General features: G+C 34.2%; 4 protein-coding genes, 1 long non-coding RNA gene and 1 pseudogene across 5 annotated transcripts; 1 reads left to right on the top strand and 5 right to left on the bottom strand.

Annotated features, from left to right (window-relative positions):
* The first annotated feature begins 339 nt into the window (after positions 1 to 339).
* LOC128234177 (procathepsin L-like) lies at positions 340 to 7,892 on the top strand. The gene is made up of 9 exons (XM_052948219.1): positions 340 to 497; positions 1,008 to 1,172; positions 2,024 to 2,129; positions 2,299 to 2,451; positions 2,723 to 2,852; positions 3,697 to 3,797; positions 4,634 to 4,726; positions 5,032 to 5,213; positions 5,594 to 7,892. Exons 1-9 carry the CDS (start codon positions 439 to 441, stop codon positions 5,691 to 5,693), a joined length of 1,089 nt encoding a protein of 362 aa, XP_052804179.1. The 5' UTR covers positions 340 to 438; the 3' UTR covers positions 5,694 to 7,892.
* Positions 7,893 to 9,642: 1,750 nt separating this feature from the next.
* On the bottom strand, positions 9,643 to 23,618 carry LOC128235490 (fibulin-1-like). Its single transcript, XM_052950304.1, has 10 exons — positions 23,563 to 23,618; positions 17,558 to 17,634; positions 17,271 to 17,393; positions 15,632 to 15,754; positions 15,355 to 15,477; positions 14,807 to 14,887; positions 14,532 to 14,654; positions 12,411 to 12,513; positions 12,177 to 12,232; positions 9,643 to 10,701 (listed from the first exon to the last, which is right to left on the bottom strand). Exons 1-10 carry the CDS (start codon positions 23,616 to 23,618, stop codon positions 10,580 to 10,582), a joined length of 987 nt encoding a protein of 328 aa, XP_052806264.1. The 3' UTR covers positions 9,643 to 10,579.
* Positions 23,619 to 26,611: 2,993 nt separating this feature from the next.
* Positions 26,612 to 48,269, bottom strand: LOC128235271 (sushi, nidogen and EGF-like domain-containing protein 1). The gene is made up of 18 exons (XM_052950075.1): positions 48,261 to 48,269; positions 47,118 to 47,234; positions 45,146 to 45,225; positions 44,603 to 44,701; positions 44,240 to 44,338; positions 43,892 to 43,990; positions 32,608 to 32,706; positions 32,244 to 32,342; positions 31,876 to 31,974; positions 31,509 to 31,607; positions 31,144 to 31,242; positions 30,777 to 30,875; positions 30,407 to 30,505; positions 29,932 to 30,054; positions 29,553 to 29,672; positions 28,651 to 28,753; positions 28,460 to 28,512; positions 26,612 to 27,951 (listed from the first exon to the last, which is right to left on the bottom strand). Exons 3-18 carry the CDS (start codon positions 45,186 to 45,188, stop codon positions 27,728 to 27,730), a joined length of 1,656 nt encoding a protein of 551 aa, XP_052806035.1. The 5' UTR covers positions 45,189 to 45,225; positions 47,118 to 47,234; positions 48,261 to 48,269; the 3' UTR covers positions 26,612 to 27,727.
* A 5,220-nt stretch (positions 48,270 to 53,489) lies between these two features.
* On the bottom strand, positions 53,490 to 54,772 carry LOC128233960 (uncharacterized). The gene is made up of 3 exons (XR_008260822.1): positions 54,669 to 54,772; positions 54,443 to 54,495; positions 53,490 to 53,855 (listed from the first exon to the last, which is right to left on the bottom strand). It is a non-coding gene; the product is annotated as an uncharacterized LOC128233960 (long non-coding RNA).
* A 4,335-nt stretch (positions 54,773 to 59,107) lies between these two features.
* Positions 59,108 to 60,841, bottom strand: LOC128235488 (putative nuclease HARBI1; annotated as a pseudogene).
* Positions 60,842 to 61,250: 409 nt separating this feature from the next.
* On the bottom strand, positions 61,251 to 67,272 carry LOC128235487 (notch homolog 2 N-terminal-like protein B). The gene is made up of 5 exons (XM_052950302.1): positions 67,223 to 67,272; positions 65,451 to 65,561; positions 63,813 to 63,892; positions 63,366 to 63,464; positions 61,251 to 61,569 (listed from the first exon to the last, which is right to left on the bottom strand). The coding sequence occupies exons 1-5, from the start codon at positions 67,270 to 67,272 to the stop codon at positions 61,418 to 61,420; spliced, it is 492 nt and encodes a 163-aa protein (XP_052806262.1). The 3' UTR covers positions 61,251 to 61,417.
* Between the last annotated feature and the right edge of the window lie 3,935 nt (positions 67,273 to 71,207).

Genomic DNA, 71,207 nt, shown 5'->3' with positions numbered 1-71,207 from the left:
AGAATGTCCAATTGACACCTGTCTGTAACCACAGTAAAGTTATCATTAAACTGAACGCTATGGCATTTTTGACCACTTAGCAGGTAGAATGATGACCTAAACAGAAATGGATTAATATTGGGAGAGGTAATCGTGTGACATGTTAAGATATACATATTTTAACTAACATGTATCTAGATTATTGCATTTGTATCATATTATTTATCAAGTATAAGATCATAGTTGTAATCCTGTTCAGTTCACATTCTGTAAGTATATAACACGTGTCTTTAAAGTCCTTTTCAAAATGAGAGGTTCAATTAACAATTTCCTTTCATCATATTTAACTTCCTAATTTAAACGACGTTAGATCTAATCTCAGCGTTTCATATGGTATTCGCACAATAGTACTTAAAGTTTTCCGGTTAAAGGGTTGAAGGGTTACAATAATTTCCAAATATGTATTTTGAAAACTTTATCAGTTGTCAAAAGGCATATTCAACCATGGACTTAAAAAGGTATGTACTTTTATTTTAATAGTCTTTTAGTTAAGTAGAACACTTTGTCTGAAATACAATTTTTTATCTTCAATTATATAAAAACGAAGACATATTAATATATATGTATATATTTAATATTTTAAATTATAAGAAAAAGATGCTTTCTCAAATAATTTAAGTCTAAATTGTGTAAGTTACATGGAAGACAGTAAGCTTGGGTTCTATGGCATAAAACTTGGGCTCACTTTTACTAACGCCCTCAAGCTTCATGACGCAAGGGCTTTACAATGGTACTTCTAAAGCAAGGCAGATTATAGTAACTGTGAATATAAGAGGCAGCAAGTTTTACTATTAACATTTATAAATTAAGTCAAGAGTCTGAATTGAAATTGTTTGTAAATATGGGCCAGATAGGACTTTGAACACGAACAAGTTATGACTGATGTGTTAATATGTTTTAACTCATGTAGTTCATATGATCTTTAACTTCATATTTTGATTTTTAAATTATGTATCGTTTACAATCAGATTGTGGTGCCATCACTCACGAGTTACCACCTTAATGGTGTTTGCTGTGCTGTGTCCGTGCCTTGCTGCAGACGAAGGGTACGGGCTTGCAGATGTGCAAGGATGGAAATCGTTTAAGCTCCAGTACAATAAAACCTATAACAATATTACTGAGGAGAGAAAAAGGTCAGTAGGTGTTAGGGCTGTTCCATTTAAAGCACAGGCAGGCCAAATAAAGAAATTATATCGAGGAAGAGGCTCCTGTTTTTTTTGTTATTTTTGCTTAAATAAATTAAAAAAGTAATTAAAAGGAAGAGGCTTCAATTGAAAGTGCCATTATTGGACGGGTTTATTAGCGGACGAAATAGGTCTAAAAACAGGTCAGTATAAATGGACATAATTATTCTCTTTAATTAATGTTAGTTAGATACAAAGGGTACATCAAGCAGTGTTTAATAGTTATTTCAACACGGAATGTGTCACTGGTTTGACGTTTATTTGGCCTTCGTCAAAGCCTCGTTAACCCTTAGGCTGCTGATGGCGATTTTAAAGGGTTTGCAAACAGCTTGGAACCAGACCAGACGCCGAGTAACTCGGCGTCTGGTCAGGTTCCAAGCTGTTTGCCACTTAGTCAATATATCCCCAAAGTTTCAAGTAAATTGAAAGAAATTTAGAATAAACCAGACGACATTTTTGAGCAGACGACAATTTACCCAGCATGCAAAGGGTTAAAGTTTAGGCCACTTGGCTTGTGTTGGCAGTGTCCAATGTTTTATGTAACTATTATACACAATTTAAAACATTTTTTTTTACTTTCAACAATAACATACGTCAGCACGATAACATGTTGAAATGCAAGGTACATTCCAGAGTGAATAGACAAAAATATGCACAATTGTCGTCTGACAATTCGTCAATATTTGCGTACAATACTTGTCAATTTATTTGAATATAATACAATAGAATTGAATTGAATACAATATAATTAATTTGTAGTTTTTCGTACAATGCTTGGTAATTCTGTACAATTCCTGCAGGTTTTCGATTTGGAAGGATAATTTACAATTGATATTTATGCACAATGAGAAAGCTGACCAAGGGGCACATTCGTTCTGGTTGAAGCCAAACCACTTCGCAGATATGGTACCTACTTTTGACTTATAAGTTTATTCAAAATTGGATTTTCTTTTGCGTGTGTGTTTTCATGCATATATCGTGTTTTCGATTATTGTGTAACTGATCAAGATTATAGGTCGTTATTCACTATTAAGCCTGCCACTTAATCTTTAAATCAGATATTGACCTTTTTCAGACAGACGATGAGTTTACCAATTCCATGCTTGGGTTGTCAACAGAGATCAAGTTTAATTTGACGTCATTAGCTTCGTCACAAGGGCAACTTGGCAGTCTACCAGATGAGATAGACTGGAGATCGAAAAATTATGTCACTCCTGTAAAAAATCAGGTTGGTGCATAATTGTTGTTGTTGATTTTTTTACTTCGGTAATGCTAGCGGCTACACGTGATTATTAAAAATGAGATTGTGATTTTGGAAAACAAGTACGGCTTAAATCAATTTGAATATGTGTATTATTTGTTATATCTTCTTATAGAAGGGTAGTATTCATTAACGCAGCCCAACTGTTTAAACACCTTGTTGCCAAAGTTGTTACGTATAAGCAAATCAAACATCTATAAATAATGAGCGTTCTATTTACGTTTTTGGACTTTTACAGCGACATTGTGGCAGCTGCTATTCTTTCTCGGCGACAGGTGCGCTGGAAGGCCAGCACTTTCGGAAGACTGGGAAACTGGTGTCCCTATCTGAGCAAAACATCATCGACTGTACCTACCACAACAAGTACAGTAAGTGACCTCGCTGATTAACGATCACTCACAGCCGTTTTGTGTTTTAATTATAATTTCCATCGGCTTACAATTACTTCGTATCGATCATTCCCAATTCACATTATGACAACTTTAACTACTGATGAGCCTTAATCCTATGTTCGTGTTTAGAAGCGTCCTTAAGTATGAGTCGAGACTCAATCTCAAAGGCTTTTCTTAGAAAGCATATTAGTTTGATTTTGGAGTGGCAAATATTTAGCATGTTTTATCATCATTGATATGCTAGACGGATAAACTATTAAAATAAATAATAACGGTGTGAATATTGTGCCTGTAAACAGACTTGCGACTGTTTGTTAACATGAGGCAAGAAAACAGTTGACACGATTTTTCTTTTTAAAGAATGCCCAGCAAACTATCGCAAAATGATAAATCAAAATTTATGCGGAACTGACATCGGTATGATTTAACACATTTTGTCGATAGATATATCATTAAACATATTTCAACACTAATAAGTTGACATTGCAAAGAACGTGGTTATGGAAAATAGCAGTAGTTTTGCTTCGCAACCTTTTCAGACGATTATGAAAGTCCATCGATCAAAGTATGGAAGTACACAAACTCATGAAAACATTGACCGACAAGACTTTAGAAAGTCGCTTTTTTACAAATCATGTTACATATTCTTTGCATGTTAACATTATGCTAGTAGACAATCAACGTCAATCACATAGCCTTATTTGTTTAGCGATAAATATTTTGTCAAGGAGTCCAGAGGTTCCGGGATCTTACTTTAGAGTTAATGCTTTGATTTAAAAGAATAATGATTGTTTGAGTATTGTTGTCTCCAATATATCAGAGAACAATGGTTGTCACGGTGGGCTTATGGACCGCGCCTTCCAGTACGTGATTGACAATGGAGGGATCGATACAGACGCATCCTACCCATACCAAGCAGAGGTAGAGACTTAATTGTTTACATGGTATTACTATTCTTAGGCAATATAACATTTTAACCTAACTAAGAAGATGTAGAAGCGTGCTCGTCTTATCCTTTCAATACTAGTATTTACCAATTGTAATTGAAGAAAGTACATACATGGAAACGGAGCGAAATATACATCAGAGTCGTCAAACCCAGAGCAAGCAGAAATTCGTTATAAATAATATACGAAGGTATACAAAGATTTTACGTTCATTTAAGGTATATCATTACTCAACGGATCCATATAAAGAGAGGCGTTCTCTTCTACCAAGCACAGACGGTTTTAATAATTCATTATTAGGCACTACCGGATACCGAATTGATTCTATGTTAAACGTCAAGTCTTAGCACGGAAACCTATCTAGCTATCCTGTCAAAACACAAACAAACCCTCTAAAAACGAATGCTTTATGAGTGACATTCTATGTAGAATATAGACACAAGAGGCTCCTTTTCTAATATCAAATGCCAAAAATACTAGAACACATTTGTAAGCATGTTTTTGACAAGTGTGTTCTTTTTTTCGTAATTATAATAAAAGGAAAATAAAAGTATTCGGCAATAATTGTTAATCATATACAATGTGCCATATTTTTTTGATCGGAAGCCCAAAACCTATCCGTCCAGGAACAACGATTTGGTATTGCTGTACATTTACAGAATCATTGTTTCACATGACGTTGTGGCATTTACCAAACACGATGTTTTGACTCATGAAAACTCGCTTTGTAATAGTATTGGCAGTATACATAAAGTTTTACGAGATTAACATATCCATCAACTTTAAACTCATATTCAATATTTTGACTAGGTTCACAATTGTCGGTTCAACAAGAGCACTATAGGAGCCAGAGCTTATGGTTACCATGACATCCGCCCACGTGGTAGTGAGGAGGCACTTCAGGTTGGTGCAAGTGTTTGTGTTTTATGAAAGTAAAATACAAGTCAATATTTAACAACACTATTTATACATAAACAGTTTTTTGATGTCTTGTAAGACTTGAGTATTGTGTAGGAGGGTTGATGTTTTTTGTCTGATTTACTTTTGAATTGTAAGCAGCTTAACATTATCCTAGTACATCATTGAACGCTAGGCTGGTTCTTAATACGAGCATTTATGAATTCACTGCGTTCTAAATGTTTACAAGAGATACAAGTACTTAAACGATCTGTTGTTGTTATTATAAAGCGTCACTTCTACATCTACAGCAAGCAGTAGCTCGAGTAGGACCAGTGTCAGTGGGTATAGACGCACACAACATGTTCTTCAAGTACTACTCGCACGGGGTGTTTGAATTCCAGTTCTGCAGCTCCCGGCATCTTAACCATGGGGTTCTCGTGGTCGGGTACGGTACAGATAGCGGGCAAGACTATTGGTTGGTCAAGAATAGGTGGGTTGGTAGCGTTTAGTTAGATATATATCTTGACGTTGGGTTAAAAGTAAGACAGAACTCGTTCCTCAATACATAGGACGAGAATATTACATCATTTATGTTATTGGCTATGATGTTTATCAGCATTAATTATGAAAGCAACATTTACTTAATATATTAAACAAAATCGAGATAGTGAGGGTGATGACACCTTCTAATCAAGCTATATGTCAAATTTAATCATCTAATTTTATTTCTAAATAGTCGTGTTACTTTATATGTTATAACAGGTTAAAGAACAGCTGCATTCAAACTGCAAAACACAATTCAAATGTCATACGTACGTGATTTCCGAGCATCACATTGTATTTCTTATGAATGTTTCAAATATGTTTCAGTTGGAGCATGGCTTGGGGCATGAAAGGTTATGCCAAGATGGCGAGGAACAGAAATAATATGTGTGGAATTGCCTCCCTTGCTAGCTACCCTCTTGTGTAGCTAGCATATTAAAAAAATCCAAAAAAAAAAAGAAATTAATAATACTGGTTAAAATGAAACGAAATCCGGACTCGTATGCAATAGCCTTATAAGGTATATAGTGAGAAATATCTTAATGTCGGATATGTAACTAATTTAACTTAAGAAGGGCCCTAATATTGCAAAAAATATCTCTGTCAATTCCCAGTTTTGTTCACAACAATTTTTATCAGACATTATCAAAAGTTATACAAAATCATATATGCTTTAAGTCTTTTGAAAAGCTTTTTCTCTGATAGAGATTTTTGGTATATTTTAAAAACTTTGTTTTTTATTTTAAAATGAAATGAAATTAATTACAACTTTTAAAGCTGTACTCTCACAGATTGAACGTTTTGACAACTTTATTTTTGTTGTCTTCGAACGAGCCAATTTTTTGCGAAAATCCATGGAAACAAGTTATATAAGACTGCTGACAAAAATTAGATCGCAGATTTTTATATTTAAGTTCAAAAATTGATGTGTTATGTTTTTTTCTTAAACCGTAAGTAACAGTTTAAGTCATAATACATTAATTATCGAACGGAAATATGAAAATCTAAGATCTGATTTTTGTCAGCAATCTTAAATCATTGGTTTGCAGATATTTATGCAAAAAAATTGCTCTTTCCAAGACAAAAAATAAAAAAAAAGTTGTAAAAATGGTATATATGTAAGAGTTCAGCCTTAAAAACAATTCATCATCAAATACATGTTTTCCTTCAAAATAGTATCTGAAATATTGGACAAAGGTTATATCAATACATTGTATGAGATTGCAAAAAAGTAAATATACAGGATTTTAAATCATACTATGAGCTGAGATTGAGATCAAAATTTCACGCTTTTTTTGGTATTGGGACCAGCTGTTACTCAAATTGAGTTAAAGCATCCTTTCCTATATTGACAGTAGGGGTTTTGTATATTTTACCATTGTATACTTTATATATAATGTTTTTAACCAAATATTTACCGTATATATGCTTTTTTACCAAATACTTACCGTATATATGCTGTTTTTTACCAAATATTTACCTTATATATGCTGTTTTTACCAAATATTTACCGTATATATGCTGTTTTTACTACATATTCACCGTATGTATGCTGTTTTTACGAAATATTTACCGTATTCTTGCCTTATTTATGTCGTTGAGCAATGTGAAACCGCTTAAGTTGTCGTTTTCAACACCTGCTGGTGACCATTAAGTGATGATCTGTTGTGTTGTTTTCGGTAATGGCTGACCAAAATGTTGTCATGTGTTAATGTTAAATTCACTAAATACAATTTTGAGATAAACAGATAAAAATGTAAAAAATTAAAATGTATATTAACTGGATTGTTGTCAATCGCCGATTTGTTTTCAGCAGAGAATGACCGGTGCATGTGCTAAAAGGGTACGGTTTCAGTAAATTTCGCAAAGAGGGTACCGATATGGATACGCACCATGAAAAAGGTGCATTTATGTTAGAAATTAAAATTTAAAAAAAACGAAGGCAATCCGGACAATAGACGGTAAGGTCAAGATATTCAGATTTAAAGATCATATCCGCTCTGGGCCATATCTGGGCTCAATCGTCCGTCATTAGGTCGTTGGTCCTGATGAACTTTTGATATAAGCCGTATTGTATGGGTGGTATATTAGATTGTTAATGTTAAGCACTCGTTTGCGATTGATATTTTTCGTATAAATATCATTTCCTTATGGGAACTTCTAACAAGTATTTGATCATCGACACACAACCTGAATATCGATAAAAGGAATAAGTTGATGTATACACCTGGTAGATAGAAAATGTAATAAATGTTAATGTTATAGAAAATTATCGCTTTCTGTTGGTGTTTTCAAATATATACCTAGGTAGTGCATTGACCCAATATGACATAATTTAGCAAATTGTGGTGTTGTGATAATGATAAAACATTGTATAATATCGTTACGCATTTATCGTAAGGGACATGTATACGTAATGCTTAATGTTTTAAATTAGTATGAAAACCCCAATGCCAATTATCAGTTTAATTAATACTTTAATTATCATACGTTACCATTGCACTAAGTGCTATACTGTCAACTTTAATAAACATGTACATTTATTTTACATAATCATGACATAGTATCTATGTATTTTCTTTGCGCATTGTTACAGTGGTTATTGAATAGACTTAACAAACTTTGACTTGACTTGGCTTGTCCTTGTACGGTTTCCATTCTATTGATGGTAAACTTATAAAGGTTTCAAACAGATGTTGGTGAACTTTTGATGACCTCGACGTTTTTGACGTTAGACGGCAAGCCCGTTTGTCTGCGGAATAGGAAAAAAACTCTCACACTCTTATTTACATAATTGGAACTATGATACCAAATAGCTTTTTTTAAATGCAACCTTCACGTTGACCCCTTTAGAAAGGAAAGGTGGGACATGTGAATCCTGGTAAAAGTCATTGCTTTCTGTATGTATTTATTTGAACAAATAATCGTTTTAATTAATAAATTTAATCCCAATAGCGATTATCAGAATTCTTCTAAAAACTCCAATGTTGTAAACAATGTTTTGACTCACTTTTTCATTGGATCTGTAGAACATAGTGTGCAGCATGTAGAATGACTTTATATAAAAGCTGATAATCGCTACTGGAGATTAATTGCTGCATACAGGGTAAGTTTATTATTGTTTTCGAAGAAACCGCATTAAAACTCTTCTACCTGTTAATTTATTTTAGGCCGTTTGCCCCCAATCCGCTAGATGGACTTTTTCGTAAAAAGACGACATTTTCAAAACCGCTTGAAAAGAAAGAAAAGCTCTTCCATTGTCCGTAATGACCGTAAAATAATAGTTTTAATATTTGTTTCCGACATAAACCCATCAACAAAGTTGCAACATGGATAATGACTTCATAAAAATCCTGATAATCGCTACAGATTTTGAAATAAAAAACAATTTGAGGCGACTAGACCACAAGGTCGCCAGGATGTCGGGTCGCTTGGATGTTGATCGGCTTTATGAGAAATGTTAATAATAGCCGTTAGGCTGCCAGGCCATTAGGCCATTTACGCTGCTTTGCCGCAAATTCCACGTCGAAAGTCCACCAGGACATTAGCCCGATAACTTCATACCGCTAAGCCGCTTTTTACGTTCTGAATCATAGGAAAAGCGAAACCAGCAAATCAAAGCACTTGTACTTAAATAATAGCATGTTATTACTTTACACTTTACTGCACGACCCTAAATATTTAATAAAACATTTATCAGAATGCAATCGCAGCATCTCATAATGGACATTTAGCAAAAGTTCCGCAGGGAAAGAGAGGGCATCTTTTATACTTACATTTTTATATAACTATTTGTATTGGAGAATAATAGGCTTGTAAGGCATCTCCCGCCCGAATATAACACCGCATTGTTTTTTCCTAAATTGATTTACTAAAATTCTCGGAATAAATCCTAACTTTACGGCTGACAGTTGCTAAAAACTTGACGCCGTCGGCCGCGAAGAAGCCCAGGGTGTCGACATTGAGATCAATAGTAAGTGTGCCGTGCGCTCATGTCGACCGGACCAAACTATGCCCGTAGTATTGACATAAAATCGATTTTTACCATACCTAACGGTTAAGTTTGTCCAGCCAAATGATAGCTGCCAAGCAAAGCGTGTATCTCAAATATCCCTTATTAAATAACATTGAAGTCTATAAAGGTCAAATGTAGAATGATTATTTATGGTTTGTCGATAAAATATGTGAGTTAGCTCGACAAAGACTCGCTTACTAAGACATTGCATTAACTCGATGAGTACAATTGTGTATTATTGTTCCGTCATGATATCTTTAATGTAGGAACATTTTCACTGAAACTTCACAGAAAATTATAATAACCCTTTGCGCATTTATTGAATAGATGACATATTTGTACACGAATAATGAGTCAAAGTATGGAAGTAATGGAAAATTAGATGTCAATTCGAATCTTTCAAATACATGTAAACGTGTTGATTAGAAAGTGTATAAAATAAGTTAACCAATTAAAGTGACACTCTTATTCAAAATCAATACATACACATGTGAAACAAACATAAGTTTTGAGTGATACACCCTCAACTACTTACTAAATACTGCATTTATGGAACATTTTAATTACTATTAACAATATTATAACTGTGTATTTAATAGCTAAAAACGCAAATATTTATAATGATTGGTGAATGCTAAGAGATTAACTGTGATTTACTATGGTCTCATAATGTAGAAACACCCTATTTTCTGCACATTTCTTTTAAATTAAACTAAGCATCCCTAATAAGAACCATTGTTTTCGACATTTGTTCATCGTTTCGGATATATTAAAACAATTGTATTAAATGTGTAAAATCTTATTTAGGAGTAAGAGTGCATCTTTAAGTCAGCCGCTTTAAAGGGACAAATGAAACATTTATTATGTCATATGGAAACAGTTTATTTATATATTAATCGAGTCTTTATTAAAACAAGTAAATAACAAAGAAGTAGTATAACTTTCTGATTGTAGAAATGTTAATGGAATGAAAGTTCCGCGCTTGAAGAATGCAAATCGCATTAAAATTGTCTTTTGGTATAGGTTTTTGCCTCACACAAGATGGACGGGCTCAAACTCTTGCGGGATACTCCCTCGCAGCCTCTTCAAAATACATCGGTACTCATTTCTTTCCAGGAAATGGACTGAAGAGTGATTCATATCAGTTTACCGCTGTCTTCACAATCGAGCTAAAAGAATTGATTAAACTAATGCAGAGGGCTTACACCGCCTCTAATGTGTCGCTGATGGGTATCTCACATGCGATTAGTGTTGATCTACATATGATTGTCCATGGTGTGCACTGTTATACTGCACTGTTATACTTTCCGATCGTCTTGGCATGTCCCCGAAGCATAACAGTACTCTGCTTCGCCCATTACAGAATAGTAGTGTTCAGTGTTTTCGCAGGTCTCCCCGAGACGTTCGAGGTTAACAGTTTCTAAGATAAAGTAGATATGGAACTATAGCACTTTAATACATATGTTACTATATATAGTAACACATTTGTACAGGGATTACGCGATTATTTGCATGACTCAGCGATTATCAGTTTTGCGGCCCGGGCCGATTATCGATTATCATTTTGCGGCCCGTAGAACGTTCGCACGTGAATTCAATTTTCGCCTTTAAATGCATTTTGGCGACTGTGAAATAATGTCTTGACTAAATAATCAAAATTTATTTGCTTGAACATATTTATTGCTAAATTCCTAAAGGGAGGCAGACGCGAACGCAGTTTAGGAAGATATGCTAGTGTTTGATAACCAGTGTGGACCGTTAGGTTGGCGTTTTTCATTCTGCGTTGACAGTCAAAAAACAAAACAAAGGGAGCGGCAAAATTTACTTGAAAAACAGAAACTGTTCAAACATGTTGACATCATAAATACGAGGTATTGGTTTATCTAAGTACAAACAGTCGTTCTACTTGCTAGGTGTTCATGTTTATTGAATTGAATTCAGTTACTCAGACCATAAACAGAAAAATTCGGATAGACGTGGACTGTTCAAAGTGATCAATTGAAATTGGAATAGGAACATAAAAGTTACAACAAAATGCTTTTTGCCTGATTGGCTCACTCTCAAAAACGAAATAAAAGTAAATTTAATTTGAGAGTGAGTTAACTCATCGTTGTCAAGTCAGAGCAAAATAATCACAATTGCATAGCAGGTAAACTTTCAAAAGCAAACTGTAGACTTACAAATAGGAAAAACATACATATGTATTAAAGAGGTTAATACACGGCGTAGCCGGGGCGTTGAGTGATAATTGGCCCGAGTGACTCATAATGGCCCGAGGCGTACTCTAAATAATATAAACGACAAAAACAAAAAGGCCCAGTAATCGAAAGTTGACTTTTAGATAAAGAAACAAACGCGAATTATCATACTAGTTTCATGAAAAAGTTTCAGCAAGACGGTCTATATGAAATTGAGAATTGTGAGCAAGCCCGGAAAGTAATTTACCAGTACAGGGTTTAAGGGCTTTGCGCTAATTTTGACAACTGCAGACCTAATGGCATGACGTTAGTAGGAACGGATAGGTATCATTGGAATTATCGTATCGCGGTCAATAAATTCATGTATCGTTTGAACATAAACACAGATGATATATTGACAGATGATATATGGTAATACATTAAGTATTCATATTAATATTTTCACTATATCATTTTAACCCTGCACAAATTACCATACTTAACTATTGTGTAATCGTTTATGTATGTATTCGTCATATTTGACTCAGCATCTTTGTAGTGTGACATAGTAGTGTTGAGGTTAAAAAAATAAGATGAGAGTAATTATTAAAAACGTATTATCCTATTTTTTCATTCATACAAAATTGAAGCATACATGCAATGACGTTATCCGTTGTGTACCAATACGCGTTATCATAGCAATAAGAAATGTGAATACCTGTGTTAGCATGAGAAACACCATCGTCGCTCCTTGTCTCAGCATTTAAGCGGTATCTGTTAAAAAGGATATCAATTTCTGTACGATACAAATGTGTCCGTAATAAAATACACATTCAATAAGCAAAGAATTTTGTTTAGCAAGATATTTCTTTTGGTTTTTCATTTTCGACATTGGCAAAGAGTTACAATATAATGCCACAAACGCAGTTATACAATTGTTATTTCCCATTACCTCCTCATTGCAAGAACCAAAACGACAGCCACGCTAACAGCAAATATTGTCCCAGCTGTAGCAAGAGAAACTATCAAAGTCATATTGGCTGGAATTGTCGTCTCTGAAAATAAATAAACAATTTTGTTTTCCATAATTTTAGATTGTTATCGGCGTTAGAATGTCACGTATGGTTAAAATATGCGTCCCTGTGAATGATATTCTGTTTATCATTGGATAGACATTACATACGCATGCATCTATATGTGTTAATCGTATGTTTATACAGCGTAAATTGTTATGTTTTTTTTTGGTTTAGTTTAAAAGTATGTTGATGAAAAAACTTATGTTGTTGATTTTAACCTGTCAACAACAACAAAAACAACCTGTAATGCATTGGTGATTGTCATCGCAAACGCATACAGCACACAACAGAGTAAACATGTGAGGGTATCATACATAATAATCACTATGTTATGTTATGTCAATGATAGGCCAAATTTGTACGGAAACATGGTATCCCGTAACCCTATCAATATTAATTACAAGCATCACCAGTCACACTTTTCTATGACTACATCACAATCATACGAGCCAGGTGAGGAACCGGCACTGTCGATGTAAATCCCGGCGCCTGGTTCATATGAGGGTCTTCGTTTGCAGTTTAACTTTGATCGGAGTAGGACGGACAACAGGGCCAACTTGAGCGGCTCGAAATTTATATGAGATTAAAAAAGCGTTTCACATCAATACTAAATAGCCTTTTAGTGATCGCCATTAACGATTAATAACGCGTTATTCAAGTTTGGTATTTTAATCAATCAATTCAATTTTGCCTGTGAGAGATTTCAACATTTCTCTGTCTTCTTTTTAATTTTTCTTCGTGATTATTTGAAACAGTATAAATATTATCATATTTATCAATGTTCAATGTTATATATCTTGAAGTTCGCTGTTTTTATTTTTATATTTGTTTGAATATGATTTCATCTGTTATCAATTACTGAATACTAGTATCACATTTTCCAATATTACTTAAAATCAAATTTGGACATTAATTCATGATGCTTTGCATGGCGTGATGATTTTGCCAAGGTTGTATGGATTGGAAACGCATTTAATATAATTTCAAAGGCGTAAAACTTTTATAAACAAACAACTTGGGTTTGAGAGCCAACTTACATACAGATTACTTTGTGGATATTGTGAGTTTAGCATTCGTAAATGATGTACTTACCGTCTTGGCACGGAGATTAAAAACTTAGTAACTACTCAGTAGGGACTTTAAACGGGTTACGTGAAAACAACGAAATACACAAATAATACATACATACAGATCAGTTTTACTTTTATATCTTTATGTCAGACATTGTTTTGAAAATGTTGTCTTAATCACGTTCGTATATTGTATTGTAAACGTATCCTGTACATAGTGTTTTTGACTTTGTTTGTGGTTGTTATTGTACACTTGTTTAGATAGTTAAACATGCAATATGATAGTTATGTTTAAAGTTGTATGTAAGCTAACTCCTGGGACAGCAAAGCCGTCATGTCGTTTGAATATCTCTGATTGTCCGTATTCAGAATATATTCCGATCCACACGAGCATGTGTATGTCCCTTTCAGGGTGGTACAAATGTGATTACATTTCTTTGATGAAGCACTGCATTCATCGACATCTAAAATTACATCAGTCCAGCAAACCAAATATCAATTTAAAGCGAAAGTACAATTATTAAGTTAAGTTTGCAGTGTATGCTGTAGGTAAATATGTTTGTATCGTAATAATGAATGAAAAATAGTTTTAATACACGAATAATAGATTTTTCAAAAGAAAATGAAAATGTCATAACTACATTGCATGTGGCAATGTCTGTCGTGTTTTGTATGTGGTATGAAAGCTGTGCGTCCCTCGTTTATTTGTGTTGGGCCTTCGTAGTGTGCATTTAAATTTGGTCATCGTACACTGTCTGGCTAACGAACTTGTCCCTGTAGTTTCATATTAAACATATTATCGTTAATGTTTTTTTTCAAAACTTAGATTTCAAACTAACCTGCACAAGTGCGAACCTGGTATTGAATGAACAGATATCTTTACCATAGAGCGTTTTCCTATGTCTTAAGTGTGTTTCAAAATCTTACCTGAACAAGTGCGATTATTAGTGTCCAACAAGTATCCTGTTCTACATGAGCAGCTATACGCCCCTTCTTCGTTTGTACAATTGTGGTCACACAAGTGGGTTTGGTCATTGCATTCATCATCATCTGGTATAACAATTAGTGTTTCTCACCAATGGTCATACTATTAATATATAATTCAACAATGATTCCAACATTTGTGTTATCAAATGGATTTATATATTTGTTTATGCCTAACTTAAAAGCTAAACTGTTAAACATCAAACAGAGATACAAACCACACGAGCATGTGTATGTCCCTTTCAGGGTGGTACAAATGTGATTACATTTCTTTGATGAAGCACTGCATTCATCGACATCTAAAATTACATCAGTCCAGCAAACCAAATATCAATTTAAAGCGAAAGTACAATTATTAACAAGTTAAGTTTGCAGTGTATGCTGTAGGTGAATATGTTTGTATCGTAATAATGAATGAAAAATAGTTTTAATACACGAATAATAGATTTTTCAAAAGAAAATGAAAATGTCATAACTACATTGCATGTGGCAATGTCTGTCGTGTTTTGTATGTGGTATGAAAGCTGTGCGTCCCTCGTTTATTTGTGTTGGGCCTTCGTAGTGTGCATTTAAATTTGGTCATCGTACACTGTCTGGCTAACGAACTTGTCCCTGTAGTTTCATATTAAACATATTATCGTTAATGTTTTTTTTTCAAAACTTAGATTTCAAACTAACCTGCACAAGTGCGAACCTGGTATTGAATGAACAGATATCTTTAACATAGAGCGTTTTTTTATGTCTTAAGTGTGTTTCAAAATCTTACCTGAACAAGTGCGATTATTAGTGTCCAACACGTATCCTGTTCTACATGAGCAGCTAAACGCCCCTTCCTCGTTCGTACAATTGTGGTCACACAAGTGGGTTTGGTCATTGCATTCATCATCATCTGGTATAACAATTAGTGTTTCTCACCAATGGTCATACTATTAATATATAATTCAACAATGATTCCAACATTTGTGTTTTATCAAATGGATTTATATATGTGTTTATGCTTAACTTAAAACCTAAACTGTTAAACATCAAACAGAGATACAAACCAGAACATGTTCTGCCGTCGCTCGCTAGGGTAAAACCGCTCTTACACAAGCACCTGAATGAACCTTGTGTGTTGGTACATGTGTGGTTACATTTTGGCGTGGCGGCACTACACTCGTCAAGGTCTGGAATGTAGTAATATTGTTAGATCAAGCGGGTTAACGATTTGTGTCAGATCATAACTATTTTATAATTCCGGTGCAAGATACACGTTCTGCCATCGCTCGATTAGGTAATACCGCTTCTACATAAACGCTGAATGAAACTTGTTTTTTGGTACATGTGTGATAACGTCTAGCTGTGCCGGAACTACACTTGTTAATATCTACAATCGCTTATGGCTAGATCTACTGGACAAAAGGAGTGTAATGAAAAATATTATTTTCCAGGTAACCTAACAGTCATGATTTAAGTCTTGTTCCGTTGAACACTATTGTCCGCCTTTTTCGATTAACCGTGTGGAAAAGGATTGAAATAAGAAATTCAGAGATACACTAGCTTGTTAAACACTGTTTATCGACAGGTCGAGTTTATATTGTTCCATTTCGTAGTTACCTTTCTATACGGTATATAGATGAGGAATTGATTCTGTTTTGCCAAATAACGCCGGATATTGTGCTCACCCTGCAGTTATTGAAACAAGCGAATTTATAGTGCGATCATTTGAATTATTCCTGCTTACTTTAGCAAATAATGCGCAGAAACTTTATTCCTGATATATAATCTTTTTCCAGATAACTTCTCATATGTGAGTATCTTTCATCATTGTATGTATCTTAAGAAGAAAGCAAACCTCTGACATAGTAAACCTTTTCTTATAGTATTTTAATTAGGTGGGACAATACAATAACACGTTCTGCGGTTACTCCCCAAAGTATAGCCGCTTCTACAGGAACACGTGTATAAAACTAGAGTGTTGGTACAAATGTGATTACACCTCCCAGCGCCGGAATTGCACTCGTCAAATTCTGGAATGGATGCATGGATAAGGCCGATGATACAGTGCCAACCTAAGGAACAAGGTCACAACTTACACCAAATCGTTCATCCTTTAAATAGGGGAATGGATCAAGCCAAAATAGACATGAAACGCTAGACACACAATATCAAAATAAAAAGAACAGTTTTACAAGCATTTATGATCACTTAATTGTATCATCAAAACATTTTGGAATGGCCAATCAAAAAAAAAACGAAGGCAAGGTGAAATGCCCCTACATTTAATATTAAGTCAACATAGATTATATGTGGATACGCGCTTTAATGTAATATATGCGTACTTTTCGACGTTTTATTACAAATGTATATCAATTAATTGCATTGATATTCTAATAAACGAAATATCACGAATGCCTTAGATTTGTAATTGGTTAAATTACGTTTGTGGTACTATGTTACATCCATTAAATTGTGAAATCCTTGTCGCTGCAGTTGTTCAGCGACACTATAGTACGATCAATTGGATTATTTCAGATTACGTCAACAAACAATGAACAGAAACTTTGTTCCTGATACATAACCCCGCTTTTCGAAGATAACGTCTCATATGTGATTATTTGTTATCATGTTATGTGTCTTAAGAAGCAAAAAAACAAACGGTATAGAACCCTTTTATCGCATTTCAATTTAGTGGGAACAAACCATAACATGTTCTGCGGTCGCTCCCTAAGCTATAGCCGCTTCTGCAGGAGCATGTGAATGAGCCTTGTGTGTTGGTACATGTGTGGCTACATCTCGCTGTGCCGGAACTACATTCGTCAATATCTACAATGAATGAATACATTTGGATAAAAATGTTTAACGTTTGAAGTTTGTTCATTTTATTTAAACTATATCGGGTTTTGCACCAGAACAATACCATGTTCTACATCCTTTAAAAAGAATTGTCCGCCTTTATTATGAACCAATCCTAGCATGACAAGTCATACCTGAACACTTTGTTCCGGAAAATCCCGGACGACAACTGCACTGATCTGGGGCTCTACTTGTTCCGCCGTTTGGGCACCTGGTCGATCCGAAGCAAATTGCTTAAAAGGGAGACTAATCGTCCGTTAGTGTTCAATATACCAATTTGTATATATTCAGACCATAGTTAGACCGCTTTATTAGGGTCACGTATGCAAATTTCATTTCTAAAATATGTGCAGTGAACGTAAGTTAAATCTATTTGGTTTTGCATACAAGCATCATCAATGTAATTAGTTTGTGATACAATTCATTAATTTTGTTTTTGATATTCGGTTGCCCGATTAGCGCTTTCTCACCATGACACCCCGGGTTATAATTCCAGGTTGAACACCTGTGAGTTGGGTATGTGAACGTCTAACCGAACAAGTAAGTTTTCTCCGGTTACCCAATTTTAGATTATGTGCAATTTTCGAAACAAAACGAATTTTGAACGTTTATATTCGTAATTATAATTTCGGAATTCGAACCACCCTAAACTCATCAGTGTATTTCGAAATGTACCTTGGGTGCAAGCGAACCCCTAGTATCCATTACAGCACACTTGTCGACTGCGCTGTTCGTAGCAGTCATATCGTGAATACCTATCATAAACATATTTATAAAGCACACTGTAAACTACGAGAACAATCAATATTCCGGCGACTTGATGAGCACTAGGAACAATGTGACCAAAGAGAAGTAGATGTACACCAAGAGGCAAGACATCGATAGGGAAACAAGAAATCAAAGAAAAATGGTGCATAAACATAAGTCTTTGTCATTAACATTTGAACAAATATATTTAAATGTCTTAGATTAAAACCTTTTTCCGCAGAATTATGACACCATGCCTAATACAACAACTATTAATCGGATTATTTATTGAACACTAAATGGCGATTCAAACGACTTGACTAGGATATAATCTAATGGTTTGTTAATGGCATACAGTTCATAAGATTAGAAGATAGTATAAGTTTCTACAATCCAAATTGGGGCATTTGCCTCGTCCTATATTCACTGGACTCACACTTGTTCCAACATATAATTGCAAAAATAGCAATATAAAACTGCATGTATTCGACCGAGAAAAGAAAAGTGAACAAGAAAAACACTTTTAAAGCTGCACTCTCATAGATTGACCATTTTAACAACTTTTTTTTTATTTTTTGTCTTGGAAAGAGCAATTTTTTGCATAAAATATCAAATTTTGAACGTATATATAACAATCTGCTATCTGATTTTTGTCAGCAGTCTAATATAACTGGTTTTCAATGGATGTTTGCAAAAACTGGCTCGTTCCAAGACAAAACAATACAAAAGTTGTCAAAACGTTCAATCTGTGAGAGCGCAGCTTTAAGTGTATCCTATTCTTTTATTTTAAAACAAGAGTGCTCTTATAAAATAAGTGTTTCCGTCGGCTGCCCTGCAATGAATCATGTATGAAAATACTAAGGAAAGATTCCTTATTTAGCAAGCAACAGTTTCCACATCCGCCAAAAACTTAATTACATAAAGCACTTAAAGATTTATCTTTTTTTAGGCACTCTCTCATAGGGAATTTCATTATTACGAGATATTTAGTCCTAATTCCGAGGTTCAGTTAATTACGATTTTCTACTGGACGATCGTGCCTGTGAGGATATAAATAAGACCGTTCTGAGTATAATGCACGTAAAAATTTAACAATACCGTATATGAAATTGTTATAAATAATCTGAAAATATATTTATTTTTTCAAATACATATATATCCCAGAGCTGTTAAAACATGTTTTTTTTCAAAATGTACAAAATTCTAAAAATGTAAAAAATACAGCATAAAACATAGCCAACGAAATAGTGTCAGATTCAGCGCAAACATCGGGTACGTCAAATTAACGATCTTACAGCTGTTTGCAACAAGATACCTTTTAATGACTATTTTTGTTTTCTTTATGCATTTGGTTTACTTACGATACAGTCCAAAGACACATTGCAATACATGTCCAACAATTTCTAACGCGTTATGTAAGCTTTGTTAAAGTAAAATAACAACGCAATACAGATGTATCTACCTGTATCTTGTACATTTAGCAAGGCCCAAGAAGCCACATGTTGTATAGTAGGTAGATGTACGGTAACAAGTTTCTGGATTTAAATAGGATTCCGTGCAATAACCGCTTTCACATCCACTGAAAGATAATAAAACAAAACTAATGTAACTGTAATGGAAATCGGTCGTCATACTTACGGCCAGATTGCATTATGTTTTAGGTTATAATTTATGTGGAGGTAGTTATGGAAATATATCGTTCAAGTCTGACCGGACTTAAAACTAATGTTCATATTGATCGGTTTGGGCCATATTAAAATGGATTAACCTATTTGTGTTTCCTACAAAGACCAACCTTATTGACTTATAATAGATATGTCGTTCGCTTCCATTACTGATCATGTGTATGCTTACGTAACGGCAAACGAAACCATATGTATGTAGGTATATTAAAATGTCAGTTTCATATCACTAGTCGTTTACCATATGATCGTCTTACAAAGAAACCCGTATACTACCTACATCAGTAGTATATTTCCAGTGCCAATTATATTTTAAACGTCTTGTTGTATGATTCAAATTACTCAAAACAAACCATGACACAATATTTGACATTACGATCTTAATATAGACGATCGGTATATTGGAGACTCAGCCAATAACTACTGTAAATAAAACATCCATTACAATAAATAAGAAAACACAAACTTCTATTTTTAAATACTGACATCCCGTTGTTCTTACATACATCCAACTAATCGTAGTTATGAACATAATTTCAAAGGTAAGACTTAAAAGTAAAACTTTTATATTTACAACTATACAATCATGTCTGCTACATACGTGTGATTAAGAACAATATGTCATTCACAACGAACCGAGCGAGATGGAACACGGGCCTTTCTGACTCAAAGTCCAACAGGTAGACTTCTCGGCTTCCACTAGCATTGTAACATAGGGACAATCGTAACTATCATCTTAGTTGACGACCCAAAGAACCACAACTAAACAAGCTCAGGATTTATAAAAATGAACTAATAATCAAGCTAAATATGCCAAAGACACTCGAATTTCAGAAATATTAGTTATTATACATAACTAGCTAAGACTGTTAATGATATACCATCATGCTCGTCAACGATTAAATAAAGTTTTAAGAACTCAACGTCCAATACATATAACAAACGAACGCCGTGAAATCCTTATCATTTTCATGACAAATATCTGTTCTAGAATTAGAATCCTTTGCAGACATTGGATTGATCAACAGCTATTTGCCACATTCTTTTACACGTGAGACCGACTTACATTTCGGAAATATAATGGTTTAAGAATATTAAGATTTATTATATGCTTATCAAATTCCTTTTCCTTATCCAACAGTGTAAATACAGCACGGCGTATTGACAAATTCGTATCATGATACTGTCGTTTTCTGATTCCGTATCACGCTAGTACCGTGTGTAATCTCGGAACTTCTTTCGCGTTGCTAAAAATAGCATGACAAAAAACTGGTAAAACCTGTCAACATTTAAAAACATTAAACTATCTAACTTTACTCACGATCCAGAAGCATGTAAATATTCAGGAACATGGTTCTTATGTTCTTCAAAGAACCATGAGGATAAGCATGAAGCAGAGAACACTTAGAGTCTATCTTGATAGCTACTTCAGTGAACTTGTTGTTGTCCATTTCGAAGATTATAAATTGTTGTATTAATCATTATCCATGTTTATTATCATAAATGTAAGCAGCTCGCCAATATAAAGAAGAATGCGATTTCGCGTCATCGTGTAATTAAAAATAAATGATAATAATAACTATTACAAATAACGTGTGACCATACATAATCCCAATTAGTGGGCATCGTCATCATACAGCAATACAATATGTTCGTAACAATTTACACACATGACAGACAGTCACTAATAAATTGGAATGATATCAGGAGAAAGTCCTTATTGTTATTATTATATTAATAAAGGTGCACCCATCAGTTTCATGGTAAACATGGATTCGTCCAATTGAAGTATTTCTGATACAAACTCCATGCCGAAACATGAAATAGCGCACACATATTTAGTTCGCAATTCAGTTGTTGCTGCACATTCACTGACTAGGTGAACAATTTTGTCCGTGGTTTGGACATGACAGATTTGACAAAGTGTTAGAGAGTCAAGTCGACATCTGCAACAGCATTGTTTTGCAACCTCGTGCATAATGTTTCTCTGAGCAGCACGACAACACGTCCTGTACACAATTGACGGAGAGATAGTTGGTTGTAAACTTCTGTAGCGAGCAAAGTCAGAGTCTGTCATAATTCTGTATCTCCACATTTCTGTCTCTTTTGTAAAAGTATACCTTTGCGATTTACTTACATCGATTCACGATCACCATTACCCTGAATAATTCTGTATATAATTAAGATGATATTGTGGGCTTTAAAAATATGTACTAAGGGGCTACGTAATCTACAAATAGTTACGTAGAGCGAGAGCCCATCAATATTCTTAGGATTGAGGTTGTCAGAATCAAAACTATCTTTCAAATCAGAATGAATAAGAGTTGGGCAAGTGGTTTTCCTTGTTTCACCCTTAATGATACATGACGGAAAGTCGAATATGATATATGTCCTGAACTGTTTACACAGGATTTAACATTCTGGTATATAGATTTAAGGTACTTATAATTTTACTTCTACTTACAAATAAATTTATTAAGCAACGAGAATGACAGTGCAAAATTTCATAATCAATAAAATCCATATATAGCTTCATTTCGTTGGTAAACATATTTTGTATGAGAGTGTATAGGGAAAAATACAAACAAATGTAGTACTGTTGTCTCTCAATAAAATAAATAGCACCGCTAGATTAACTTTCCGTTTCACAACTCTTATTTATTAGTTACAATAAGTTGACATAAATATCTTTTCCATAATATTTACACTAGTTAAGCCTCGGTAGATAGAGGGATAATGTTTATTCCCCCTTTTATGAAATGGAACTATAACACCTAAAGTCCATGCATCAGTGAAGACCTCTCTGTTATAAGTCTAGTTTAAAATATGTGCAAGATATGGCAAAATAGAATTCGTAAGATATTACTTTTAGGCAACACTAGTATCCAATGGCTCAACGAAGAGTTATGTACATTGGGTACTTCAAAGCATTGCTAACGACAATTAAGAAATTTCTTACATTATTACACATTGATAAGACATCAACATTATTTATTCAAATTACAAATTTCTGTTCTCATGAGTTTGTTGATAAGTAGTGGTATGATAGACGAACGAAATTACCGAATACTAAAAATAACGACTTGTCGCTAACATGTTATCTGTAAAAGTGTCTTTATCATAGTGCTCATTGTCTGCACGTCCGTTTCGGAGCTTAAATAATTAAGTGCGTACTTTACATCAATTCCTAACAATAAAAACACTTTAATTATTCAAGCGATTTTAACCAAATTGTTTTCATTGTTTTAATAATTAATTAAGCAAACAGCTCTGTGGTAATTAAATAAATGGTAGATATATTCAATATAATAATCACAACAATATATAGTCCATACGGAATAAAATTGAACGCAATTAAAATTACGTTTTCCAGCGTTTCAGTAAGAGATGCATTATAAAGTATGTAAAATACGTGAGTAAATATAAGCATTGCATTCTATGAAGTTGCCTTCTTCTATCTAACATTTCTTACTTTCTTAACTAACACCCAAAAAACAGAAAAAAACAATATATTCTTCATGATTGAATTTGGAACACGACTTTTGTATACTTTATGAATATATGTATGATGTACATGTATATTTGAGAAAATAAAATTTAAAAAAAAAGATTAATTGAGTGTCTGCAAACCTTTTGCAATTGTTTTTTCTCGTAATGTTTACATTTTTTCATCATGATAAATTAATTAAGTGTCTGTAAAAGGAACTTACCGCAAGCATATAATACCAATACCAATCCAGTAAAACAGCCAAACCTTCGCATTCATGATGCTGCGCTAATTGAAAGGAAGTTAAACAATCACATTATAAAGATTGCTCTTCATGTTATGACTAGGAGTCTTGAGTATATAGTATCTATCAATTAGCCAATCATTTGAGTTGAAGATAGGAGGAAGACTTTCTATTGCATAATTAGTCATAAAATCGGGCACAGTAAGTTTCATTGCACTAACGAGTTTTAATTATAATCGTTTGAATTCATCTTATATTGAAAGATCGTAGAAAGAGGATAAAGTTGACATACAAATTTAATAGTTGATGTTGTTAGCTTGAATTCAAGAGAAGAGACCTTACATGATTGTGTCGTATTTAACTGTAATGCTTTATATAGGTTACAAGCCCTGACTGGTTTTCGCCGTCACTGTATTAACTGCAATCAACGTCAATTGCTCGATGGTCGTCTTTGATTTCATTTACGGAGAGTTTGTTTTTGTCTAAGTTGCACATAAGGTCCTTGTACCCAACGACCGATATGAAACAGCCGTCGGTCGTGCCTCAAGGCTTATACATTCATATGAAAAAACACGCAATTTCGTAAAATAGTTCATACTGTTCTACTTTATTTAGACAAACAAAGTTATTGATAACAACATAAATGTAGACGATCTTTATGATTTCTCATATTTCTGCATATTTTTATAATATTTGGTTGTCATTCATTTCAATAACACACAAAACAAATTACATTACGGTTATCATTATATGATTTACATGTTTATATCGATATCAATTTTTGTCTCGAATCCACCGAAATCTCCGAAATCACCATGTTTTGGTTCACTTCACCCCTTTTTTTACTGGCGCCCCCCCCTCAAGCGGGTGGAATGATGACTTCCCAGCCTCACCCAACCAACCTCTGTAGCAATTGTCTCTCATAGTTTAAGTCTTTTCATCATGTTTTTGATTTGATTTATATTCATTGATTTCTAATGTTTCACATTGTTCAACAAACCCTTATTCAACTGACAGTAAATTAACAGTTTTTTGCGTTTTTATTTTCAATTGTGTCTGCTAACTCGGCCAGTTTATAGGAAGTTAGTGGAGCGCATTGTTGGTCAATTAAATAATTAAATTCATTCTTCAATTTAGCACAATTTCGCTTTGTTCTTTAACATTTATGTAACATGGCGAAACTCACTTTTATTTCCGAAGTGGGTAATTCAACAAAGGTATATAACGGGTCGTAGAAAATGTACGAACAACTCGGCCAGTGACCAGTCCATTCAATCATACCTACGCATTTAAAAAGTATATCACAAAGTATGATGGACATATTGATGTGTGCATAAATTCATATTTCATACTCTTCAGTGAAATTGAGTTGATGCTGGATCTGATAAGGTATTTTAAACTTTGCTATAATTGATAGGTGGTGGGGCAAGTTCAAGGTAGAGTACTCACTAACCACGAGTCTTTTCCTCTCTTTGCTGATCGTTCAAAGGCGGTAGCCTTATCATTCATTTATGAAGAGAATTGATGATCATGCGAGCACTAACACGTACGTTTCGTTTTACTTCAGTTGTGATGTGACCACAGGTTCACTAACACGTTTGGTTCGTTTTACTGGAGTTTTGATATGACCACATGTGCACTTGTTTTATTGCAATACGTGATGTGAGCACTTGTACACTTATGCGTAAGGTTTGATTTATTGCTGTTGCATATTTAAAAGAAGACTGAATTTGCCAAAAAATACATGGTGCCCCCTAGAACTAACATTGCAGTTTTACATATAAAAAAACAGTTTAAACATTATGAGATTTATTTACACTCTCTGCATGGAGAGACAAATCATATGCATATCTGTAAAACGAAGGTTAGCATAATCTCAATACAGCAATATTCTGCCCATCACTGTCTGTTTAGCATTTCCAGTTTCAGAAGAAATTACTTTGACAGTAAAGACCTTATTTAACTATCCACATGCATTATTAAACTGAGTTTAGGCCACGCCAAATTAGTGTTTTATTTATCGGACTTTAGCAAAAACAAAATTGGAGCGAGCGTGCGAGATTATTTTTTTTGTCAGTTTTATAAATCCCGAGGCGAGTGAAGAGCGAAACATATTTTTTTCTTATAATCAATATAAATTAGAAACATTGTTCAAAACAATTGCCCTTAAATCAATTTGAGTGCAACGTTGTACTGAACATCTAAAGGTTATTTGGAAAATGTCCGAATACATACTATTTATTCATCCCTTTTAGTAAACACATTAAATGGATAAGCCAAATTTAATTAAAACATGTTTTAATTATGACGATCATTCATAATAAAAAAATAATGATGCTTTCAGGAAAAAGTTTGAAACAACTTATATAAATCTACCTGAATCAACATAACATCATTTGCAACTGTATGTAGACTTCATTTAGATTCATTAGGATTGATTCCGGATGATTTTTACACTGGTTTCATCAAATATCAGACTCCATATCTATTTAAATTTAATAATCTTAGTAAATGCAATGGTATGTGCTTATCGAAATGAAAAGTACAAGGGTATGTTCTAAGTACTTTTATGGTCAGTGAGATGTTTTATAATCAAATATTATGCAGTAAAAGAAAATAGAAATTAAGGTGATGAACTTAGGATAGGCTCACCTATTCTTTGTATATCCGGACCAGTGTTAATATGCTATTTGCGAAAAAAGATATTTGTTCGAAACTGTTGTTTTGTAAAGATTTTTGTAAAAAATGACTTTGATACCTCAATTTGGACCAAACAATGAACCATGTTCCTGTTAAGTGAAGGTGCTTTCTTCAGCATTGAAGCTATAAGGTAAAATATGGTCACTTGTATTATGACTTGAATCAAATAATACTTAGTTGAGTCATCGTCCATCATTCCGATTTCCATCCAAAAAGCACTAAGAACGCAATATTATAGCCTTGTGTATCAGATACACATGTTTAATTGCATACTTATTGATTCAATTAATTATCCTTTAGTGCATGAGACGATGAAAATGACTTCCAGTATGGTCAAAACACATTTATTTTCAAAAATAAAATTAAATTTCCAAAACTTAGTCACAGTGTTTATACCGGAAGCAACCATTTTGATTGATTTTTTTGAACCAATGCTAAACCGATCGATAAACAGTATAAAACACCACGGATCGGTAACTTCCCTTTACAAAAACACTTAAAATAGCGTAGAAAAATTATAATTGATTATTTTTTCAGCTTTAAAAAAAATATTCCCACAAAAAATCTGATTGACGGCTAAAAATATAGAAGCGGGCGCACATAAAAATATTTTGTTTACATGTTGGCCAAGGTAGTAAACCTAAATATTGTTGTATATTGCACGGAATTTTGCATTCGGTTGACCACTGCTCGACCATAATATCTATAAAAGCACCCCATTCATTACAACTACTGATTATTTCGCTCAACAGGCGTCGAAAATATGTGTTTCAACGATCCTAACGTAAATTACTAACTCCATTTCCCACAATTTGTACACTTTGGATTCAAGCTTATTTTCGACTATGTGTGTGTCAATAGTATTTATAGGAACTTCTTTTATTGCCGTTCAACATGTGTGAAGGAAGTATTAGCAGGAATATTTTTTTTTGAAAATTCAAACAACTCATTGTGACCCTATGCCCATTTATTAAAAAGATGACACATTTGTACACCGATAATGTACCGTTATTCATACAGAGCTGTTATTGGTAAAGCTGTTTTGTGCGTTCATGGTTTGTTTCTGGTATTTGTATTTATAATCAAAATACGGATCATTCAATTACATATAGAGATATTGATATTGTATCAAATAAGTTAACCACTGAAAGCAATCGCTTTGTAGAAACATATATCGCGTTTTTTAAACAATGCAGAACAGTTTATACATGTATTAATCGCATGTTAATTAATATTTAGTCAAGCAAAATTAAATCAAATTAGTACAACGTTTCAGTCTGTGACAATTTAGATATATTGTTAGTTCGTGGGTTTGAAGTAAGAAGAATGTGCGAATGGTCTCGGTGTATGCTTGTCCGCCTCTCGCCGAAGATGTTGTTGGTTTAAACCCCAGCATAGGTACCTTTTCATGGCCTCTTAATAAGAACATTACACAAGTGTAGATCTATGTGCTTTTAATGCCTCTTATGCGGTTTTGAGGCACATCAGACATCAGGTCAGTGTTGTCGTATAGGGGATATTTTATGGCGTTCACTGTTGATACTTCCTGCTCCTCTTGGCAATTGCCCATAGCCCCACAGCATTCAGCTTCGCCCGATAAAGATGTATATGGGTTCTCCGGGGATTTCGCATCTCTCGTCGCTCGAAGCTTTTCGAAGGCAACCGTTTCTTAAACAAAACATATAAAACATTAACAATCAAAATCATAACAATACGAGCAAAATTTGTCATTTTATTTCTGTTTGGTGGATTTCTGACAAACAAAAATTATTGAAAAAACAAAATATCAAAATACAATTACTACAGTGTAAAGGTTATGAATGTCATGAAGTAACATAACTGCTAAAAGCATTATTTAACTCTATTTTCAATAATCACATAACGTTATCAATACAGGATATGAAACATAGGTTGTAAGGCTGCCAGGCCGCTAACTAAACGCCTTCATGACTAAATGCATCAGAACCCACGCCGCCGGGGGCCTGGCCGCAAACTTCACTCCGGCAAGCCGTTACGTATAATTCACGTATCTATTTATTGATTTTTGTATAGCATGCACACAGCAGATGGAAATTCAATATCAATTTCAATATTCAAATATATCATACCATAAACATATCAAATTTATGCACAAAGAAAAGAATGCCACTATAGTAATACGAAATAATTTAAAAACCTTGGCTATAAGAAACTCCGTTTTCCATTCTTGTCTCAGCTTTTGAGCGGTATCTGTTAAAAGAATATAAATACACATTTTCTGTAATGTATAACACATTCAATAATCAATGAATACTGCGAATGCAAGATTTGTTTTCATTTCAGTCGTATGCAGATATAATGGGATTATTTAATTATTTTTCCCGTTACCTCCTTAATGCAAGGAAGACAACGACAGCAACGCAAACGACAACTATTACTCCAGATGTAGACAGAGAAGATGTCAACGCCATGTTGGTAGAAGTTGTCAACTCTTGAAATACATAAAACGCAATGTCTTCAAGTATTTTAGATTGATATCGGCGTTGAAAACATCAAATATTGCAGATATTCTCAAGCTTAATTTCCATATGCGTTCTTATGTATGATATTATTTTATCATTGGACAAACAGTGCATAATTAATTAATATCACAATGTATGTGTCTACTTTTTATCTAAAACTTCTAAAGAGTTCTAAAGATGTTATGTTTGTGTTTTATATTTGATCGTGTGTTTGATATAATATATTGATAGTCATGAGGAAATATTCCAACTAATGTGGTTGTTTTTAAACCTGTCAACGATGGGCCGAATTTTCAATGAAATAGGGGGTATCGGAGCCCTATGAGCTCTATCAACATTTGTTACAGTACGAGCCCTCCAGATAGTAAGCCAAAACTGGCCTTTCAGTTGCTGGACGCAGCCCGTCCTACAGATGCCGATTATAAACCGTCGCTTAATGAGTGTATTATTGTAACTTTAGCGTTTTTAAGTCTGTTATCAATTTTTGACTACTTAGAATCAAGGATATCAAATTGTCCAAGTTAACTCGAAATCAAGTCTATTTTTGAGTTTATTAGTTCATGAAGAACTATATATTGAGTGACGGTTCTTTCCATATTTTGTTTGTTACTTCATTTGCGGTTGCTAAGGAGATTCTGTTCTTGTTGTGAACAAATAGTCTATAAAGTTATGTTTGCATTGAATAACATAAATAAATGCCAACTATTAGTTATTTAACATTGCATGTAAACTAAAATAAGAAACAACAACAGGTGTAATTTTGTTTACCTGAACATGTCTGATTGTCATGATCCAGAACATATCCAGATCTACAGGAGCAAGCGTACGTCCCATTCAGATTGCTACAGATATGATCACATCTCACCGATCCATTGCATTCGTCGACGTCTATAATAACATCAGTTCAGCAAGCAGAATATCAAGTGAAAGAGAAACTGCCGTTATATACAAATTTTAAGTAGGTATGTCTAGGTATTTGAGTTTGAAATGCATGATGACCCACATTGAGTATGGAATGCAGTGTGGGTCATCTTAAAATGTTCGGCTACTTGGCATTTCCCTCAAGTTTAGTTATATTATTCACTACTTTACGTTATTTTGTATATATATATATACATAAACCCAAACTACTTTTTTACAAACTTACCAGAACAAGTGCGATTATTTGTGTCCAACAAATATCCCGTTCTACATGAGCAGCTATACGCCCCTTCCTCGTTTGTACAATTATGGTCACACAAGTGGGTTTGGTCATTGCATTCATCATCATCTATTATAATAAATGATGTAACTAACATATGGACATAATATTGATTTTTAATTTTAAAATAATGCATGCAACTAATATTCATAGAGAAAATAGAATTATAGAATTTACATGTTTTATGAATATAAATAAATGGGTTTTACAATAACAAATGTTTTGTATTGAATTGTGGTCATTTTACAAATACATATTTTTATATAATATTGTAGATATTTTTAAACATCGTACATGCAAGTTGAAAAAACAACATTGTTGTCATTGCATCATTATAATACACACGAGTCATTAATGTATAAGCGTTCTTGATGCTGGTTAAAATGTCAATACGTGTAAGCAATAATGTGAAACAAAGTACCTGTACAGTTTATGCCGGAATAGCCTGTACGGCAACTACACGTGTTCGGAGCAATGCACGTTCCGCCGTTTTGACAACTGGTTGATCCGAAACAAGTTGCTGAAAGGAAAGGAAACAAGTGTTTTGATTGATAAATAGAGCTATACTTGATTAACAGTTGATGAAAAATACGGTTTCCAAAGGTAAAAAAAGGTTATTTCCTAACCTGTTTTCCATTCATTTTAATTCAAAAAGTGAATAACCCATTAAGCAGGCTTTTTGTCATTACATCGTTATATTAAAAACGAGTTTTTCGTGCGTAAAGCTTTCTTGATGCTGGTTAAAAGTGTCGATACGTGTAAGGAATAATGTGAAAGTAATAACAAAGTACCTGAACACTTTGTGCCGGAATAGCCTGTACGGCAACTACACGTGTTCGGAGCAATACACGTTCCGCCGTTTGGGCAATTGGTCGATCCGAAACAAATTGCTGAAGGCCAAAGAAACAAGTGTTTGCTTGATAAATAAAGGTATACTTGATAAACAGTTGATTAAAACACGGTTTCCAAAGGTAAAAAAGGTTATTTTCTAACGTAATTTCGATTTTTTTATTTAAAAAAAAGTTATTTCCCATTGACCCTGCTTTTTGTCATTGCATCGGTATAACACACACGAGTTATTCGTGCGTAAAGCTAACTTGATGCTGGATTAAAGTGTCAATATGTGTTAGCAATAATGTGAAAGTAAAAACAAAGTACCTGAACACTTTGTGCCGGAATAGCCTGTACGGCAAATACATGTGTTCGGAGCAATACACGTTCCGCCGTTTGGACAACTGGTCGATCCGAAACAAGTTGCTGTAAGGAAAGGGAATAAGTGGTTTGTTTGATAGGTAGAGCTACACTTGATAAACAGTTGACGAAAACCACGGTTTCCAAAGATAAAAAAGGTTATTTTCTGACGTGATTTCGATTATTTTTCACTTAATTAGTTATTAATCCATTAAGTATGTCTTTTGTCATTACATTGTTATTATACACACGAGTTATAAGTGCGTAATGCTTACTTGCTGGTTTGAATTGTCGATACGTGTAAGCAATAATGTGATAGTAGAAACAGGTACCTGAACACTTGTTGCCGGAATAGCCCGTACGGCAACTACACTTGTTTGGAGCAATACATGTTCCGCCGTTAGGACAACTGGTCGATCCGAAACAAATTGCTGAAAGTCAAGGGAACAAGTGTTTGCTTGATTAATCGAGCTATATTTGATAAACAGTTGATGAAAACAACGGTTTACTAAGGTAAAAAAGGTTATTTTCTAACGTAATTTCGATTTTCTTTATTTAAAATGTTATAACCCATTGACCCTGCTTTTTGTCATTGCATCGGTATAATACACACGAGTTATTAATGCGTAAAGCTTACTTGATGGTGGTTTTTACGTGTTGATATGTGTAAGCAATAATGTCAAAGTAGAAACAAAGTACCTGAACACTTTGTGCCGGAATAGCCTAAACGGCAACTACACGTATTCGGAGCAATGCACGTTCCGCCGTTTGGACAACTGGTTGATCCGAAACAAGTTGCTGAAAGGAAAGGGAACTAGTGGTTTGATTGATAAATAGAGCTATACTTGCCTAACAGTTGATTAAAACCACGGCTTCCAAATGTACAAAAAGGGTTATTTCCTAACGTGATTACGACGTTTTTATTTCAAAAGTTAATAACCCATTAAGCCTGCTTTTTGTCATTGCATCGGTATAATAAACGTGAGTATTAGTGCGTAAAGCTTAATTGATTATGGTGTAAAGTGCCGATACGTGAAAGCAGTAATGTAAAAGTAAAAACAAAGTACCTGAACACTTTGTGCCGGAATAGCCTGTACGGCAACTACACGTGTTCGGAGCAATACACGTTCCGCCGTTTGGGCAACTGGTTGATCCGAAACAAGTTGCTGAAAGGAAAGGGAACAAGTGTTTTGATTGATAAATAGAGCTATACTTGCCTAATAGTTGATTGAAACCACGGTTTTCAAATGAAAAAAGGTTATTTCCTAATGTCCTTATGATTTTTATTTAAAAAGTTAAAACCACATTAAGCCTGCTTTTTGTCATTGCATCGTTTAAATACATATGAGTTTTTAGTTTGTAAATCTTACTTGATGCTGGTGTTAGGTGTCCATACGTGTAAGCAATAATGTGAAAGTAAAAACAAAATACCTGAACACTTTATGCCGGAATATCCTGTACGGCAACTACACGTGTTCGGAGCAATACACGTTCCGCCGTTTGGGCAACTGGTCGATCCGAAACAAATTGCTGAAAACAAAGGGAACAAGTGTTTGCTGGACAAGTAGAGCTACTCTTGATTTACTGTTTCAAAGGAAAGAAAAAGGTTATTTTCTAACATGATTTCGAATTTTCTTATTTAAGAATAGAATAATCCACTAAGCCTGCCTTTTGTCAATGCATCGTTATAGTTCATACGTGTTATTAGTGTGTAAAGCTTACTTGGTGTAAAGTGTCGATAATTGTAAGCAACATTGTAAAGGATTCGATGTGTTGCCTGCTCCACTGTATGGCGCGATTTGTAAACAGCATTTTATTTGTGTCCTTTTATTTCTACTTTACCTCTAGTTTAACTAATTTATATGAGAAAAACATAACAAAAACAAGAATTATCGTAAATCAAACAAGAGCGGTCACAGACAGCTATATCCCCCGCCTCATGGGGGCAATGTTTTGTAACGAAAGCCAATCAATGGTAAGGGTAGTTTCTCAGGAACATAAGAAATGTGTAATACTAAGAAAGGGCAATAACTCTTTCAAAAAAGGTCAAATCGCTAAAGCCTGACTATATGCGCTGTGTCACTTTGTAGTCATAAACATAAGAGGAGTTGCGAAGAAACCAATTTTAAATGTAAAAAAAGGAAAGGGCAATAACTCTTTTAAAAATGGTCGAAACGCGAGAGCCCGACATAATGCGCTGCGTCACTATATAGTCATCAATCTGTGAAAGTTTGGTAGAAATTGCAAGAAAAATGTAAGAGGATTTGCGAAGAAACCAATTTTAAATGTAAAATAAGCAAAGGGTAATATCTCTTTCAAAAATAGCCGAGTCGCAAAAGCCAGAATATATTCGCTGCTTCACTTTATGATCATCACTCTGTGAATGTTTGGTAGAAATCGCATGAAAAACGTAAGAGGGGTTGCGAAGAAACCAATTTTATATGTAAAATAAGCAAAGGGTAATAACTCTTTCAAAAATGGTCAAATCAGAAAGCCCGACTAAATGCGCTGCTTCACTTTATGATCATCAATCTGTAAAAGTTAGGTAGAAATCGCATGAAAAACGTCAGAGGAGTTGCGAAGAAACCAATCTTAAATGTAAAATGAGCAAAGGGCAATAACTCTTTCAAAAATGGTCGAATCGGGCAAGCCCGTCAATATGCGCTGCTTCTCTTTATGATCATTAAACTGTGAATATTTGGTAGAAATCGCATGAAAAACGTAAGAGGAGTTGCAAAGAAACCAATTTTAAATGTAAAATAAAGGCAATAACTCTTTCAGAAATGGTCAAATCAGGAAAGCCAGACAATATGCGCTGCTTCACTTTATGATCTTCAATCTGTGAAAGTTGGTAGAAATCGAATGAAAAACGTAAGAGGAGTTGCGAAGAAACCAATTTTAAATGTAAAATAAGCAAAGGGCAATAACTCTTTCAAAAATGGTCAAATCAGGAAAGCTCGAATATATGCGCTGCTTCACTTTATGATCATCAATCTGTGAAAGTTTGGTAGAAATCCAATGCACAACGTAAGAGGAGTTGCGAAGAAACCAATTTTAAATATAAAATAAGCAAAGGGCAATAACTCTTCATAAATGGTCAAATCGCAAAAGGCAGACAATATGCGCTGCTTCACTTTATGATCTTCAATCTGTGAAAGTTGGTAGAAATCGAATGAAAAACGTAAGAGGAGTTGCGAAGAAACCAATTTTAAATATAAAATAAGCAAAGGGCAATTACTCTTTCAAAAATGGCCATATCAGGAAAGCTCGACAATAAGCGCTGCTTCACTTTATGATCATCAATCTTTGAAAGTTTGGTAGAAATCGCATTAAGAAAAATAAGAGGAGTTGCGAAGAAACCAATTTTAAATGTAAAATAACAAAAGGCAATACGTCTTTCAAAAATGGTCGAATCGGCCAAGCTTGTCAATATTCGCTGCTTCTCTTTATAAACATAAAACTGTGAAAGTATGGCAGAAATCGCATAAAAAACGTAAGAGGAGTTGCGAAGAAACCAATTTTAAATGTAAAATAAGCAAAGGGCAATAACTCTTTCAAAAATTGTCAAATCAGGGAAGCCCGACAATATGCGCTGCTTCACTTTATGATCATGAATCTGTGAAAGTTTGGTAGATATCGCATGAAAAACGTAAGAGGAGTTGCGAAGACACCAATTTTAAATGTAAAATAAGCAAAGGGCAATACGTCTTTCAAAAATAGTCGAATCGGCCAAGCTTGTCAATATTCGCTGCTTCTCTTTATAAACATAAAACTGTGAAAGTTTGGTAGAAATCGCATAAAAAACGTAAGAGGAGTTGCGAAGAAACCAATTTTAAATGTAAAATAAGCAAAGGGCAATAACTCTTTCAAAAATTGTCAAATCAGGGAAGCCCGACAATATGCGCTGCTTCACTATATGATCATGAATCTGTGAGAGTTTGGTAGATATCGCATGAAAAACGTAAGAGGAGTTGCGAAGAAACCAATTTTAAATGTAAAATAAGGAAAGGGCAATAGCTCTTTCAAAAATGGTCCAATCGGGAAAGCCCGTCAATATGCGCTGCTTCGCTTTATGTTCATCAATCTGTAAAAGTTTGGTAGAAATCGCATGAAGAAAACTAAGAGGAGTTGCGAAGAAATCAATTTTAAATGTAAAATAAGCAAAGGGCAATAACTCTTTCAAAAATAATCAAATCAGGAAAGCTCGAATATATACGCTGCTTCACTTTATGATCATCAATCTGTGAAAGTTTGGTAGAAATCCAATGCACAACGTAAGAGGAGTTGCGAAGAAACCAATTTTAAATGTAAAAAAAGCAAAGGGCAATAACTCTTTCAAAAATGGTCAAATCGCAAAAGGCAGACAATATGCGCTGCTTCACTTTATGATCTTCAATCTGTGAAAGTTGGTAGAAATCGAATGAAAAACGTAAGGGGAGTTGCGAAGAAACCAATTTTAAATATAAAATAAGCAAAGGGCAATTACTCTTTCAAAAATGGCCATATCAGGAAAGCTCGACAATAAGCGCTGCTTCACTTTATGATCATCAATCTTTGAAAGTTTGGTAGAAAATCGCATTAAGAAAAATAAGAGGAGTTGCGAAGAAACCAATTTTAAATGTAAAATAAGCAAAAGACAATAACTCTTTCAAAAATGGTCGAATCGCAAAAGGCAGACAATATGCGCTGCTTCACTCTATGATCATTAATCTGTGAAAGTTTGGTAGAAATTGCATGAAAAACTTAAGAGAAGTTGCGAAGAAACCAATTTTAAATGTAAAATAAGCAAAGGGCAATAACTCTTTCAAAAATGATCAAATCAGGAAAGCCCGACAATATGCGCTGCTTCACTATATGATCATGAATCTGTGAAAGTTTGGTAGATATCGCATGAAAAACGTAAGAGGAGTTGCGAAGAAACCAATTTTAAATGTAAAATAAGCAAAGGGCAATAACTCTTTCAAAAATGGTCCAATCGGGAAAGCCCGTCAATATGCGCTGCTTCACTTTATGATATTCAATCTGTGAAAGTTGGTAGAAATCGAATGAAAAACGTAAGAGGAGTTGCGAAGAAACCAATTTTAAATGTAAAATAAGCAAAGGGCAATAACTCTTTCAAAAATGGTCAAATCAGGAAAGCAAGACAATATGCGCTGCTTCACTTTATGATCTTCAATCTATGAAAGTTGGTAGAAATCGCATGAAAAACGTAAGAGGAGTTGCGAAGAAACCAATTTTAAATGTAAAATAAGCAAAGGGCAATAACTCTTTCAAAAATAATCAAATCAGGAAAGCTCGATAATATGCGCTGCTTCACTTTATGATCATCAATCTGTGAAAGTTTGGTAGAAATCGCATGAAAAACGTAAGAGGAGTTGCGAAGAAACCAATCCTAAATGTAAAATAAGCAAAGGGCAATACGTCTTTCAAAAATGGTCGAATCGGCCAAGCTTGTCTATATGCGCTGCTTCTCTATATAAACTTCAATCTGTGAATGTTTGGTAGAAATCGCATGAAAACGTAAGAGGAGGTGCGAAGAAACCAATTTTAAATGTAAAATAAGCAAAGGGCAATAACTCTTTAAAAAATGGTCAAATCAGGAAAGCTCGATAATATGCGCTGCTTCACTTTATGATCATTAATCTGTGAAAGTTTGGTAGAAATCGCATGAAAAACGTAAGAGGAGTTGCGAAGAAACCAATTTTAAATGTAAAATAAGCAAAAGGCAATAACTCTTTCAAAAATGGTCGAATCGCAAAAGGCAGACAATATGCGCTGCTTCACTTTATGATCATTAATCTGTGAAAGTTTGGTAGAAATCGCATGAAAAACGTAAGAGGAGTTGCGAAGAAACCAATTTTAAATGTAAAATAAGCAAAGGGCAATAACTCTTTCAAAAATCTGTGAAAGTTTGGTTGAAATCGCATGAAAAACGTAAGAGGAGTTGCGAAGAAACCAATTTTAAATGTAAAATAAGCAAAGGGCAATAACTCTTTCAAAAATGATCAAATCAGGAAAGCCCGACAATATGCGCTGCTTCACTTTATGATCATCAATCTGTGAAAGTTTGGTAGAAATCGCATTAAGAAAAATAGGAGGAGTTGCGAAGGAACCAATTTTTAATGTAAAATAAGCAAAGGGCAATAACTCTTTCAAAAATGATCAAATCAGGAAAGCCCGACAATATGCGCTGCTTCACTTTTTGATCTTCAATCTGTGAAAGTTGGTAGAAATCGCATGAAAAACGTAAGAGAAGTTGCGAAGAAACCAATTTTAAGTGTAAAATAAGCAAAGGGCAATAACTCTTTCAAAAATTGTCAAATCAGGGAAGCCCGACAATATGCGCTGCTTCACTATATTATCATCAATCTGTGAAAGTTTGGTAGAAATCGCATGAAAAACGTAAGAGAAGTTGCGAAGAAACCAACCCTAAATGTAAAATAACAAAAGGCAATACGTCTTTCAAAAATGGACGAATCGGCCAAGCTTGTCAATATGCGCTGCTTCTCTAAATAAACATCAATCTGTGAATGTTTGGTAGAAATCGCATAAAAAACGTAAGAGGAGTTGCGAAGAAACCAATTTTAAAAGTAAAATAAGCAAAGGGCAATAACTCTTTCAAAAATTGTCAAATCAGGGAAGCCCCAAAATATGCGCTGCTTCACTATATGATCATCAATCTGTGAAAGTTTGGTAGATATCGCATGAAAAACGTAAGAGGAGTTGCGAAGAAACCAATTTTAAATGTAAAATAAGCAAAGGGCAATAACTCTTTCAAAAATGGTCCAATCGGGAAAGCCCGTCAATATGCGCTGCTTCACTTTATGATATTCAATCTGTGAAAGTTGGTAGAAATCGCATGAAAAACGTATGAGGAGTTGCGAAGAAACCAATTTTAAATGTAAAATAAGCAAATGGCAATAACTCTTTCAAAAATGGTCAAATAAAGAAAGCTCGATAATATGCGCTGCTTCTTTTTATGATCATCAATCTGTGAAAGTTTGGTAGAAATCGCATGAAAAACGTAAGAGGATTTGCGAAGAAACCAATCCTAAATGTACAATAAGCAAAGGGCAATACGTCTTTCAAAAATGGTCGAATCGGCCAAGCTTGTCAATATGCGCTGCTTCTCTATATAAACATCAATCTGTGAATGTTTGGTAGAAATCACATAAAAAACGTAAGAGGAGTTGCGAAGAAACCAATTTTAAATGTAAAATAAGCAAAGGGCAATAACTCTTTCAAAAATTGTCAAATCAGGGAAGCCCGACAATATGCGCTGCTTCACTATATTATCATCAATCTGTGAACGTTTGGTAGATATCGCATGAAAAACGTAAGAGGAGTTGCGAAAAAAACAATTTTAAATGTAAAATAAGCAAAAGGCTATAACTCTTTCAAAAATGGTCGAATCGCAAAAGGCAGACAATATGCGCTGCTTCACTTTATGATCATTAATCTGTGAAAGTTTGGTTGAAATCGCATGAAAAACGTAAGAGGAGTTGCGAAGAAACCAATTTTAAATGTAAAATAAGCAAAGGGCAATAACTCTTTCAAAAATGGTCCAATCGGGAAAGCCCGTCAATATGCGCTGTTTCGCTTTATTTTCACCAATCTGTGAAAGTTTGGTAGAAATCGCATGAAGAAAAATAAGAGGAGTTGCGAAGAAACCAATTTTAAATGTAAAATAAGCAAAGGGCAATAACTCTTTCAAAAATGGTCAAATCAGGAAAGCCCGACAATATGCGCTGCTTCACTTTATGATCTTCAATCTATGAAAGTTGGTAGAAATCGCATGAAAAACGTAAGAGAAGTTGCGAAGAAACCAATTTTAAATGTAAAATAAGCAAAGGGCAATAACTCTTTCAAAAATGGTCAAATCAGGAAAACTCGAAAATATGCGCTGCTTCACTTTATGATAATCAATCTGTGAAAGTTTGGTAGAAATCCAATTAACAACATAAGAGGATTTGCGAAGAAACCAATCTTAAATGTAAAATAAGCAAAGGGCAATACGTCTTTCAAAAATGGTCGAATCGGCCAAGCTTGTCAATATGCGCTGCTTCTCTTTATAAACATCAAACTGTGAAAGTTTGGTAGAAATCGCATAAAAAGCGTAAGAGGAGTTGCGATGAAACCAATATTAAATGTAAAATAAGAAAAAACCCAATAACTCTTTCAAAAAGGGTCTAATCAGGGAAGCCCGACAATATGCGCTGCTTCACTATATGATCATCAATCTGTGAAAGTTTGGTAGATATCGCATGAAAAACGTAAGAGGAGTTGCGAAGAAACCAATTTTAAATGTAAAATAAGCAAAAGGCAATAACTCTTTCAAAAATTGTCGAATTGCAAAAGCCAGAATATATGCGCTGCTTCACTTTATGATCATTAATCTGTGAAAGTTTGGTTGAAATCGCATGAAAAACGTAAGAGGAGTTGCGAAGAAACCAATCTTAAATGTAAAATAAGCAAAGGGCAATAACTCTTTCAAAAATATTCAAATCGGGAAAGCCCGACAATATGCGCTGCTTCACTTTATGATCATCCATTTGTGAAAATTTGGTAGAAATCGCATGAAAAACGTAAGAGGAGTTGCAAAGAAACCAATTTTAAATGTAAAATAAGCAAAGGGCAATAACTCTTTCAAAAATTGTCGAATCGGGAAAGCACGTCAATATGCACTGCTTCATTTTATAATCATCAATCTGTAAAAGTTTGGTAGAAATCGCATGAAAAACGTAAGAGGAGTTGCAAAGAAACCAATTTTAAATGTAAAATAAGAAAAGGGCAATAACTCTTTCAGAAATGGTCAAATCAGAGAAGCCAGACAATATGCTTTGCTTCACTTTATAATCATCAATCTGTGAAAGTTTGGTAGAAATCACAAGAAAAACGTAAGAGGAGTTGCGAAGAAACCAATTTTGAATGTAAAATAAACAAAGATCAATAACTCTTTCAAAAATGGTCGAATCACAAAAGCCCGACAATATGCGCTGCTTCACTTGATGATCATCAATCTTTGAAAGTTTAGTAGAAATCGCATGAGAAATGAAAGAGGAGATGCAAAGAAATTAATGGGACGGACGGACGCACACACGCACGCACACACATACGCACACACGGAATCGAGCCTAGCATTACTATTTCTCCCACCTCAAATAAGTAGATCCATTAATTTAACCATGCTAGAAATTCTTATCTTGTCCACGGGCGAAGATAAAATGACCGTATGGAACTTCTTTTAATGGTCACCACATTGTAATTACCTCCCTTGTTGAAGACTGTCGTCTGTAGCGCATCATGGAAACCTTGTCTTGTGGCAATATTTAGAACGCTTGTTAATTATTTTTCGCTTCAAATGTCTCCAGAAAACAGTTTTCACGCACCTTTCAAGAAATAATGCTTCACTCTTCTTAGAACTATTTTAAAACCGATCAGACCATTTACATACTCTGAATCACTGCGCGAATATCCATGACAACCACGAATCATCGCATATCCGTACGCAAATTTTTTCACTAAGCACAAAAGGGTTCCAGCATAGAAATACATTTTTACTTAATTTTGTTTAACTGAGGTGGGAGAAAAAGCATCTACCATTGCCGCTCGTGTAAGATAGGTTCATCCCGACCCTCGCGTAGGGTGTTTTGCGGAAACTCGGTAAACCTCGTTTCAGCAAAACACCCTACGCTCTGGTCGGAATGAACCTATCTTACACTCACGGCCATGGAAGATACTTATAATCCCCTCGCCTTTTAAGACTGTCACAACCTCATAGCAACTAGTATAAGTAAACAATGTGAGCGATTTATGAAAAAGAAGGTCACTTTCAGGTCATGCAAGAACTTTGACAAAACTTATTTAATGAATATCTTTCTCATGTCCCGTTCTATCTCGCCCATATCTTTGAGGACATGGACGATATTTATTAGGCTCACGAACACCTATTGGAACAAGTTATTGACGAGCACGCCCCAGTAAAACAGAAAACCCCAAAAAGGAATCCACCACCTTATAAAAAACCTCAGGTACTGTAAACTAATTTACAAGGCTCGACAAGCAAGAAACACCTATAACAGAAATCAGAACATGGCCAACTGGTTAAACTACACTTAGTTCAGAAATCTCAAAACCAAGGTGAATCGAGAATCTACAGCTGATTATTTCCAAGAACGGTGTAGTGGAGTACCCAAATCTAAGAATATTTGGCCGACAAAAAAACCTTTTCTCTCACAGAAACCTACGAATAAATCAGATAACCCAATAATACTCAAAGACAACATAGGGATTTTGTGTTCTGATTAAAAGCTGGTGGCCAATAAAATGAACTCATCTTAAATAAATATAGTCGAAAATATTGGATTATGTGGAACTCAGGTTAAAGATATACACCCTACTCTTGACAAAATAAAGGAAAGCTGCTAAATGTCACCAGGTTTTCACTTCAACCCGGTCACCGATAAAGATATTGGAAAATACATTGACAGGTATTATCCCAAAAAAGCAGTTCGTATAGATTTGATTCCTCCCAAAATCACCATTGCTGGCAAATATACTTTACAGGTTCCCATCCGAAACATGGCGAATGAAATCATAAGACATGGATCTTTTCCAATTAGTCTTATGCTTGCACAGGTTACCCATATGTTCAAGAAAGATGACCCCTTTATTGGAAAGAACTATAGACCAGTCAGTATTTTACCATCAATGTCTAGTTATATGAACGGGTCATAAGTGAGCAACTGATTAGTCATTTTGACAACATTTTCCATCCTTTCCTGGCAGCATTCAGAACAATATTTGGATGTCAAACTACTCTGTTAAGGCTGGTGGAAGCCTGGAAAAAAGCCCTTGATGAGAACAAATATGTAGTCGCAATTCTAATGCAACTCTCAAAAGTATTCGACTGCCTGCCCATGATCTCATCTTAGACAAGCATACGCATACGGTCTTTCAACCCTAGCATGTAAACTGGGACTTCATTCTGAAAGGCGTACCACAAGGATCAATATTAGGGCCTTTAGTTTTCAACATCTTCCAAAACGACATCTTCCACTTTATCAATATTGCAGCTCTGAATAATAATGCAGATGACAATACTCTTTCTGTGCGTGATAAAAATCTTGATGTTGCTAAGACCACTCTTGAAAAAGAAAGAAGCATTTTGTTAAAAAGCTTTACTTCAAATCAAATGCAGGCTAACCCTGACAAATTTCAGACAATTTCAATGAAACTTTTAGGTGTTAAGGTAGATAGTTAATTATTTTGTGATGCCAAGATTTCTAAAATGTGCAAAAAGGCAGCTAAGCAATTGAATATTCTTCAAAGACAACCAATATTAAGCTTCTTCTCTTTTATCAGATCCAATTTCAACTACTGTCCTGTCGGTTGGCATTTTGTAGCAAGAACAACACAGAAAAATTGGAAAAGATTCATAACAGAGCTTAAGAATTGATTATAATGATTACACCTCAACTAACGAAAATCTTCGTCATAGAGAACATTGCCAACATTAAATTTGAGCGGGATGAGATACTTTTCTATTGAAACTTACAAATGTTTGCATGGTATCTCACCAAACTATGTTTAAAACCTTTTAAGACATGTAATTTTAATCTGAAATACAAAAACTGTGTAGACGTCCCATTAGTAAGAACAACTAGAGTAAAATAGGGTGCTCCCAAAACTACCGGAAATTTAAAAGGCTGATCCGCATCTAGACAAGTCCCTCTTGTAAACGTTCAATGTGTAAATATTATATTTTTACTTAAAAAAACATAAATTGAGAACTAAAAGATGTTTAACTGAATATTTGTTAACCTTTGTCTTAACAGAAAGGAGTTTTGTTTTCAGTGGGATGGCTTACACCCACTGGACAAAATATCGGATACAAATACCAGAAAAGATATCAGCGACCTTTTGTTATTAAAATAACAAGTTATTAAATTAAATTACATGGGCTCATATCTAATTATAATTGTTCAAATTTATATAACATCAGTTGAACACATACAACTGCTGGTGTTTTTCTAAGTCTAGGTGTTACTACTTTACTTTTATTCAATTAACATTCTCTTACAGTGATAGATGTAATATCAAAATAACATGATAATTATCATATCTCATCTAACCAATACTTTCCAAAGATTTTTTCTATCAAGCTAGATTAAATACAAGTTTTTTACGAACTACACATCGATGTACAAAGCTGGTATTCCCTTGTATATTTTGATACTTACAATTTTGCTATTTCAATGTACATGATTACCCTTTAAGTTATCCTTTTGAAACAACTTATCATTTTACTGTGGTATATCAACTAGTTGAACCGTGCTCGTGTCGACTGGCCGTACAGCCGGGAAAACTTGTTGATGTTATCAATGTTCTCGATGCTCTAATCCAATTTTTCTATTTGTGTTTGTATGTATGCTCCAATATATGTTCATTTTAACAAACATGTATATACTTTTTTTCCAGGTCACAAGCTCAATGATATGTTTATATGTAATGTATATCTGTTATTCCTATAGGAAAATAGATCATTGAGCTAATGTTTCTTGTTAATACATACCCTACTTTAAATAAAGATTCTTGTATCTATATAACTTGTATAAACAAAATACACATGATTTATTAGAACGTAAAGCCTACTTGATGATGGTTTAAAGTGTCGATATGTGTAAGCAATAATGTGAAAGTAGAAACAAAGTACCTGAACACTTTGTCCCGGAATATCCTGTAAGGCAACTACACTTGTTCGGAGCAATACACGTTCCGCCGTTTGGGCAACTAGTCGATCCGAAACAAGTTGCTGAAAGCCAAGAAAACAAGTGTTTTACTTGATAAGTAGAACTACACTTGATTAACAGTTCATGAAAACCACGGTTTCCAATAGTCCAAAAATGGTTATTTTCTAACATTATTTCGATTTTGTCTTATTTAAAATGTAATTATTCCATTTAGCCTGCCGTTTGTCATTGCATCGTTATAATACAAACGAGTTATTAGTTTTAAAGTGTGGATACGTGTAAGCAAAAATATGAAAGTAAAAACAAAGTACCTGAACACTTTGTGCCGGAGTAGCCTGTACGGCAACTACACGTGTTCAGAGCAGTACACGTTCCGCCGTTTGGGCAACTAGTCGATCCAAAACAAGTTGCTGAAAGGAAGGGAACAAGTGTTTGCTGGACAAGTAGAGCTACTCTTTTGATTGACAGTTGATGAAAACCACCAAAGATACAAAAAAGGTAATTTTCTAATGTGATTTCGATTTTTTTAATTTAAACGTTAATGACCTTTTCTGCTTGCTTTTTGTCATTGCATCGTTACAATACCCACTAGTGATAAGTGCATAAAGGTTACTTGATGCTGACGTAAAGTGTCGATATGTGTAAGCAATAATGTGAAAGTAAAAACAAAGTACGTGAACACTTTGTGCCGGTATAGCCTGTTAGGCAACTACACTTGTTCGGAGCAGTACACGTTCCGCCATTTGGGCAACTGGTCGATCCGAAACAAGTTGCTTAAAAGAAAGGGGAAAAGTGTTTGATTGATAGATAGAGCAACAGTTATTTTAACAGTTGATTAAAACCACGGTTTCCAAAGTTAACGTAAGCAAAAATCAATCAAAAGGTTTTAAATGAATGTAAAAAAATAGTTAATTGTGTCAGAACTAGATTAAGAAACATACGTGTCTTATGAAATATTTAATGTATATTTTATTGACCTTAGGGAAAATGTGGCAAAGTTAACCTATAATCTGGTTACGTCTTTTCGGTATTAGGTTTATCGTCAATATGACAAACAAATGTTCAAAGTTTAGTCAGACAGTTTATTCAATATTAATTGGAACAATGTGGCATTATGCGGTTATCTAACACTATACTTGAAATGACTGTTTTCATCATTCCTTTTGCGTAAACTTAAACCCCCAAGACTTTTTCCATATTAAAGAAGAAGTACATACCTTGCATGCATAACCACCCCTGATATCCAGTACAACACACCATTCGACTGCACTGCTTGTAGCAGGTATAAGATTTAGATCTGTCATAAACATACCAAACATATAATCTGTGTAAGTAAAGAAGCCAAATCTGCAGTGTAGACCTTACCCAAGAAAGCAAGGCCTAAAAGCGAGAGGCACAGTTTCAGAATACCAAATCCTTCACACTGAAATAATATGCCTTTTCCATCGCGTAAAGGCAGCGCCAAGTCAACTGAGAGATGTATTCATATCAATATTAAAAACAGTTTGTGATTGTTTGTCGTTCAGCTCTGAATCGTGTACCAATAAACAGGATATTTGCTAAAATCGTATGCTACTTGGCTTATCCATTTCTTCTCTTTTGTTTTATTGCAACTAAAGAACCCGGATATAAATATAGAATTATATAATTCAGGAAAAAATACAAATTTTGAAATACATGTAGTAAACTTTACGTTTCTGCCATGCTGGCCTTCATCAGGGCATAACAAACAACAAGAAATGAGTCGACGTCAAAATGATTTATAATGACGTTAAAGTATATTATAAAAGCTATGTCAATGAGATAATGTTGCTGAAATAATAAAACAATATATAACAGTTATAGTCAAACAAGATCATCTTAACCAAACTTTCGCCTCAAGACAGAAGTCAAAATGAGTAACACGAAGTCATTATATTGACATAAGTTTAACGCAAAAATATAGCAGACTCATCAAATTCGTTCTGAATAATTGTAATATCATCGCCTTCGAAAAGACAGTGCCAAAAAGTGTACATTCATCGATTAAGGTCTCTGGGTACGTCCATGTAGTTTCCATTTCTGATTGAACCAAAATTTTATTTTTTCCTAATAACAATACTTTGACAGTTACAATCAACGATGTTCTTGGATAGACATCAGATATTACCATTGCCAGCAAAAGGAAAATTATCAAAAACTTCATTTAATTGTGCAAAACCCATTGAATAATATTGATTAATGTATCACATCCCTTACGAACATGTTTCGAAGTTTTTGCGTAGTTTTCAACTCAAAATGTTCTGGGTTTGTCTACAACCTAAATGCCGGTGAATTTAAAAAGTAGGTTGATGTATCTGTACTAATTCCGTTACTTTTATATGCTAAATATACGCACTATAAAATAGGAAATTATACGGTTTTAAACGGGTGTACTTCTTCTTATCATGTTAAATGATGTACATTGGCCTACTTATTCGTATTGATATTTTGAAGAAATACTGTTATTGCCAATTTGGGAACCATCTGCTGTCTAGTCCCTTTAAGATGTTTTATTTAATTCAATGACTACAATAAGCATTCAATTTGGAATAATTTGAGTGAATTGTTGTCATTTTGCAATGAAAAGTCTAGGTTTAGGTTTCTTAACATGGGCAAACATTCTGATTAAATCTCATAAAGATTGGACAAAAGTTTTGCCAAAACATATTCTCTAGAGAGTTCACAAGATTAATATTGGATCTTGTGACCTAGTTGTTCTCCCAATGTGACCTTATTTCAATCTTATCCAGGATTTCACCGAAAACAGATATTCTGATCAAGATTTATCAAGATTGGGGTGGATATAATGCCCCTTTTTGTTTAAAAGACTTCTTTGAGATTTGATCTTAAAACCAAGATGTGGATCCCATGAGCCCCACTTTAAAGATTGAACATGATCTTACCAACCCCTACCACGATATAGTTCTAGACGGACGGACAACCAGACAGAATAACAGACAGACGGAAGGAGAGACGGAATGACAGACGGATGTATAACTCCGAAACAGTATGTCCAATCCGAAATATTTTAGTCTGCGAGAATAATAAACCCGGAAAGTGAATGCGCCGTTAATGACAAACTTTGTTAAGTCTTAAGGGAAAATTAAAATTATAGTGAAATCGACATCGCCAATCATCTTTCAATAAATAAAAAAAAACACTTTTAACCTTTCTCTTGCACATCTGGACAGCCACAAGAAGCCACAACTTGTGTAGTAGGTAGTTTTAGTGTGGCAAGTGGATGAACATGAGTAGTACTGAGTACAAGTACCGCCTTCACATCCACTGAAGTAAAGAAAACAAACTATCTCAATGGATTCTGATCAAGTTTAGATTACATTTCAACTACTTATTGTAAGAATATAGTAACCAGAAATATTTTGGAGATTGCAATATATTCTTATAATAGTTGTTACGTTAATGGTAAAATAAAACGTGGATTGGAAATATTTATTCTCCCACCTCAGATAGTAGTAGATCAAATATTTGTCAATGCTAGAAATTTCTATCATGCCCACGGGCAAAGATATAACAAGTAACTGTATAGAAATCCTTTTTTATTGAAATCACATAGTTACCGCCCCCCATCCCCGTTTTTAAGACCGTCGTCTGTAGTATCAAAGATACATTGTCTTGTGGCAATATTTAAAGTCCAAATTATTAATGTCTCGCCTCAAATGGCACCATTAAAAACATACGCTCCATTCTAGAAGTAATGCTCCAAAGAACTATCTAAATGACGATTTGACTATTTACATAACTCGAATCACTGCGCGCGTATCCATGACAACCATGAGGTATCACATATCGATACGCACATAACATTCACTACGCATATAAGAGTTCCAGTATAAAAATACATTTTAGCTTTCTTTTGTTAAACTTAGCTCGGAGAACAAGCATTTACCATAGCCGCTCGTGTAAGATAAACCTCGATTATCCTCGTTTCATCAAAACACCATACGCTCGGATAGGAATGATCCTATCTTACACTCTTGGCAATGGAGGATCGGAATAAATGTCACCTCGTAAATTCCGAATTCAATATTTCAATTGTGGCTACATCTCTCGTAAAATATTAATGTTGGTTCTCCCTAGGTGACATTTATTCCGATCTTACACTGAAACAAAAAATCGTCCTATATAACTTCGGTATTGCACGAACATCATTTAAATGACTTACCCTAAGTATAAAAAAACAAAACTACATAAAAGCCAAACTGTTGCATTCATCATGCCTTCTGCAACCAAAATAAGGATGTGGAAAATATATTCATACATAAGGAAATAGACGGATGCATAGAAATTTACCTAAGACAGTGCAAACATCCAATCAGTTTAATGTCACTAGGAAGAATTATTTGATATTCAATGAAACAATAAAAGAATGATGTTTGCTAAAAAGGTATGCACGCCATCAAAGTAAAGACTTTATAATATATTTGTCATGGATATAGGAGAAAAGAAACGAGACCCTGGTGTCAATTACATAAAGGTGATGACTAAATAAACTTATAAGGAAATAAAATAGACAGCGATACAGTATTTAACATGCGATGTTTTCAAAAGAAAACAATAGTTTTTGTGCAATATTTAAGTGTGTTGAATAGTGTTTACATTTTCATCTGTAAAATCATACCCTTCTTATCTGTTTTGGTTATTTAAGTCCAATGAGTTAAACATAATTATGCATTAAAATGCTATTGGCATCAACCTTCATTGTGCGTTGTTAAAGTTTTTTCGACAGTTGGAATATTGTACCTTAAACTCGACTTTTGCGAAATTCATAGATTGCCCTATAACAATTATATGCCGTATTGTTGTTCATGAATGTCACAAATCAGCAAGGAATCATACTAACTGAAAAAGAAATAGAAACTACACATGTGTCATATCCTCTTAAGTTGAGAAAAACTCAATTGTTCATGAATACTTAGTATAGATAATTTACTTCCTTATAATGATGATTGCATTTCAAACGAGTGACACGAACTGTGTATGTAAAAAGTCATCAGCGTAACAAAAGATTCAATGCGGGCTTAGTGGAAGACGCTGTTAACTCAATATATAGATACAGAAGGTATTACACAGTCTTGCGCTACGCCCTCGACATATCGGGAGTGAGATCTTATTAAAATGGTCAAAATCTTTCACTTGCGGCATTTAAATGAAAGCATATGCACTTCGTAATACAAATAATTTTAACTATTAATGAGGATGGATTCACAAATGTGCACCGGATAATTGGACATCGATGTTAAAGGCAATAAGGATACAATTATATACGCAACAATATCAAACTCAAATTAAGACGTTATTCAATTATGGGCATCATTCATATATATATACATGCATACATACATATAAACATACATATAATTTTTCAGCAATACATATAATAACATTCATAACCATGAGATATAACATGTATAGCAAATCCTATATAAATCATCGTGATGAGCTATTCTTAAAACATGGATCTATCGGCTACTTTTCTTTAGGAAATAATACTCAATTACAGAAGATACTGCTGATATTTAAAATGTAATTGATAATTAATTAAACTAAGCTTTATCAACGCAGAAGGGCAAGCGAGCAAGTTACCAAAAAGTCCTAGCTCACTTATGGAATTTGCTGGCTTGCCGTACTGCGACCAGACATCATAAACGAAGAAAGAATACGACCAAACCTTAAATAAAAGAAATGCTTGCTGCGTTTATATTTAAATATTGCATACTGAACAACAGCAAAATTGTTTTCAGGGATATTATGTCAGTCGGTTGACTTGTGCAGTTGTATCACTTAGAGTTGCTTGCGACAAGTCCATATAAATTAACATTCTGGTATAGATTTTAATATCATTGATAATTTACTACTTCTTCTAAGTACTTTAATCCATAGAGCTTATTAAATGACCGTGTTAAACGCCTTTTTATAATCAATAAAGCACACTAATGTGTATTTTTTAGCTAACACAGTTATACGTATAAACGGGAATACCTACTATGGCTTAGATATTAATTCAATATCTACCACTATGTCGTTATGTTCGTCTCAAAAGTATGCAAGATATGGCGTATTGAAATAAGTAAGTAATTATCTTTTAATTGAAACCACTTGAACGAAATCGCCCAGATGAGGGTGATAACGATGTTGGTTTAAATAGTTAGATATACATAGTTATAGCATACTAAATAATAAAAGATTGTCGAAGATAGTGATACATGGAAGATATACAAATGAAATATGCGCAAAACAAAATAATTTGACAAAATAGAGAAGGAAGCTATGGTAGCTTATATTATGTCACGATTCTGTCACTCTTTCAAGCTGCTTGAAATGGATGATTTTTTATCCAAACAATAGAACTTGAAGTGACATAGGCCTAATAGCAGGCAGTTGGTCGAATAGGTGATGCATTTGTGCATGATATAAGGGACATGTGAAAAAGAAATGGTAGGTGTCCTCAATTTCACCACATTGGCAATTTAGGCTATGGATAATGTTTTTAGAGAACAAATGTTCAGTTCTACAGTGCATCCGCAGCTTTGCATGTGTGACACTCAATTCAATTCAACCTCATAGTAGAATTGAGGAACTGTTTGTTTATTCTTGTTAAGGTTAAGTTTGAAGGAGGGCAAGGTTGGATAGGAACGAACTGTTTCCGGATGTACATTCCACGACGATATTATAGTTGGTAGAAATGAGTTCGATAACAGTTGAGTTTTACAAGTAATATTACGAAGGTTAACAGAATTCCAAAGATTGTATGAGGTTGTATCACCAACTCTGGACGGAATAAGTGAAGTGACATAGGCTGGTGTAAGGAGATGAAACATCTTGTAAAAGAGTGTGAGTTTATATTTCCTTCTTCTCTCCTTCAGATGTTCAAGTCATGTTTCAATATAAAGATTAGAAATGGAAACGAGTCGTGTTGCCCCGGAAATGATTCGCACTGCCTCATGTTGAACCTTCTCTTGATCTTCTTCATTAGCTTGCGTAAGATTGTCCCAAACAACATCGGCATATTCTAAAAGTGGCCGATTAAATGTTTTATATAGTACTAATAGCGATTTGCGATCAGGACATATTTGAATTATCATATGAGGTAGATAAGTTGCCAGGCCTTGGGTTTTTTACGGACTGAATATGTTCATGCCATGAGCAGTTATTGGATAGTGTGACACCAAGATGTATATGGGAAGTAACTTCCACTATTTGAACATTATCCATAAAGATGGGTGGATGTGCCTCTCTGTTTGTTTTTCGAGTGATAAGAAGTGATACAATTTTCGCCGGGTTGAATGATACAAGCCACCTTTCTGCCCACTTATGGATATTTTCCATGTCATCATTTAATTGCTGAGCAGCAAACAAGGGGTCATCGACAATGATATACATGGCAACATGATAACGTTGTTGTGAAGACCTCTATTCTACAAAAATTTCAATAGGGTAACTCATTAGTGCAAAATTATTAATTGTGTTTAGCTTCATTTTCCGCATGTGTTTAATGCAATACATACGTGCAAAGTTTTCAAAGCAAATGGAGAGATCGACTTAGATATAACACTGTTGCAAATGTTGAGGAATGTGCCACGAAGTCTTCATGGAATTTGTCCAGTAAAATTTGGATTGCAAATAATGTCCACAATGTTCAGACTGAGTTCATTGCCTAAATGAAAGGTTAGGCATTGCTTTTTGGTGAAATGTATTAAAATGCGAGTTTTTTTATGTATTTTCTTCATCAAAAATAGTTTAAAGCATGCTTGAAAAATATCTATCATCTGTGTCCGTTCCGGGTCGGATTTTACCGGAACGGAAACACATAATATAGGCCTATATATTTAATACGAGCGTACGATTTTTTAAAGATTGTGTAGACCCCAAACTGGGCACTACTATTTTAGGATTAAGCCTACCAACGATTCAAGTAATAGTAGTGCCATTTTAGCAGGCACATTATATGTTGTGATATTCTTTGTTAATATATATATTATAGTATATCACTTTAATGGACTTGTTCACTAAAAACTGATTATTCAAAACAAACGATCCTGTAAAGTTAAATACTTTGGTTATGTATTTGAAAGTATCAATTATTTCCTGTGGTTCATTATATCAAGTTTGGATTTCTCACTCGGGACCTCTTTAACGAAAAATTAACTACCTTCGTTTTGGATATATCTACCACTTAACTTCAGGTTTGTCAAACATTGTAATGATGGTTAAAACTTCATTGTAAAACTGAGTTATTCAGAATAACCATAACATATGCAGAAAGCAGTATCTTTATACAGAAATCATATAAGGCAGTTTCACAATTGAAATTCTGGTGTAAAAAATATTTAATCTTCCATAAGAACAGTGCAAATTATACCGGCGAATTTTATTGGCCTTGAAGTAAGTCCATGGATTTATCTAAGAAATCCGAAAATGAGTAACAGTGCTCTTCACAGGATTTTACAACTGAAAGGATTCCTTTGAAATTAGTCATTTAAACCCTTTTTGAAAAGTGGGTATCTCAACTGAATCAAATGCCCTTTAGAATCAATACATGGACAGGGCAAACGTAATTTCGTAACACGTGCAGTTTTAATCAAATTATGGAAAACGAATATCGCATCAATCGAAACGAAAATAAATAAGTTTATTGAACCACTTTTACGCTCTTTCATTGGTCACACTTATTTTCCATAGATTACTTACTAGCGTTTTGCCCATATTGTTGTTGGTATTATTATGTGCCCTTTCTTATGTTTAGGTACTACAAAACCTTATGAGCATGACAAAGGTAAATAATCTCTGTCCAGCAAAATATTATATACATCAGAAAAGTAATTGACTAAACTCATTCAATTATAAATAGGACATTCAGTGGTTAAACCTTTAGATCCTTGATATTAAAGTCTGTACAATTGACAAAAGTATCTATCGCGTCATATATCATTACACAAACCATCACCAGTGTTCTTCAAAACTTTCTGTGTCAATAATGTTCGCGGTAATTCTTTGCGAGGATTTAAAAGATTCGAACCGTATCCAGGTTGTTTATTTCGAAAAGCATGTAGTTCTATCGCTTACAACCTTTTTTCGAATTTTTGGTGTGGCGGATGTACTTTTAGGAACTTTGTTATTGTAATTCCACGAACAAATAATAATGACATTTAGGGCATTTGGAAAACAGTTGGAAAAATTGTACACAAATAATGAGTATAAGTATTTAATCAGCAATCAATATATAAATACGCATTTGAACATTCAAACAATAGTTATAAAAGCGGTGGTCAAATATTGTTTAGATCAATAGTGTAAAACAGTTATCTGCGTCTTTTATGGTTATTCATAGATATATGTCTTGTTTATGAACAGTATTTAAACTATAGTATACATTTCATAACATATATATGTGTGTAAGTGTGTGTGTGTGTGTGTGTGTGTGTGTGCGTGTGCGTGCGTGCGTGCGTGCGTGCGCGCGCGCGTGATCATGCGTGTCTTTGTGTGTGTGTGTGCGTGTGCGTGCGTGCGTGCGTGCGTGCGTGTGTGCGTGCGAGTATAGACATTTTATAAATGTATTTATTATGATCAATTATTCTTAAGCAAAATTAAACTGAAAACGAATAATGTTTCTGTTTGTTGCAATGTGAATGTAATTTGAATCCATGCGCTTAAAAAATAGAGTCGTTTCACTGCTTTAAACTCATGGTGGAGGTACATATGACATTTAAATCGTGTTGATGTAAGTGGGATTTTCCTTGGCGTTTATTGTTGATACTTTTTGATCGTCTTGACATCTTTCCAGAGCATAACAGTATTCAGCGTCGCCCGATAAAGAATTGTAAACGTTCTCTGGGTTTTGGCAGGTCTGATCTTTCGTCTGCCCAAGACATTCGAAGTAAACAGTTTCTATGATAAAATATATATGAATTAAGGCATTGATACAAGTTAAAACAATGCAAACTGATTTTTAAGTACGCATCCATTCTTGGACTGTTATTTTCTAAAACGAGCAGTTTTAGAAATTGAACAGTTTGAACACTAAACAATGCTTAAGTGAATAAAACGTATTTTGACAATAAAAAAGAAAAAAAAGAAAACTATATATATGCCTAAAACAGTTATCATAATCCATGGCCTAGTGGGGTGGAGGTATTCATTAGGGATCAGTATTCTTGGCATATAGCGATTTATCACTGTAAATGGATAGTTTTATTACAAAAAACAACAGATGGTAAATGGTAATTAATTTAGTTTTCATTTGTTACCATCATTATGTCACTTACTGCTTTGATAACAATAAAATTATGTTAGTTTAAGTATATATTCGTCATGTCTGTTATGCAGCGAATTTTGAGTATACATAAACTAATTGTTTGGTTTTAAGCAAACTTCAGCAGACAATAACCTATAATTGTTCCAGTTAAACTATAACCATACACAATTACAATTGATGCAAACATACAACGATTTTATCATAATAAATATTGAGAAACCTTTATTATAAGATACATCATTTTTCATCCTTGTCTCAGTCTTTGAGTGGTATCTGTAAAAAAATCAATTTGCTCATATACAAATATTTCCGTGATAAAATACAAATTCATAGGCAAAGAAAATTGGTTAAACAAGATATTATTTTTGTTCTTCAATTTTAGACGCTGATAAAGATTTACAATGCAATTCAATAAACGCAATAAAAGAATTGTTAGTCCCCGTTACCTCCTTATTGCAAGAAACACAACGACCGCCACGCAAACAGCAACTATTGTTCCGGACGAAGAAATAGAAACTATCCAAACCATACTGGTAGGCTTCACCTCCTCTACAACACATAAACATATATGTTTTCAATTGTGTTAGCGTTAAGTTTTTTTACAATTGTTTTAAATATGCATTCTTATTTATGATAAATTGTTTGTTTCTTTCACAACCATTTCATATAATTATGTTTTATCCATAGAAATTGATCTTTTTTGGCCAATGTGAAATTTATCTAAGACTTAAATTCTAAAAATATCATGTTGGTGTTTTAAGTAGTAAAACAAATGACGTTTAAAGTTAGAGCCCACTACACAAGGATCAGCTTGTAGAGTTTGTGAACTCATCGTTGGTAAATGTATTAGTAACCATTTTGGCACAGAAAGTGAAAACATACTAACATCCCACTAGACGCTTTAAACGGTTTACCAGTAAGCAACGAAGACACAAACAATTGATGCATACAGATCAGTTTCATCTTTATATTTTCATACCTCGGACAATTGTAAGTGTTGGATTACTCTCTTGATCATGTTAATGAGTTCTAGTCAAGAAGTGTTCAGTATATGTTTTGCTTGTTACTTCATTTGTGGTTTTCAATGTAGACTCGTCAGTAGTTAACAAGTAGTATGTGCAATGCTTACTTAACAAAATGTCACAATAAAGTTATGTTTTAAATTTTATTTAAAATAACGTTAAGGGTAGAACAAAGGTTTCGCTGCGTTTACCGGAACATGTCTGATTATCTGTGTTCAGAGTATATCCTGATCTACAAGAGCATGTGTACGTCCCATTCAGGTTGGTACAAATGTGATTACAAATCCTCGATCCAACACTGCATTCATCGACATCTATCAATTAAAAGAGACATACAATTATTTACATATCAAAGGCCTTACACAATGCAAAAGTCATTTGAAGGACCTAATGATATGTTTTTTTTAAAACATTTCATTTGTATGTAGATTTGAGGTTCAATATTTTGCAAGCATAATTCATATTCTCTTGCAACCTTTGTAGTTGTAATTATGAGTTTAGTTTTACGAAAGAAGATTTCATCAGATTTCCAATCCAAAAGCATTTGCATTTTACCGGAAATGTCTTGATCCAAAATATATATGCTCTCAGGTCAATATACTATAGTCAGTGATACGAAATCAACGATGTTTTGTGGCGTTATGGTAATTGCAGCTTATTTAAGAAATATATTTGCATTAGTGTAACAAAAAAGCTTAAATCATTATTTGATTGAACATCTTTTTTATTTAAAAATATATCAACAAGAACCCACAAGACATTTTTATTAGGTAGTCTGAGGAATTTTGACAAAAAAAAAAAACATATTAATATTGTTGACAGACTTTTCCGAAAAAAATGCAAATGCTTTTTAATCCAAAATTTGAATCTTTCGTAAAATTTGATCAACTCCAAAACATGTCGCGAAGAAAGATTGTTTTACTACCAAATGAGAGTTTTCCTGAAAACTAGATATGAAAAACTTTTGAAACGTTTTAATTTTGGTCTTCTCAAACTACTTTTGCACTGTGGGATGTCCTTAAATTCGCGGTGTGTACTGTAAGTAAACGTGTATTTTCATTCTGAAAATCATATATTTGATGCACGATATTTCTTCGTAATAACTGCATTTGATTCACAGTTTCATTTGACATTTAGCTTCAATGTAAATAATTTTGCAGGGGTCGATTTTGCAATATTTGGTCCATGTTTTGGTGATAAAAGGCGTTAAACATAGTTTACATAGTTTACATAGTTTTATAATAAATTGGTTTAGATTCTGATTTCGTTAAAACGGACATTTATTTTTAATATAAAAGTATGTTGTTTCATTTGGAAATAATCCTGATTAACAAACAAACTATATTGTATGACTCCTTGATGGTATTAAATTACAAAAAAAAAAAAAAAATATATCATTTTAAGTTAAAACACACTTGTTTGCTACCAAAATTATAAACGACACGCTAATTATTCTTATCCTTTTTAAAATCTGAGTTTTTCCTTCAGGTTTGTCAATCCACAATTGTATTGCGTCGATTTCTTAAAGCTGTTAAATCCAAAATAATACAAATGCATGATGACATATAATGAGAATTAAAGGCAGTTTTTCAAGGATATATGTGCCTATACATCTGCGTTCGTCTATGTGCAGAATGTACCCTGGTTTGCAGGAACAGTTAAACGAACCAATAATGTTTGAACAACAACAAATGTACACGTTTAATTTTCACTTTGTTTGTATAAGAGCAATAAAAAAGTTATAATCTTTATTTTTTCAATACTATCAATCGGTGTTTTTCCCCTTTAAATCCGCATTTTCACTGTGGCGATTATTAAGATCAATTCTGTTAAATTTAAAATAATACAAATGTATGAAGGCATAAAATAAGGATTAAAGGCAGTTATTAATCGTTACAAGTACCTACACATCTGTGTCCGTCTGTATCAAGAATGTACCCTGGTCTGCATAAACAGATGTACGTACTATTTTCTTTCGTACAGATTTGTTCACATTCATGTGTATCGATACCGCATTCGTTAATATCTTTATAAACAAAAACACAAATATACCAGGGGCCGGTTGCTCAAAACCTTTGTTAAATATAACGCTACGTTACCTTAATATTCCGTTAAATCCTTAACGGAGCGTAAGATAACGCTCCGTTAAAATCCTGTTGCTTAAAGAGACTTAACGCTGCCGTTAAATTACGTCAGCGTTAAGTCCATAACGCCAGTGTTAAATCCTTAACAGGCTGTTAAATTTATACTTCCTGTCCCATAATGCATCATTCTCCTTCCAAGATGGCTGACTTGTCTTCTGCAAAAAAAGAGAAAAACAAACTTTAATAAAAATGAAGTTTTGATGTTAGAGGAACTTATGAGTGTAGAAGAAACTAAAGAGCTACTTAGCTCTAGCTTCAGTAACAAGGTTACAAATCAGAAAAAAAGAAGAATGGCACCGAATTGCTGGAATAATTTCCTCTTTGGGCTTTGCCATAAGATCTGCAGAAGAAGTATCAAACAAACGGCAGAATATAAGAAGACTTGCAAAGGAAGAGGTGACAAGGTGAAAATATTTGTTTAATTCTTAGATATATAGAATACTGCAAAATAATAAATAATACCAAATGTCATCTTTAAAAAACTAAGATATTGTGATGTTGAAAATTTCACTGGTTTGTTATGTTGTTTTCATTTGAAGATTTTCACAGCACACAAAATCATTAGAATTTTTTTATTACTAAACTGTAACTAAAGTTATTGGTCATGGAATAATAAAATTTTCTTAAAAATTACAGTGAAAAGCTGCAGAGACGCGAGAGTGGTAGGGGCTTGGGAAGTCTAAAGGTTGCATCGGAGCAATCACAGAGGATTGTCTCTGTTCATGGCAATGCAAGCTTCAGCGGCATAACAGGAGGGACGGACACTGACGAAAATGGTTTGAACTTTTGCAGTGTATGTGTTTGAATAATGTACGATTACTAATAAATACTGCTATATGGAAAACCCAATGTTCTAAAAATAAACGTACATTATGTTGCTATTAATAGAAATATATTATTACTGAAAAGCACTGACGAATAAGTGAAATTTTACTCTTCAAAGCTGCTTAAACATAAACATAAACATTAACACGTACCTGTTATTCCATTCACTTGTCGAAACATCCACAGTAATCACCATTTTTTGTCAGTTTTATAGAAACACGATCACATGTCAAGATCAAGCATTTAACTCCCAAGTATAAATATCGCAAAGAAAACTATACCAAGAATTGAATTGCGACGCAGTGACCTCCCTTTACGAGCTGTTGCAAAGTGACACAATATTAATTGGAATACATTTACATTGTTACTTAATTTAATTGGAAACTAGATTTTGTCATGTACAATCGTTATATACATACAACTTAGTTACAATTGTATATATATTATACATTTAGTCGACTTTCAAAAGCATGTTAATGGTATGATAAATCGATAGTCATTAACTGTCAATTGACTTTTCTGTCTTTCTTGTTGGTAAATTTTGAAAGAAGTCAAAACGTACTTTAATTCTTTGTTATTCAATACAGATTTTTAGAAACTTATTATGAAATAAGTTATATGATTTCTTCAATATACAATGTTGTTGTGTTGTTCCTTTATCTTGAAATAAACGTCAACTTATGCTTTTTAATAAATAAATAGTAATCATAGCAAAGTTTTTAATATCATCACATATGATAAAGGCGAACAGTAAAGTTAAAAATGAAAGCAGTCACTTTATGCACTTAAACTATAGACTGAATAAACTTAGTCCGAGTATTCAAAAAACATATGCAAGAAAGTACCTCACTGTGCAGCACGTGGAAGCGCCGCATGAGCCTACCAAAGGCCCTTTTATATGCAAACCCGGGTTCTAGTATGGGCTAGCTGGTACCTCTCCTTGGCAGGAGTGTCAGCGTTCATAAACGGCGTCATGAGGAATGGCCGTAAAGGATACCTGTGGCGGGGAATAAAAACAATATCAATAATAAAATTGACAAAAAAACAACAACGTCCCGATGTTACAATCTTGTAATCATACGGGTGTGTGTAAGATTGTTTATACTCGCCCTCGGGCCTTGCTCATTCAGCGATTGCTCCCTTAAGAATATTAGTCATTTCAATTTCTGGAGCATGCTGTGCACAGACAGAATGTAACCCTGGTTTGAGCTACCCTGGTTCTTTAACGTGCATCAGTGTATAGCACTAACCCCCATTTAACGTCCCTCCCGCGAGACGATTAGTACGTTTAGTGATGCGACAGGGAATAAAAACATGCGACCCCTTGATTGAAAGTGATGTGTTTTTAATTAACAACTAGACCACGGTTCAGCTACGAATTTCATCTGATGACATCATGCTTTGTATATGCTACTTACCCACTATCTCCAAGAAGCACCCCATCTTCCAGACATTGATTGTCTCGTTGTAGCCTGTTGCACAGCCCTGATGTCCTGAACACGTGTGCATCATGGCACGAGCCCGGCCAACTGGCGTTGACACTTGTGAACAATCCTGGGAAAATAATGATTTAGTTATTTACCAATTAGCTTAACAGCACGTTCAGTCTTACAATTTCATGACATGATTATAAACAACATTCGCATTTTTTTAATCATCAATTCAATTCAAACATTTATTGCATGAAGGCCTCCAGCCCATATCATCAGGGACGGTTCCTTAATGTTCTTTAATGTACAATCACAAATGTAAAGTTTATTTGTGTCGATGTCGGGGGAGAGAGGCAGCACTAAGAGCTGTATGTCCCAACTAAAATCCCTCAATCATCAAATTGAGCCATCCCTGAGTATGGTTAGGTTAGAGTGGTAAACTGTATTAACTTAAATGAAAAACAATTAGGGGACCATTTGTAAAACTTTCTATGATAATTGTCACATTCTGACCAAACCGAATATGCCCAGTATTGATCGATAATCGGGGTAAATTTCAGATTTTATGACCGTTTCGGTTTAAGACGAGTTGACAAAAAATATTTGATAAAGCGTTTACAAGAAAAGGATCTTTAGAATGTTTATGGTGAAATTTCAATCATTTTTTACCTTCATGATCGCAAACTGCCTGCATGTTGATACTATGATAGCCTTTTCGGTTGACATAAGCTGGCTCATCAACAGAAGGGGCCTGGATACGGATGTGTGTCCCGTCAACGCACCCCACTACGTGAGGGAAGCCTGCCGATGTGAAAAATCCGCTCTTCACTCTATTCTTCTCTTCGCCGGAAGGCCATACAATGAATCGTTTCATTCTTTTGCAAATGATATCTGTCACGTGGGTTACCACACGAGAAACTGTTGATTTGTGGTAACCCATGCTGTCTCCTACAACATTGAAAAACGCCCCTGTGGCGAGGAACCGAAGGGTTATAAGAACTATCTGTCGCACACTGAGGGCTCTGTTCCGGTGAGTGTCTCATTTTATGTCATCCTTCAAGATATCCTCCAAAAATGCTACGCCATCATTTGTGAAACGATACCTCTCGTGCATTTCCCCATCATCAAGATGCTGAACATGAGGAGTATGTCTATACTGACGCTGTTTCCTTACATTTGGTAAAAATACACCTGCCATGGTAAAGCTGCCGTTAACTTTAATCGAGGTTCTTATCTCAATTAACTTTAACGGTCAGTTCCACCGTTAACTCCATCGTTAAAATTAACATTTCTTTGAGCAACAGAAAATTAACGCCATGTTGAAATTTAACGGACCGTTAGCTGTTTAACGGTCCGTTAAGCCTAACGGAGGTTTTGAGCAACTGGCCCCAGATCTATTTTGACTATGTATGTGTTAGAGCAAAAATATGTTTCTACGATTTGTGTCGATACTTTAAATCTGAGTCTATAGATGTTCTTTACTCAGAGAAACAACTACAATGTTGTTAATACTTAACCAAAATGATTGCACACAGCATGTAAACGTACAGAAAGTAATATAAGATTTACACTTATTTTTCGATACATATGTGGAATGTATGATGTGTTTTATATGCGAAATAATTGCATGATAAACCTAGATCAAATTCTGTATCACTCGTTTTGTGTTTGTTTAGGCTTTGAGTTTATGCCTTTAAACAGGGTTTATCGTAGCTTTTTTGCTGCTGGGCTCGTCCCTGTAGTTTCATCATATGTATACCCATATAACGTGCGTTTAACTTAAAACAAATGCTTCAATCTTACCTGAACATGTGCGATTATCTATGTCCAACAAATATCCCATATTGCAGGAGCAGCTATACGCACCTTCTTCGTTTGTACAATTGTGATCACACGAGTGTGTTTTGTCATTGCATTCATCATCATCTTGAATAATAAATGATAACTCACATATGGCCAAACTAATGCGTTACATAAAGGTCACACTGAAGATTGGAACTGTTATCAATAGAGGATATTTACTTTTCCGTTTTTCATTTAACTTAAGTAAAAGAGTTTAACAAATATTTATTGACTGTAAAAAAACAACAACATTTAATTCAATTGTGTTAGTATTATCAAACATATGTACATTTAAGTTGATACCACTACATTATATATTTGTGCATGTCTTACTGGTAAGCTTAATTGTGAAGCCTTAATCAGAATAAAAAAAAAAACAGAACTAAATATTTTGTCACTCGCTAGAGTATAGCCACAACAACAGGAGCACATGAATGTGTGTAGATTTTAGAAATTAAGTTCCGCTAATAAAAACCGTTATCTGGAATAATTCAATTTCTCTTGTATAAATTCGGCTGTTTGAACAAACACACCGTAAATGATTTCTCCCTATTATGTGGATGTTACATACATAGTACCACAAACGGGATGTGGCGAATTAAAAATCAGGGGTATTACGAGTGAATTGCATTCTTCAGAATATTAATACAATTGAAAGGATATGCGTGTATCTAAAACAGCGCAAAAGGAGTGCGAAGGTAATATAATGAAACACTTATTCACTGATGTTCCATTTTGCCTATATCATTAAGGGTATCCTCTCGCCTGGCACTTTAAAGTTCATTGACATTCCACGTTTGTATTGATAACGACATTTAATATTCATACACTATGTTTTCTTTCTCTTGTGATAGTGTGCATCTCTCGTTTCGTGTCTAACTTGCCTTTATCCGTCTTGTATCATTGGTTTACTTGATATGCATCCCATTTCAGATATCGACGCGAGTAGATCCGGCGCAAAGAGATGTAATCAGAATTTTACCAACACATCAGGGTTTTTTAGCTGATCCCGAAGAACGGCTATCGGTATGTCAATGTATGCCCTCTGTTATTCATTTCATGACTAACACAATTTTATTTAAAAAACATATGGAGATATTCTGCGGATTCCCTAAGCCGGTGTTTATTGACAATACTGGTTTCAATTCCTCATCTATTATGTTGAAGAGAAACCGTTTAGGGCGGTTGTCACATAATAAAACAATGTAAGCTCAAACTGTCGGTACATCGACACATGAGGGCTTTTTCTACTAAACAAATATAAAGAAAACCAGGTTTTTCTCTTCATTTTGAACAATTTAAGCTTTCTCGATATCCGGGGAAGTGCATTTATAGACTATATGGTCTGACAACTAAGGAACGACTGAGCTTTGCATACTGATGATGGTAGAAGGTTGATGACCTAATAATTAAATATTTTACATCGTACTATTGTCTACTTAATCTAACCATGATCGTGGTTATTGTTTTCCAGATATTAAAGAGTGATGTGTCGGAACAGCAAGATATAACCATACATGAAATATACTCTTTCTCAGATATCGCCCCGTTGAAGTATCGCCACTTCAATGGGAACAATACAATAATAACTACAGGGAATGAACGAACCCTCTGTGTTGGTACAGATGTGATTACACTTCGCCGAGCTTGATTTACACCCGTCAATATATGCAATGTTATAAAATATTATTCAATGACATATCTTACCCACAGTGTTCAGAGATAGACGTTATGGCATTTTATTTAAAGATTTGAGGTTTCGCAGCAGGACTTTTGGGATTCAACGTCGATCTGTGCTGTTAATTCTATATTTTTTAAAACACATAAAACATCTGCCTTCAAATATTACTTTGTACAAATCTCGGCACGAAAGATCATACCTGAACACTTTTTTCCGGAAAATCCCGCACGACAACTGCACGTGTCCGGGGCTCTACATGTCCCGCCGTTTGGGCAACTAGTCGATCCAAAACAAATTGCTGAAAAGAGATGAATCGTGTATGACTATTATCATGAAATAATGTATTGCGGTTAAAAATAGACTGCGTTTATGGAGTTACGTACATGAAAATCGCATATTAAAATGTTTTCAGTGAACATAAGTGGATAGTTAAAACATTGTAATTTGTGACGCAACTGATTATCATTATATTTGATATTATGTGTTTGGTATGTGGTCACCAAGCCGGAAAAATGGGTTGCCAAAGTGTACTCAATCTGAAGTAAACGACGTATTGCGAACGGTTAGAATCGTTATTATGATTTTAAAAAATCAAACCACAACCTAATAGTTTTCTTGTATTTCGAAATGTAGCAGAAAAACGTACGCTGACTGCAATCTTGGCCCTGATATCCGGTACAACACACGCGTCGACTGCGCTGCTTGTAACAGCCATATGATGTTAACCTATCATAAACATGTCAATAAGGTTTTAAAAATTAAAAGAACAGGTCAAGAAGCCAAATATTATTCGTGGACCAGGAGCAATGTGACCAAAGTCTAATGGGCAGAGAGAGAGAGAGAGAGAGAGAGAGAGAGAGAGAGAGAGACGTTACCTCAAAAGGCAATCAAGAAATATCGTTAAAAAGATAATTGTCGCAATTAAAAAAGCAGAAGTCCTTGTCATTTTGAGTAAAACTTATATTTTCAATGTTTCTTGTATGTCCTAGACTATATATAAGTTTCAGCAAAGTTAAGAAATCATGTATGTCACGAATAAGCGTGGTACTTAATGAAGGCTGATGCATATTATAAACCTAATGGTTTGCTAGCGTATAAAAGGATATCATTTGGTTATTCAGTCAAATTGTTGGTGTTTTCAGTGTCCTATATTCTCTGGACTTAAGTTTGAGCCTGCATTTATTTGACTGCGAAAAGCGAGCAAGAACATTTCTAGCAAAAGCTTATATTTCTAGTTTCACAAAATAGTTACCTACCGTTTTAAAAAGATTTTATCTAATTGCTCGTCTTGAAACATGATTTGTATTTTGTGTTCACCTAAATTGTATACATGTAGTTCCTAATTGAGGCGTCTCTTCATCATCCTATGATATACTAAGCTCTAATCCGGAGATAGTAAGCTCTATTTAAGAGATGCTAAGGCCTAATATAAGTAGATACTTAACTTACTAATTAGAAGATATTAAGTCAATATCAGTAGATACAAAGTCCTAATATTAGTTTATACTTGATTTTAGTAAGGAGATATGAAGTCCTAGTACGGAGATGCTATGTCCTAATTAGGAGATACAACGTCCTAATATAAGTAGATAGTTAACAAAGACTAGGAAGTGTAAAGTCATAATAAAGATATTTTAAGTCCTAATAGAATAAGATACTTTATCCTAATTGGGAGATACCAATTCCTAAGTTCTCATTATCTCTTAAACGGGAAATTCAACTTGACGAGTGTGCTTCTCAGGTTAAAAATAAGACAGTTAAGAGTATTACAAAAAGACAACCTTAAAATTTACAATACTATAATTCAAATAGTTATGAAACATTTGAAGACAAATAAATGCATTATTTCTAAATTTATCAACATCTACAAAGAACAACGACTTTCCCATTAAATGGTGCAGCATTCACGGCAAAACTATTCATGAAAAACATGAGCCAATGTTCTTAATTTTAATACCACCGGTCAAATATTTAACGAAAAATCCACATGAAATCGGGTGCGAGGTTAATCAACGATCTAACGGCCAATTGCTACAAGAATAATTTTATAATTACATTAAAAAAAAATCTTTGGAAAAAACACTTATTTCAAATGAATTAATTCATATTTGGAAACTTTTAATGGAGTTGGTTTAAGTTTGTATGTTAATTATAATTACCATATAGCCTAAATGCACATTGTATTTTTTGTCCTATGATTGTAAAAGCTCTATTAGCTTCGTAAGAAGAATTTTAAACGGTATCCACACCGCTTACTCCTCCTACACAATACAAATATATTTACCTGTATCTTCCACATCTGCTCCACCAGCCACATGTTGTATAGTAGTGAACAAGATGGGAACAAGTTTCTGAATTTGAATAGTATTGAGTGCAATAACCGCCGTCACAAACACTGAAAAAAATAATGCTACATTATTGTGATGGAACTTATTCTTATGCTTTGAGAAAGAGGGATAAATATTGGCTCTTTCTGATTAAGTCCAGATTACAATTTAAAAAAAGATTGTTAATTACTTTGAGGGATTCATGGACAGTTATCGTTCAAGTCGTTATCGTTATCGGAGCAACCGGATTTTTCGTAAATTATTGGCCTGTATTGGCCATAGAAATTATTCACTTTATTTTGTTTTCTGAAATAACCAACCTTATTGACTTCGAGTCGTTTGATGTGTCATATGTTTTTCCCAATCAAGTGTATGCTTAGCAAACGGTTAACGATTCAATATGATTGTAGCTTTTGTATATAAAACTGTTAGTTAAACATCATTTTACCAAATTATCTTCTTACATATAATGCCAGTGTTCTCCCTACATCACTAACATATTTCCAGTGCAAATTGATTTAAAGCGCCTGACTGTATGCTTATTATTACTCACAAAACATCTTTAGACGAACTAAAACGTTACAACCTTAATAAAGAAGTTTAAAATGATTGCGAATCAACCATTGAGTACTGCAAATGAAACATCGACACCACTGAGCTAAGACACCGTTGAAAAAGCACCGGTAGACTTATGTTTTAACCATAGCGGAGCAATATGTTATAGTGAACTTAAGATTAATTCATGTTAATTAGGCACAAGATCAACGGTGCATATAAAATATAATTCTTAAACGATGCACCTATAATATAGTAAAATCCTAGGATCATATGATCATATAATATTTATAAAACATGAGAAGCAAGTAACAATCTGGCATTTCGCGATGTTAGCGACATATGTTAACTACTCCTCAATCGCCAATTCTACACAGGGACATTCGTAAACCACGATATTTTCAATGTTTATCAATAAAAATAAATAAATTAGTAATTTATGTTGAGGTTATAGTCTAAGCCCTATCAACGAAAGATAAAGTACTCAATATCCAATACTTACAGCAAACGAAAGCCTTGAAACACTTTATATTACAATTATCTGTTAGACCTGCAGACATTGAATTTACAAACAGTTATTTGACGAATTATTCCACAAGCTAAACTAAACTACAATTTTAGAAAATAACGACTTAAATGGAATCGATCATGTTTTAACATCAAAATGAGTGTTAAGGGTAATTGCATCTGAAATCTTTTTTGTATTATAACTATTTTACTCCATGGTTCCAAAAATGCAGAGCAATACAATAGAGCATAAAAAATGGTTGAAGTCGGATGCGAAACCACATCGGTATAGACAATTTGACAATTGAAACTTGATATCGTTTCCATTCGCTTACAAAGACACATACAAAGTGGCGGATATTTATACCTTTATTGAATGCATTTGAAGCATCACGTGATAATGTCAATCATCCAATCACGCTGCAGCCATTTGCAGAATTGTGTGACTAACGATTTTCGAAACACCTGTTGAAGGGTTTCAGCCGCAAATATCTTAGTTTTAACAACTTAACACTCGTAATAGTTTGCCACACTTTGCTTCGTAATAAAAGGTCCGTTAAAAGCGCACCTTAAAAACCCTGAAATATTCTCTTTAAAATACATTTCTACAAGACAGTTTTGTCCAAGAAAATTAGAATTTTGCAGAAACATCGTCTAGATGGCTTACCTTAAGTATAAAATACCAACGCTACATACAATCCACGCTTTTGCATCCATCATACAGCGAGCTATGGAAATAATTTAAAACATTTTTCTTTCATATATAAGGAAAATGACGGATGAATAGGAGTTTTCCTCAAACAGTGCAAATCCTTTATAAAGTAACAAGGAAAAATAACTTTATATCCATTGAAGCATTCCAAGTATGCTGTGGCTTTACAAGTGTTCACGCAATCAATGCATGCATTTCATTGTCCTATGATAATCGGTAGATAAACATACGAAGAGACCGTGGTGTCAACTAAATAAGGATTTTAACTAAACCTAAGTAAAGACAATAAACAGCAATACAGCATTTATCTTGCAAATGGTTTCATAAGGAACATAAAGTATTCTTTCATATTTTCAATATCAAGACTCGACAATATTTCAATTCGAAAACATTAACTTAGGTAAACAAGTACACATGTATTCAATTGGGATTTAGGTTTTGTGCTCTCATTATAAGCCTAGCGCGTTCTTAATAATGGGACATAAGATTGAGCGCTCAGGGAATGGTTTAAATCCCGATGTTACTTTATAATGTCCACTGACAGAACCAAAGCGCTTACACAATCATTAACTAATGACGATATGTTGATTCTTCAGTTATGTTTGATGTATAGTTGCAATGAGTGTCACGTCTCCCTTGATTTCGATTATATCTGTCTTTTGAGCCCGTACCAGTTGTCTGTTGTTGCGCTGTGTCTCTTGTTTTGTGTTTGTGTGACTTGCGTTTGTTCAAATGTAAGGCTACTAATTTCATGAGGCGCTGTGTCTATTGGTTTGTGTATGTTTGGCCTTATTCATGCTTTTTGGTACATTTAAAGCTACTGGGCTCCTGAGGACGTTCATTTACTTTCATGTTACATTTTGTCTATTTGGCCTGGAATCATAACTTATACATACAAATTAAGGCTACTGAGCCCGTTGCAGCAGTTTGTTGTTGTATTGAGGCTCTTGCTTTGTGTTTATTTGGCCTTGGTCCATACAATGATTACATTAAAGTCTTCTGAGCTCGTTTCTATTTGTACTTGTTGCATTGTGGCTCTTGTTTTTGTGTTTGTTTGGCCTTCATCTTTGATTCTGGTTATTATTAAGGCTATTATCTCCCTGTATTTGTAATTGTTTTCATATATTTAAAAACATATTTCTATTTTAACCAGCAAGTTCTCTAAACATCCCCAAACAATGATTAGGGCGAAACTGCTAATAAGCACTGAGGCCTCAGAGCATTTGCCTGGACCAATATAATGTATTTTTACATTTATATATTATTGTATTATGTTTAACTGTTTTTATTTTAAATTGATTGTTTGATAGATTAAAAGTAATCATAACGATTCTATTATAAAATTTTAAGAATACAGCGACATTGCACAATTGATATATATGAAATCTCTTTGAATAATATTAATGCTTCTTTTTTCCTGTTGTTGTTCTTCTTTCTGTATTTTTTTATTTGGGGGGGGGGAGCTAGTGCTTTTTGGGGCTTCGCAGCCTGGGGTTCCCAATGGGGTCGACTTAGGTGGTCTTTATGGTCGCCAGACTGTATATACAAAAAAGAGGCCATCTATGGCGCAGCCGTAATCTCGCAAGTCTTACACCACGGGATCACGTGTATAAAAAGCCCATTTTAACCAAATCCCAGGGTTCGTGTTTTTAAAGCAAAATTCATTACAAATGTGGTAACAAATAAATTAAGTAATAATCCAAATGTCACTGATTGACCAGGTAAACTAGGGTTGAGTTTTCAGTCCAAGCATAAGACTTCACCGTATAGTATTACAAATGTAAAATTTATTTGCCCACGATATTAATAAAAAAATAAGCAAATGTTACCGGTCGATTGTTTAATGTTGGCAAACACAAAAACTAAAATATTACATATTTGAAAAGGATTCCTTTTATACAGGGCCATAATTAAAATCAATATCAAAATGAGTTTCACATCAATTAATACAATAATTGGATTCTTAGCCGATAGGAACGACTTGTTAATCATATGAAACGACCGGTGAATTGCTAAAATTAAAACAAATAGATAAGATATTTAAGTGAACTGTTACCGACAGTATTTTGGTAACATGTAACAATCTTTATCATTGATCCCATGATAGAAAGGTTCCAGACTACCGACGAAAATGTTAAAGCAAATCCAGGTTTTATATTGAGCAAAACTATTGAAAACCATTGTAGTCTTTTTCGTGTAAAAACGATGTATCCAAGGCTGGCAGATTCGTTTAACCACTTCAGACAATCCATTTATAATTTAATATAGTAATTTTGTATGCAACTAAATAAAACATTTTTCACAAATACAAATATAATAGTGCTCCATGGTGACCATTCAATATTATATGTTGTAGTTTATTTTAATGCTGTTTGCTGTCAGTGAATAATTAATAGCGAAAGGTTGTGCCGAAAAAATAGAGGGATTATTGCTGTGAAAGTGTTTTTTTTATATGTTTGATGGAATATAAAAGACAAATGCAACTGGGACAAGTTTTGTGTTCATAGACCCTTCAGTGTATGTTTTTAAATGGTTAGCATAATTTTGATCAATATGGGGAATAGTTCCAGCCGTAATGAGGTTAGGCAAGTCCGCTTTCGTAAGTGGTTTCGAAATAGAAATGCCTGCGTAATCCTGAAGGGTTCAAGGGTGATCCTTAGACAGCCAGGTCTGCTTCATTTACATCTCTGAGCCTGGCCCTCTTAACAATGTTTTTGGTTTTACCCACAAATGGCATAGCTCTGTGATCACCTTGATATATTTTGCCTTGGTCCCACAAGAGTTCGCTTTATGGGTAACCTATTTCCCAGTGCTGAAGCCCAGTATTTAATTATTTGAATGGTCAAGGGAAGCTTCTCATGCAACTACCTCGAGCATATATGCAGGGTAGGGTTCACAGATCTATTTAAAGGGCTTTTTTCCAGGACCTTATGACAGTTTTTCGAGGCATTAGCATAGACTTAAGCCCCATCGTATATTGTGAACATATTAAGGAATTTCTTTTAGCATTGTTAAATGTTGTACGATAAAAGGCGTGAAGCAAGCAAAAGTCCTACAAAACGTACAACTTCCTCAAAAATAATCGTTTGACATCCTTAATATACGTCAACAGATTGCCTTTGATTATTGCCAAACAGCATATTTACAGTTTTTACTTTTGCAATTAAGAACGGACTTATGGACCAAATACATTTGACGTCCATACCTTTTTGAGATTTTTCTTTCACGATAGATCCCATTCCCATGTTCCTTACTCATTACAAACTTGCTAATAACCATGCCCAAACTTTTGATTTTTTCAGGGAGCCCATTGATAATAATTGTGAAAAAATGGGAGAGATCACCCTGTGGTGATCCTCTTGATAGTTCGGCCAAGAAACGTGAACAGTCGAGTGAGTACAATCAATTTGGAAAAATAAGAATGATGCAAGCACAGTAACAGTCACAGAAATACATTGAATTGTGGATAGAATCAACACGCACATTTGTAAACAATGCATTGAAACTAACTTCTGTTCAATAATTTTCTTTCTTTAAGATTATACCAAACGATGAACCCAGGCCGATTGTCGAATATGTTTTACGACTTGTAATGGACGCATATTAAAAGTCCACTTACCAGGCAAAAGTTTTTACCAGAATCGGCAATTTTTCTTATAGTCTCTTATTTTGTTTGCAACCGAACATTTTACTGACTTAATGTGTGCATCAAACCAAACCACATCATCACCCCTGTTATTTGCTACTTACACGTGCGACTATCGGTGTTTGTTATCAGCAGCGCTGTATAAAATTTCCGGAGATCGCCGATTACGACGATCGAAGAACTCGCGGAATTTCCGATATATTTGCCGAGTGCGCACTTGGGATTGAAGGTAATTTATCATTTCTGATCGTTTCATTTATATCAGGCAGTGGCAGTCGTCCATTGTTATCTTTC

The sequence above is a fragment of the Mya arenaria genome, chromosome 5, assembly GCF_026914265.1.
Source record: "Mya arenaria isolate MELC-2E11 chromosome 5, ASM2691426v1".
NCBI lineage: Eukaryota > Metazoa > Mollusca > Bivalvia > Myida > Myidae > Mya > Mya arenaria.
The sequence above is the reverse complement of the archived record's forward strand: the minus strand, read 5'-3'. Positions and strand labels throughout refer to the sequence as shown.

Bases quoted from the DNA above. Each gene is read 5' to 3' on its own strand.
- LOC128234177 (XM_052948219.1), top strand. From the start codon at position 439: ATGTATTTTGAAAACTTTATCAGTTGTCAAAAGGCATATTCAACCATG. The intron at 2,853-3,696 runs GTAAGTGACCTC...CCAATATATCAG, and splicing joins TACCTACCACAACAAGTACA to AGAACAATGGTTGTCACGGT. The intron at 4,727-5,031 runs GTTGGTGCAAGT...CTACATCTACAG, and splicing joins GTAGTGAGGAGGCACTTCAG to CAAGCAGTAGCTCGAGTAGG.
- LOC128235490 (XM_052950304.1), bottom strand. From the start codon at position 23,618: ATGAATGCGAAGGTTTGGCTGTTTTACTGGATTGGTATTGGTATTATA. The intron at 17,635-23,562 runs GTAAGTTCCTTT...CGGATCGACCAG, and splicing joins ATTGGTATTATATGCTTGCG to GTGCCCAAACGGCGGAACAA. The intron at 14,888-15,354 runs GTAAGATTTTGA...ATGTAATTTTAG, and splicing joins TAATAATCGCACTTGTTCAG to ATGTCGATGAATGCAGTGCT.
- LOC128235271 (XM_052950075.1), bottom strand. From the start codon at position 45,188: ATGGTGTGTTGTACTGGATATCAGGGGTGGTTATGCATGCAAG. The intron at 43,991-44,239 runs GTACTTTGTTTT...CTTGGCTTTCAG, and splicing joins CTCCGGCACAAAGTGTTCAG to CAACTTGTTTCGGATCGACT. The intron at 32,707-43,891 runs GTACTTTGTTTC...CTTTGTTTTCAG, and splicing joins TTCCGGGACAAAGTGTTCAG to CAATTTGTTTCGGATCGACC.
- LOC128235487 (XM_052950302.1), bottom strand. From the start codon at position 67,272: ATGGATGCAAAAGCGTGGATTGTATGTAGCGTTGGTATTTTATACTTA. The intron at 63,893-65,450 runs GTAAATATATTT...TGTTTATGATAG, and splicing joins AGCAGATGTGGAAGATACAG to GTTAACATCATATGGCTGTT. The intron at 61,570-63,365 runs GTATGATCTTTC...TTATTATTCAAG, and splicing joins TTCCGGAAAAAAGTGTTCAG to ATGATGATGAATGCAATGAC.